Source organism: Vicia villosa, linkage group LG1, assembly GCF_029867415.1.
Source record: "Vicia villosa cultivar HV-30 ecotype Madison, WI linkage group LG1, Vvil1.0, whole genome shotgun sequence".
Classification (NCBI taxonomy): domain Eukaryota; kingdom Viridiplantae; phylum Streptophyta; class Magnoliopsida; order Fabales; family Fabaceae; genus Vicia; species Vicia villosa.
Window position 1 is genome coordinate 93,301,975 of NC_081180.1, and position 72,089 is coordinate 93,374,063.

At 35.6% G+C, this 72,089-nt stretch overlaps 2 protein-coding genes, 1 long non-coding RNA gene and 1 pseudogene across 4 annotated transcripts in view; 1 reads left to right on the top strand and 3 right to left on the bottom strand.

The window, feature by feature from the left end:
• LOC131643552 (receptor-like protein EIX2) overlaps window positions 1-856 on the bottom strand; it is a 3,759-nt gene extending 2,903 nt beyond the window's left edge. Inside the window, exon 1 of the mRNA XM_058913802.1 lies at window positions 1-856. This exon is cut by the window's left edge and continues 2,903 nt beyond it. Coding sequence (XP_058769785.1) covers window positions 1-815 — 815 coding nt within the window. The 5' untranslated portion in view covers window positions 816-856.
• A 29,782-nt stretch (window positions 857-30,638) lies between these two features.
• Window positions 30,639-32,581, top strand: LOC131643557 (uncharacterized). The gene is made up of 3 exons (XR_009296239.1): window positions 30,639-31,111; window positions 31,274-31,478; window positions 31,580-32,581. It is a non-coding gene; the product is annotated as an uncharacterized LOC131643557 (long non-coding RNA).
• Window position 32,582: 1 nt separating this feature from the next.
• On the bottom strand, window positions 32,583-34,107 carry LOC131643556 (heavy metal-associated isoprenylated plant protein 39-like). Of its 2 annotated transcripts, none has more exons than XM_058913809.1 (3): window positions 33,813-34,107; window positions 33,559-33,637; window positions 32,583-33,420 (listed from the first exon to the last, which is right to left on the bottom strand). In XM_058913809.1, the coding sequence occupies exons 1-3, from the start codon at window positions 33,819-33,821 to the stop codon at window positions 33,206-33,208; spliced, it is 303 nt and encodes a 100-aa protein (XP_058769792.1). In that variant the 5' UTR covers window positions 33,822-34,107; the 3' UTR covers window positions 32,583-33,205. The 2 variants fall into 2 exon arrangements, with proteins under 2 accessions (XP_058769792.1, XP_058769791.1); XM_058913808.1 differs by having other exon boundaries at window positions 33,559-33,640; window positions 33,813-34,105.
• Window positions 34,108-34,493: 386 nt separating this feature from the next.
• Window positions 34,494-38,065, bottom strand: LOC131643555 (receptor-like protein EIX2; annotated as a pseudogene).
• Between the last annotated feature and the right edge of the window lie 34,024 nt (window positions 38,066-72,089).

Consider the following 72,089-nt stretch of genomic DNA (forward strand, 5'->3'; position numbering starts at 1 on the left):
ATGGAAGTCATGTTTTGAAAAACCTCAGGAATTGGACCAGAAAGCATATTATTAAATGAGAGATCTAGATAGACAAGATTTGTCATGTTTTGAAAAGCATAATGAGGTATGAGTGAATTGTCAAGTTGGCAATCATACAAGGAAAGATGCGACAAGGATGGAAGTAAATTGAGTACCTGAAACAAGTAGTGTGGGTCATTGATGGGAACAGAACTCAAGTCAAGGTGTTTGAGTGAATGAAGTTTAGATATCCAACTGGTGTCTTGTCTTATTTGAAATGAGTAACTGAAATTGTCATTAGAGCTGATATCAAGAAATTGTAGGCTTTTAAGATTTCCGAAACTGTTGGGAATGTTTCCGCTAAGTTCAGCGTCTGAGAGAGAGAGGTGCTCAAGGCGTCCCATGGAACCGATGAACATAGGAATTAAACTCTCACCAAAATCATTTCCTGTCAAGTCCAAATAAGTCAAGTGTTCCAATTGTAGCAAAGACGAGCTGACATTTGGAGCAATTACTTGCAAACAGGGAATATATTGAAGGTAGTGTTGCCGCCAATTTGGTGGGTAACAAGGATTTCTGAGATCAAGTTTGACAACATGTCCAGTGACATTGTCACAGCCAATGCCTTCCCATTGGCAACAGTGAGAGCCTTTCCACGATGAAAGTTTGTTTGATGAGTGTTGTGCAATGGACGCTTTGAAATCAAGAAGAGCTTGTATCTCTTGTTGTATGCAAGGGACATTTGAATTAGCACACAAGCATGATTGTGGAATTATAACCAAAAACAGTACAACACATTTGTAATATCTTTCCATCTTTTCTCTCTCTGTTTCTATTGGAATTTCATTTCACTCACACAACTTATATATAATATAATCCAACAATCATTTTCACTTGTAGCAATTAAATACAACTTCCAGGAAACATCAAACTAAACCAAACATCACGGCAAGCATTTTATAAAAGAATATTTTATATTTAAAAAATATATATAATACACGCATAGTCACCACTATGATTTTGCAATCTAAGAAATTTGCTTTTATATATATATATATATATATATATATATATATATATATATATATATATATATATATATATATATATATATATATATATATATATATATATATATATATATATATATATATATATATATATATATATATATATATATATATATATATATATATATATATCCAAAAAATAATGCATTTTGTTTTTACGTTTTTTATAAAACAAAATTGAAACAGAATTAGATGTGGTGATTTTGCACATAGCTTTATCAATTTTTAGCAAAAAGTATATTATTTTTTACAATAATGCTATTTGTACATCAAAGTTTACACCTACACTGTATGTACGGACGGCACTGTTCATGTACGGACGGTACTATTCACCGTCCGTACATGAACAGTGCAATATTATATTAATTTTTTTTACATTTTTTTTTTAAATTTTAAAAAAAAATATTTGACAATACCTGCGGATTTATCTACGGATTTGATAATACCTGCGAATTTTACTTGCGGATTTACCTACGGATTTGACATTACCTGCGGATTTACCTACGAATTTGACAATATCCGCGGATTTACTTGCGAATTTACCTACGAATTTAGGTAAATCCGCAGGTAATTTCAAATGTAAGTAAATCCGAAAATAAATCTGCAGGTATTGTCAAATATTTTTTTAAAAAATATAAAAAAGTATTTTTTAAAAAAATAACATTTAAAAAAATAAATAAAAAACATAAAAAAATATATTAATATAATATTGCACAGTTCATGTACGGACGGTGAATAGTACCGTCCGTACATGAACAGTGTCGTCCGTACATACACCAATACGGTGTAGGTGTAGGTGTACACTTTAGTGTACACATAGCATTGCTGTATTTTTTATCAAATAAGATAAATATCAAAAAATTTGAGTACACATAAATTTAATTTCTCATCAAATACGGTAAATATCAAAAAAATTTAATCTTAAATATCAGAAATGTCCCGTCATGTTCATAATTATTTTTTTTATAAATAAATTGGAAAATACAACATTATTTAATTGCTTCCATCTCATTAAAAATGATCAAAAATATATATTTTTCTCAATTTCAAAATAATTCCTATTTTAAAATATTTGTGAATTCTAATTTTTTTATTTAATATGTGGATTTAAGGATTATACATTGATAGTGTAAAATAATTTTATATTGTCAACAAATAGCAATAGATTATTCAGCCATGTCATAACTGTAATTTAAAATTTAAAGTATGTATAGCGAGAATCATGGTGGTGATTGGTTGACAATGTAAAATAATTTTATATTGTCAGTACATATAACATTTTCTCTTAATATTTTTATTCACTTATATATTTTAATTATTATAATTAATAAAAAAGTTAAAAACTAATATTAATTTTACTAACTTAATTAAGCATTTTTTTTTAAAAAAAGCACATACAATGCAAATACAACATTTAATATAAAACTAAACGATTATAAAATAAAGGGATAATCATACGTCGCCCCTACCATATAGGCGGGATTCAGGTTATCTCTCTATAATTTTTTTTTGGATTATCTCCTGTAATTTTAGGGTATCTCCTAAACGTATAAAAAACAACAAAAAATCGGGGAGTAAATCAAAAAAGCAATTTTACAGAGGGTCATAGGGGGCAAAAACATAAAACTATTCATATTTTAAGGGGTAATTAAAAAAATAAATAATTATAAGAGATAAATCGAATCTTACCTATATATGACCGGGATAAATCACTGTTTACCCTAAAATAAATGAATGTAAACAATCATCAACATCGTATCTATACTAGAAGTAAACGACAAGTCTGCACTAAACATTTCATTTTCAACAGTTTGTCAAATTGGTTTTATAAGAAAATTAATTGTATTTTAAGTTACATATATAATGAGGTGATCATAGTTAAGAATTTTAAAATTAATCATTACTTTTAAATTATTATCATTTTAGCTTAATTATATTTTTTATTATTTAATTTCTCATGTTAACTTTTTGTTAAAGTGAACTTTTTTTAGCATATATATATATATATATATATATATATATATATATATATATATATATATATATATATATATATATATATATATATATATATATATATATATATATATATTCCAAAAAATAGTTTTGGATACAAGCTTATCAATAAGATCCAAGCTTCAAAGTGACAAAACAACCAGCGGAGCGATATTTTCAACACTATAGATTATCAATGTTGTTTAAGTGTTCGTTTTAGAAAGTTTTAAAGTTTAATTTTGGATTTAGTAACGAAATGTAAAGCAAAACCGGTAAAAAACAAGCAAAGTTATGAAATGATAAGTTTGCAGGAATTGGAGTCCTCTACCGTTTACTTATACAATATACCGATTACTTTTGATATAACCATGTATTCATTCATACTTCCACATACTTTTCAAAAACAACATGTATGTCTACATGAAAGTTCCAAAATTCCGATCATCTTGTTGAATCGATGATGTCTCAACCGATTAAACAATATAAAGATCAAGTATTTTTAATGGATATTAAACCCAACTCTATGTCTAGCAATTAGTGTTTAATCGATTCTTTCTTTTTGATTCTTGTTTTCCAAAGTAATTCTCATTAACATTTCGAATTCATATGATTTGACAACAATAGCAAGATATAATCAGTAATCATGAAACATGTTTATATTAAGCATATAATCGGTAAATATACATACAATTACGGTAGATTATTCCAATCCCAGCAAGAGAATGAGATTAGGTAGCCATTTTCATGGTAGCTTGTACAAAAAGGAAGAGTTGGAGATGAATGAGCATCAATGATGATTCCTCGATCTTTGATGCGTATCCCACTCGATTCTTCGATTCCCTCCCTAAAATACTATTACAAATCTATTTGGACAGAATATATGTGACTGTTACAAACTGGTACAAATAAAAATATGATGATCATTCTACGCTGCACTCAGCTTTCTTTTATACTGGTTCTAGCCGCCTAAGTTCACTAAGCGAGCAAAGGTTCGCTAAGCGAACTAACCTCGCCTCTCCATTTAGTTTGAATTGTTATACCGCCTTCTAGGAACCGCCAGATTTCGCTTAGCGAGGTCCTATTTCGCTAAACAAACTACCTTCCTTACTCCTTGCTGCAAGCGAACTGAGATGATTTTGCTTCTGACTTGCTTCGCTAAGCGAATCGGGACCTTGCTTAGCGAATTAGACCTACGTGTTAGAACAAGATTTGTTCTGATCAATATTCTTAGTTTTGATGATAACAAGGATATGAATTTTGGATGAGATAATGTGGTACTCTAATACACTGCAATTTCCCTTTCAGGAAATATATAAAGAGTATGCACAAATCAGCGCTCAGAAGCTTTGACTCAGAAGGTTCAGCATGCAACATCAGATTATGGTCTGGCAAGACATCAGAAGATGGTCAAAGCAGAATCAGAACATGGATCTATGGAAGCATCATAAGAACTTGAGTTCAGAAGCAGAAGCACTGAAGTTCTCATGGTATCACGCCCAGAAGCTCTTCAAAGTCAGAAGACAAGAAGATGCTCTGCACCAAGCTGTTTGACTCTGATGATATTCAAACGTTGTATACACAAACATCAGATCAGAAGCAAGTACAAGATGGCAGGCTACGCTGACGGACAAAAGGAACGTTAGAAGCTATTAAAGGCAACGTCAGTAGACACAGCGTAAACAAGGCTCGAGGTAGTTGACAAAAGAGTGAAACATTAAATGCAATGCTGTACGGAATACGCAAAGCATTAAATGCTCCCAACGATCATCTTCTCAAGTGCCTATAAATATGAAGTTCTGATGAGAAGCAAGGTTACCGATTCTGACGAATTCTGTGAATACTAACTTGCTGAAACGCTGTTGAAATCAAAGCTCACAAACTTCATCTTCATCAAAGCTCACTACATTGCTGTTGTAATATATTAGTGAGATTAAGCTTAAACTTTAAGAGAAATATCACTGTTGTGATTATAGCTTTTCAGAAGCATTGTAATACTCTTAGAATTGATTACATTAATTTGTAAGTTACTAGAGTGATCAAGTGTGATCAGGATACTCTAGGAAGTCTTAGCTTGTGTCTAAGTAGTTGTAATTAGAGTGATCACGTGGTGGTCAGGATACTCTAGAAAGTCTTAGCTTGTGTCTAAGCAATTGTTCCTGGAGTGATCAGGTTGTGATCAGGATACTCTAGAAGACTTAGTCGCGGGCTAAGTGGAAAACCATTGTAATCTGTTGAGATTAGTGGATTAAATCCTCAGGTGAGGTAAATCACTCCAAGGGGGTGGACAGGAGTAGTTTAGTTAACAACGAACCAGGATAAAAATAACTGTGCAATTTGTTTTTATCGTTCAAGTTTTTAGACTACACTTATTCAAACCCTCCCTTTCTAAGAGTTTTTCTATCCTTCACTTCGTAGCTGTTTTGCTTTTGCTCGCTATAAGCGAACTGTGATGTTTTGATTCTCTCTTGTTTCTGGATAAATCGCGTAGTGAACCATAGTTCGCTTAGCGAACATGCCTTTGCTGCAAGCTTGCTGGAGCGAAACACGACATCCTTTTTGCCAACTTTTCCTCCTTTTGATGCATTCATGCAATATTCAATACATATCATTAGTAGAATCAATTTCTTACCATAATGTGTATATTTTCATGGATAAATGCTTTTCTAATTTAATAAATGCTAATTATTCATAAGTGAAAATGTGTGATTTTAAGCATTTATCAAATTCTCTCCAACTTAAATTCTTGCTTGTCCTCAATCAAGATCATTAAGGATTTATATTTTCAAAACTAATTTTTGAGATGTTTGTTGTGTGCAAGTGTGAGTTGTTAGTCCCACATTGCTTGGAAAAGTAGAGATTGAGCACCTTATAAGTGAGACGACTCTTACACCTATTACCTTAAGGTTTTAGATGAATATGTGGTGTCTCTTTCACTTGTGTGTTGCTCTTGACCCAATATGGATGCTCCCTGAGATGACCCAACAGTGGTATCAGAGTCGATGGTACTATTAAGGGATCGACTCTTGTATCGAAAGTCTTCCTAACAATGTGGTGGTTAGGCGGCGTGTTCCGCTGTAGTGCCTGCAACGGTGGTACAAGTGTATGTGGATGAAAGAGCTTCTGCTTGAGGGCGAGCATAATGAATGTCCCACATTGCTTGGAAAAGTATAGGTTGAGCACTTTATAAGTGATATGACTCATACACCTACTACCTTAAGGTTTTTGATGAATATGTGGTTTCTCTTTCACTTGTGTATTGCTCTTGACCTAATGTGGATGCCCCCTGAGATGACCCAACATTGGTATCAGAGTCGATGGTACAATTAAGGGATCGACTCTTGTATCGAAAGTCTTCCTAACAATGTGGTGGTTAGGCGGCATGTCCCGTTGTAGTGCCTGAAACGGTGGTAGAAGTGTTTGTGGATGAAAGAGCTTCTGCTTGAGGGGGAGCATAGTGTATGGACTCACACTTGAGGGGGAGATTGTTGTGTGCAAGTGTGAGTTCTTAGTCCCACATTGCTTGAAAAAATAGAGGTTGAACACTTTAGAAGTGAGATGACCCATACACCTACCACCTTAAGATTTTGAATGAAAATGTGGTGTCTCTTTCACTTGTATATTTCTCTTTACCCAATGCGGATACTCCCCAAGATGACCCAATAATGATATGGTTTAAATGGAGCATGCTTGGAGCGGAGCCTAATTTTAGACATGCATTTTTTAATAAGACCTAACACTCCGACCTACCTTTTTTTTAAAAAAATTTTATAAAATAAATCTACTTCTAGTCCTATTTTATCTCACTGAAAACTCACACTTACCCACCAAATTTTATCTCTCTCCGTGTCGTCATCTCTCCTTTTGCCGTGGAACACTTTACTAAAGGACAAGTCAATTTTTATGATTAAGTAAACATAGAGAAACATTCAAATTATTATAGACAACAAGTAAAGGACAAGTCAATTTTTAAACGGTTGAAGTCTATTTTAAGTATGTGGAATAACAAAGAAAGTCTTCATTTCGTTTACGGGAGCATTAAACAAATTAAGACAACATTAAAATATGATGGGATCAACGACTTTTTGAATCATTCCAGAACAAAGACTTGATGTGATAATATTTGTCATCTTTAACATTAAAATATGATGGGATCAACGACTTTTTGAATAATTCCAAAACAAAGACTTGATGTGATAAAGATGACAAATACTACAAATTTTCATATTTTGAAACTTTCATTTCACATATATTTTAAGCATTGTCCACATTCTATCACGTACTAGTATATGTGAAGGTTAAAGTTCTTTTCATATTTTGAAACTTTCATTTCACACCTATTTATATTTATATTAAATATATAAAACAATATAAATCAAAACCAGTTTTTTTTTATTTATAAAATTTATATATCTTTTTATTGCGTTAACATAATTTATAAAAATGTTTTGTATAACTTGGATTATAATAATTAATATTTTTCAAATATTTTAGTAAATAAATAAAAATTATTCAACTAATCAATAAAATATACTAAAGTCTAAATAGGTTGAGGTTACAAAACTAGAGATTAGCTTCAACATGTGTTTTTTTTTTACCATTTTTGAATTATTCATTTTTTAATATCAGAAGAGTAGAAAGAAATATTGTCACAAATTCTCTTGAGAAAACTTTGCAGTTTATTGTGGTTCTTCTCGACTCAAAAGATTAGTCTTTGAAATTGGGATTTTTAAAATAAGAAAAACTTTAATAAATATAAAACGTTGTCATTAATTTTCACTCAATCTCTAGATAGTTTTCTCTATCCTTTTTTTTCTTTGAGCTTAGGGGCATAATAAATTTTCTCTTTTATTATTAGTTTAGAGGTGACTTACAATTGAAAGTAGCTTGTATTTCGGATTCAAAGTAGATCAAAAGAGGCGGAAACTTTATTATCATCTAGGAGATTATTTCAACAATTCGTAGTTGATGGGTACACGATGTTAGAGTCTAAAAGATTGACAAAACTACGTAATAACCAAGCAAAGCTAATTAGAGTGTTAAAATACAAAAGTCTAAATGAAGAGGGTGATCAAAGCAGGGCCGGCCTAGATAGGCCACCAAAACTACCGCCTAGGGCCTCATTTTTTTATATTTATATAGTTTTAATTAATTGACATTTTAAATTATTTTATAAACTAATTAAATAATATAATCTATTGAAAAAAATATAATAATAACAACAATTTAAGTACATAATTTAAGATATGTACTGTATAATTAGTTAATTTAAAAATTAATATCATTTTAAGTTTTCAGATTTTAAAAATGAATATAATAATAATAACAATAATATAATCTACAAATGGATAAACCAATAAGCTATATTGTTTTAGAGTTAAAAGGTAGTGCACTCACAGTGTAAAATAGTTTTATACTGTCATTCAATAGAGAGTCATGAATGTGCCATGTCATTAAAGTTTTTTTTTTAAATAAAAGAATGTTTTAATTAGATGCATGGTGGTGATTGGTTGACAGTGTAAAAATATTTTACACTGTCAGTGCATGACCCATTTTCTCATTGTTTTAACTGAACACATTTATAATAATAATAATAATAATAATAATAATAATAATAATAGTAACAATAATAATAATAATAGTAATAATAATTTTAATAATGATAATACTAATAATAATAATAATAATAATAATAATAATAATAATCATGATCCATAATAATAATAATAATAATAATAATAATAATAATAATAATAATCATGATCCATAATAATAATAATAATAATAATCATGATCCATAATAGTAATAATAATAATAATCATGATCCATAATAATAATAATAATAATAATAATAATAATAATAATAATAATAATAATAATAATAATAATAATAATAATAATAATAATAATAATAATAATAATAATAATTGGACTTTGAATTCAATTTTGGTCAAGTGTATACACAGTCTAACTTGAGGGAGGATATTTACTTATACATAGCTTAGTTTCGATTATTTAATCTCTTATTTTAAGCTTAAGCTAGTTTTAGATAAATGATGATAAGATCCAAGGGCTATCAATGACTCATGTCTTGTGAACATATATGCAGTTCTCTGCACTTTATCATTCAATCAATGCAACAGTATTTTTCATCTCTTAGCTTGCTCAATCCAGTTACTTTTTGTTACTTTTCTGTTCCAAGTTTGTTATAATCTTCTTTCTCACATGGCCATAGCCACCGTTTTGTTCACAAAGTCAAACTTAGATCTTTGAGATGCATGTTCATGGGGTATTCTGATGGAGTAAAAGCCTATAGGTTGCGGTGCTTAGAACCAGGTCACAAAAGGTATATCACAAGTCACGACGTAGTTTTCAAGAGATGCTTTCCAAGGAGCAAGTTTCAAGATAACTGGATATGTAGTGGCTGGTGAGTTTGAGAAAGCACAGAGCATGTGCAAAACGGAAGAGGACGATAGTTTTCAAGTTCATCCCAAAGCATCTTTAACTGAGTAAAGTATTCAGAAACGTCGAGTGTACCTTGGCGGAAGCGATAAAGTTCTTCTTGGATATCTGAAATGCGAAACACGTCGCTCTGCGAAAACCTAATCTTGAGATTCTTCCATACTCCTGAAGCTGAATCAATCCAGAGCACGGACTTCGCGATTGAATCAGAGATTGATCGTTGAATCCAAGAAAGCACCATAGTGTTGCATCGGATCCATTGAGCATACAGAGGATCGGTGACGAACGGTTTTGGAAACGATCCATCAATGAACTTTTCTTTGTTCTTTGAAATCAGGGCGATGTGCATCGATCGCGACCATGTGTGATAGTTCTTGTTGTCTAAAGGTGGAGCAACGAGAATCAAAGCAGGGCTTTCGTTGGGATGGAGATAGAAAGGATTCGCAGAGTTCGTGGCAAAATCGGAATAGCTCTGGTGATCCATGGAGAAAAGAAAAAGAAGAATTGCAGGTCTTGAACGAAGAACTATCTAGAAGGAAGAACTTCAAGAAAGCAAAGAAAGGAAGAGAAACTGCAAATCTTGAACAAGATAGAGGAAGATGAAACGGATCGAAGGTCACCAGAGCTTTTTACAGCTCTGATACCATGTTGGTATCACAAGAAGAAGATAAGAGTAAAGTGAAAATATTTCCCATTATGGTAAAACTGTGTTACATTTACAGTTACATTGGTAACTATATACTCCCTCCGTCCCATATTATAAGCAAATTTTACCTTTTTAGATTCATTCAATAGTTAATGTATCTAGTCTGTATATAGGCTAGATACATTAATTATTGAATGAATATAAAAAAGTGAAATTTGCTTATAATATGGGACGGAGGGAGTATAGTAAATATGTGTATCAACTAAAACTACTATATACACCCAACTCATATTATGTACACTTTTATTTATTATGTTATTATATATCACAAGTCACGACGTAGTTTTCAAGAGATGCTTTCCAAGGAGCAAGTTTCAAGATAACTGGATATGTAGTGGTTGGTGAGTTTGAGAAAGCACAGAAATGTTTCAATAGATGCTTTCCGAGGAGCAAGTTCCAAATGTTTTTACATACAATTCCATGATTCGGGGGGTTATGTATGGCAGGAAAATTTGATGAAGCACTCTCAAAGTTCAAGGAAATGGAAAGGAAAGGTTGTAATCCAAACTCTCTTGTCTATAATACATTAGTGTATTTTTTGCTCGTGAGGTGATAAGAGAAATGATGGAGACAGGGAAGAATGCCCACTTACTTTCAAGATTCAAAGGGTTTAAGATGTAGTCGCAAATTAGACTTTCAAATCGGGCATTTTAACTCATCGGGCATCGACTCTTGGTTTGATTAACTTAGACCAACTACCTGCCGCGTCTTCAGCTGGTTAGATGCTGGAGAAAAAAAAGTGGCTGTCTCTCATCCCCTGATATATATAATTCTTTCATAACTGAGTAGCCAAAATGTAAACCTGTATGCTCAATTTTGTATAACATATGATCAACATTTATTGTTCATTATTTTAGTTGGGATTCTTTTAATTCATATGTGCCTGCATATTGCAGAGCGCTTATTATTGGGGTGGCGAGAAATCATCTTTACTTTACTTTTATAAAGTAAACTTTTTTGTTCGGAAACAAATTTTTTGTTTATGGGCCATGTAATTTACATTAACCCTAGTAATGTAACTTCATTTTTTGGCTTTTTTCCGTAACCATTTATAACTTCATCTTCTTCTTTATCTTTGCCATTTTTATTACAACTGCCACATATATATCATCACCAACATCTTCCACCCATCTGAAGTAAGCATGCCTCCATTTCTTCTTAAACCACAAAGTGCCAATAACTCCCCATAATCCAGTCCCAAAGCCAAATGCTATCACAAAGTAGAACCATACTTTTTCTATCCCATCTTCATCTTCATTACCTTTTCTTTCAGAAGCTCCATGCAAAACATCACCAGGGCACATGTTTGGAAGTGGAGATCCACAAAGGTATGGATTGTAAGCATAAATAGACGGGTCATTAAAAGTTGAAAACTGATTATCTTTAGGAATTGGTCCTGAGAAGTTATTGTGAGATAAGTTTAAATGACTCAATTAAAAGTTGAAAACTGATCATTCCATTTCAATATAACTATTCTTCAGTTTCATATTTTACTATGAGATCCATGAGGCATCCTGTCTATAAAGATTTGAAAAAGCCGAGGCCAATCACATACAGAAGAGAATTTCGTTCAAACACTGAAATAATCAATTTAATCGGATGTCTAAGTACGCCTTTGTTGAAAAGGGAGCTGAAGCCATTGTACATTGCTTTTGCTTTCAGGGTAGTCTCAACACTTTTCCCTGGAATTGTCATGCATGCTAAGTTAGTTGTTGATTAAATTTTAGCATCATGAAGACATTTAGGTGATTCACGATGGTTATATTTTTGAAAACGCAATTACCAATGATGGTTTAGGATAGTTATTTATTATTAATGGTTATTGCCTATTACTTTTTTGATAACGTACAACTATTGTCTAATGAGTAGTGCTATTTAGTACGAAGCAATTTGAAGAAGAAATGCAAGAATGAGTATGTGTCACTATTTTAGTGGTAAATTTTAAATTAATTTTAAATTTAACTTCCTTTTTAATATGAATCATGGGGTTGTGGTGATAATAGATGGTTGAGATCTATTCTTGCCTTTCTTATTTTTCTATTTTCTTACTAATAAGCATTTTCTTTGTCTAATATGCCTAATAGGAAGTCCCAACTAATGATGAATAATGATGAATTTAATTAAATAATATATTAAAATTAATATAAAAAATTATTGGAATAAAAATATTAGGATAAAAAAAGACTATTAAAAAACTAAAAAAAGAAATGAAGAGTCATTAAAAAAATAAAATTTGCAAAAAATTTGAAGATCACGTATCGGGGACGTATCGGAAGCGTATCGCAGCCGTATCGGATTTTTTATTTATTATTTTTTTTAAAAAATTCGGATACTCCTTCGATACGTATCGGCAATGTATCAGAGCGTATCAGATACGATACGACAGAGATTTTGAAGTATCGATGCTTCATAGCGGCCACCATAGATATCTACAATAGCTTCTATTGATTTCTTTTGTTTTGTCATCCGTCATAGTTAAAAATGTGGGTGTACAATTAGAAAAATTTACGGGCTTCCATGTGCTTATCTACTTTTCAAAAAATGGCGTTGAACTCCCCGGTACGCATGGATGAAGTAATCAATCATTGGAAAAAACTCTGTTTTGATGATTTCGAACCGGCGAAAGAGGGTGAATCCAAAATTACCATCTCCGACGAGTTAGAAGAGATAATGGATAAGTTTTATAAAGTGGATGACGCCGTGAAATTGCACATAAAAGAACAATTGCGAAAGATTGCGTTTTTGGAGACTACCGATTTGAAACCTCCATCTCAACTAATTAAAACCAAGGGTGCGCCTAAAAAGCCGAAAAGTTTCCAAGATGACACATCAACTAAAAGGAATCCTTCTTATAGTGAACATGTTGATGCATTGACCCCGGATTCACCTGCACCAAAATCCAAGTGTAGTGCTAACAAAGGAGCACGTATTTCAAAGCCGCCTCGCACTCAGATTAAAAAACCTCTGATGATCTACATTGATGAGATGCCACTTTTTATGCACAAATATATTGATAATATAGTTGATGTGGGTACTGATGGTAATTGTGAGTATCGGGCCGTTGTCGTTTTGCTCGGAAAAGGAGAAGAAAATCACACTCTTATTCGACGTGCACTTATTTCGGAGTTGACTTTGCATAAGGACATCTACGACCGACTTTATGAGAAACAAGAAAACTTTAATAAAATTCATGATTCCTTTGTTTCATCAATTACCGTTCATGCACCAGTTTCAAAGTGGATGTCATTCCCCGAGATGGATCATCTTATAGCAATTGTGTACGACCGGGTGTGTGTCCATTTGACGAGATTTGAATTTTCGGAGACACTTTTTCCACTTCATAGTCGCCCACCTTTAGACGCGTCCGGCCGCATCATTTGTATCGGGTATCTAAGATCGCGCCACTTTGTACAAGTATTTTTAAAAGAATGGTGGAGTTCGAAGAAATGATGAAGCAAGAGAGGGAAGAAAATAGAGAGAAGTCGAAGAATTTACCAGTTTAAGCGGCAACGGATCGTTCAGCGCATTTTAGATTATACCGGATTGAAGGATAGAAAAACACTTAGAAAGGGGGGGATTGAATAAGTGTGACTTTAAATCTTGGACAATAAAAATAAAATGCACAATTATTTTTATCCTGGTTCGCTGTTAACGAAGCTACTCCAGTCCACCCCCGCAGAGATGATTTACCTCAACTGAGGATTTAATCCACTAATCGCACGGATTACAATGGTTCTCCACTTAGTCCGCAACTAAGTCTTCCAGAGTCTTCTGATCACACACTGATCACTCCAGGAACAACTGCTTAGATACCCTCTAAGACTTTTCTAGAGTCTACTGATCAACACGATCACTCTAGGCTTAGTTCACTCCTAAGACTTCCTCTAGAGTATTCTGATCAACCTGATCACTCTAGTTACAAACTGCTCAGCCAACTGCCAAGACTTCCTAGAGTATACTGATCAACATGATCACTCTAGTTCCTTACAACTTAATGTAATCTATTCAAGAGTTTACAAATGCTTCTTAAAAGCGATAATCACAACTGTGATATTTCTCTTACAGTTTAAGCTTAATCTCACTAAGATATTACAACAGCAATGTAGTGAGTTGATATGAAGATGAAGATTCTGAGTTTAGATTTGAACAGAGTTTCAGCAAGTGAATTTGAATTGTCTTTATTCAAGATCGTTAACCTTGCTTCTCATCAGAACTTCATATTTATAGGCGTTGAGAAGATGACCGTTGAGTGCATTTAATGCTTTGCGTGTTCCGTACAGCATTGCATTTAATGTTATACGCTTTTGTCAACTACCTCGAGCCTTGTTCACGCCGTGTCTACTGACGTTGCCTTTAGTAGCTTTAACGTTCCTTTTGTCAGTCAGCGTAGTCTGCCACGTGTACTTCCTTCTGATCTGATGTTTGTGAATACGACGTTTGAATATCATCAGAGTCAAACAGCTTGGTGCATAGCATCTTCTGATCTTCTGATCTTGAAGTGCTTCTGTTGCGTGATACCATCTTCTGATCTTCAGTGCTTCTGATCTCATGTTCTTCTGATGCTTCCATAGACCCATGTTCTGATTCTGCTTCGACCATCTTCTGATGTCTTGCCAGACCATGTTCTGATGTTGCATGCTGAACCATTTGAGACACATCTTCTGAGCGCTGAATTATGCGTACTCTTTATATATTTCCTGAAAGGGAAATTGCATTGGATTAGAGTACCATATTATCTTAAGCAAAATTCATATTATTGTTATCATCAAAACTAAGATAATTGATAAGAACAAATCTTGTTCTAACAATCTCCCCCTTTTTGATGATGACAAAAACATATATAAATGATATGAATTTGCGATCAGAAAGAGTAGACGGCGAAAGACAAATTACACAGTTATAGCATAAGCATATGAATATGTCTCCCCCTGAGATTAACAATCTCCCCCTGAGATAAATAATCTCCCCCTGAAATAAATACTCGAAGAACTTTAATAAAAGACTTCCCTGATTATTTCGGTAGAGACGATCATATAAGCTTCTGCCTTCAGAGAATTCATAGCTTCTGACTTCTGCTTCCATTGGACAGCTTCAGAACTTGAATTTCTTTAGATCCTTAGAACACTCACAGCTTCTGATTCCTGCTTCCATTGTGGACAGCTTCAGAACTTGAATTTCTTTGATCTTCAGAACATTCACAGCTTCTGACTTCTGCTTCCATTCAGGACAGCTTCAGAACTTGAGTTTTCTGGATCTTCTAGAACATTCACATCTTCTGATTTCTGCTTCCCTCGGATAGCTTCAGAACTTTGAATGTCTACCAACATCACTTCATGCTAGATTTGTATCAGAACATTGTTGAATGTACCAGAGCATCATCAGAGCATCTCTACATCCTGAAATGTTACAGAACAACAACTAAACGACAAAAGTCAGCATGAACGAGTTAGAACATAAAATGTATGTTTGATCACATTATATGTATCAGAGCCATATAGGCTGAAATAATGTATCAGAGCAAATAATGTATCAGAGCCATAACATTATATGTATCAGAGCAAATAGAATTTTGTCAGAACAGGATAGACAAAGATATTCAAATTCTATTATCAGTGCTTCTGATCTATGAAGCTTGACAGCACTCAGCTTGCTTCAGTTTCCAAGAGCTTATTCCTTTTACAGAATAACGCTGCTTATGGTTTTGCTTCTAGTGTTTGCTTCTGAAGATTCACTTCACTTCTCTGTACCTGCAAAACACTTAAACCATATAGAACTTGCAGTTCTTGTTAGTGAATGTGTGGGAGCCTTTACCCAGCAACTGATAGATTTAATCAAATCATTTATCATTTATCTTTCTCCCCCTTTTTGTCATATCATCAAAAAATAGAAAAGATTCAGATGAATAAAACATAACACATGGAGGAAGAAGATGATGTCATTAAGGTTCAACCAAAAGGTACAAAAGTACAGGATGAAAAAATAATCAGATGCACAGAAACAAAACAGATGCAAAGAAAAGAAAGAAACAACATAGACTCAATCTAAGATGGCCCTAGTCTTGACAAGATCTTGGCCAGCATCTGTTTAACATCGTTGTTGTGTCCTTCTTGCCTCTCAATGAAAGCATCATACTTCTCATTGATTGAGCTTTGCTCATCCTGTCTCCTCTGAATCGCTTCTAGAGTCCTTGCAAGACGAGAAGGTTCATCAGAAGAAGCTTCACAGCTTTGATCCACAGGAATGACAACTTGATCTGCAGCTTCTATAGAAGTATCATTTGCTGGGATATCCTCAACAGGGTCTGATTCAGCAACATGATCTTCAGCTTCTGCTTCTTGCATAGAAGCATCTCCATACTCTGCAGCAGGAATTTCAGAGTCTCCATTCTCTAAAGCCTGAAGAATGGCAGCTAAATTCCTGGGAGCAGAAGGACCTTCAACTACTGGTGGATCAACAACTTCTGGAATGACCAAGCCAGGGTCTTTCTTAGAAGGGTTTTCCCTCAGAAAGTCAAATAAGGTCTTGAAGTCTCCAAGCAGAACAGGATACTCAGGAATCCAGATAACCATGTCCCTGCATGGGTTTGCTTCCATTGCAGCAGCCAGTCTCAATACTTCCAATTCATCCACAAAGGGCTTCTCTTCCAAAAGATATCTTCCTTTGAGGCGAGCAAACCAGAAGTCTTCATAATTCCTCAGAATTCCACGAGGCCTTGGGGCAGCAGCTACACAGGCTTCCTGAAGTTCTAAAAACAGAGCATCTGATTTTCTGCGAAAGATCCTCCAGAAGTTCCGCATAGCAACATCATTCAATCCAGAACTTTCAGCAATTCTGAGAGTATCAAAGGTACTTCTGAGATTCTTCTTTATGTTTTCAAAAACTACACCAATAGGATATACAGGGCGGGATTTTATTTGGGTTTTTGAAACGGCAGGGTTGGAGGTGAAGTATGGAAGAGGTTCTCTATCCAACCTATAAGAAGATTCTGCTTCAGTATCAGAATCTAACACTACCACTTCAGCTTCAGGACGAGGCTTGGGAGTGTAGTTGCAATCACGGAGCAGCTGCTCATGTGATGCAGAGGTTGGAAAAGGAGAATCACAAGGATTGTTTTGAGAGGTGGAGGGAGTATGTTCAAGAGTGGTATTGGGAGAAGGTTTAGATGGAAAGAGAGTTTGAAGGGGTTGTATGTTCAGAACAAGATTGTCAACAGCTTGGTCAGAGACAAGATTAGTGGAGGGTGAAGGAGACGGAATGGATTGAGGAGATGGTGGAGTTTTTGTGAAGGGAAATGGTGAGGGAGGAAGAGAATTGGATTTGTTTGCATGTGAAGAAGGAATGGTTATAGGGGAAGATGGTGGTGTAAGAATATGGACAACAACGGGTGATTCTGATGAGGCTTTTTCTGGTTCAGGGGTAGGTACAACCTCTATTGGTGTGACTTCTGAACGAACAACAGGAACAGAATTAGGTTCAGAAATGCATATGCCTTTGGAACCTTTCAGAAGCGCTTTGGTCACATCCTCCGTTTTCTTCAGCTTTTTACTCTTCGGCTCTTCAATAATCTTTGCTTTGCCTCTAGAGATTTCTTTCCTTCTGACATAAGCCTGAACTTCTTGTTGGTTTTCAGCTTCTTGAGGGATATTGTCTTCATCAGAGCTTTGAATAATCATCTTCCTCTTCTTGGTTATCTTCTTTTCAACAGCTTCAACCATCTCATCATTTTTGTTTGACTTCTTCTTCTTCTTCTTCTCTTTCTCAAAGTCATCAGATACGGCCTTAACAACATTAGCAATCACCTTTTTAGAAACCTCTTGTTTCTTAGAGACAGCAGAAGGATAATCATGCTTTCTTTTAGTCCTTTCTTCCCTCTTGCGATTTACTTTGAAAGGGGCACCTTTGTCTTGATCTTTAAAACTCTTATTCTCTTCAAGAGATTTCAGATAGACAGTTTTGACTTCAGGTACCTCACTATTGAAGAAGGTTTTAAAGTCAGCCAGAACTGGTTCTCTTATGGTTCTTGTTCCAGCTAGAGGTTCAGGAACTTTGAGAAAAGTGTCAATGATTTTCATCTTCTTTAAAGAGAAGGCATTCAGACAAGCTCCAGTGGTGACAGCAAGATCTTTGATGATACCTTCAGACTCCAGACTTTCAACAATCTTGGAATGTACCAGAAGGTTTGTAATAATCCTACCAAAAGGAATGGTTGTTCCAGCATTTTCCTTTCTGAAAGCATTCCTGGAATCCTTTACTGCTTTCCACATATGGTTGAAGATAATGTAAATCGCATCAACCTTCTTCTGAGTGGCAATGCAATAAAGAATATACCTTTGATCATTACTGATGAAATCCGAGGCATGAGTTGATTTCCTATGGTAGAAACACCCGAGAAGGATCTTTGTCCAGATTCTGTAGATATCTCTCAAATTCTTAACATGCGTAGTTTTCTTGACATTTGTGTAGAGAGTGGATAGAATATCTTCCACATCTTCTCTTTGATCAGACTCAAAAACCCCTTCAGGATTTTTCAGATCAAACATCACTCTTAGGATGTTTTCAGTAACAACAACAAACTTTCCATGGACGAAGGAGAGTATAGCTTTTGGTGCAACCACAGCATGTACCCAGAACTCTTTGACAAGATCCGGATAAACAGGTCCAACGAACTCAGCAAACAGCGAGGTCCATCCTTGAAAGATGATGTCTTCTTTAAGATGAAATTGATGTTCTTCAAGGTTATCAAAGTCGACCATGAGTTCACACAAAACTTCCAATTTATCTTTGGGGATGGAGCATGCAACAACAGGGGTGAGTTCCTGGTGTGTTTCATCGTGCATATGAAGAAGAGTAGATGAACCAGCAAAATGAGATGAAGAAGCAGCCATTGATGCAGAATGAACGAAAACGAGCAAGAGAAGCGAACTGGGTTTTCGATTAGGGTTTTTAGAAAACGGCTAAAAACTTTTCAAACGAGAGAATGCAAGGAAAGAAGGAGAGACAAAGGAGCGAAAAAGATGTATGATATGATTTGAAAAGCATATATAGAGACGGATTTGAAAAGAAAAATAAGAAATATAAATTGAACAGTTCCAAAATCAAAGGAAATCAATTTTATTAAATGATGAGTGACGTGAGGAGAGAGAACGTGGTAAATGAAATAATTTAAAACAGTTACCTAGGTCGGTGTCCTTTCAACTGCACGCTTTGTACAAACCGTACAGACACGTGTTCATCATCAGATAATAGATGACAGCTGTAAATATCAGAGAGATTTTACGCCTTCAAATTTTGATTACTGCTTCTGAATTGATCTAATTTCTCTTCTGGAAATACTCCTTCTGAAGTGTGCTGATATAAGTCTGAATGATCTTCTGATCCATTACTTCTGATGTACACAGCTTCTGGAGGTTTACTTCTTTGTTCTGCAGCTTCTGATAAGACAAAACTGTATCTGCAGAAATTCTTAAGCACTTTGTTTCATCAGAAACAAGTTCATCATCAAAACAGATGTTTATGATTTGACCACAATCAATGTTTCAATGATGTATATTCTGTAGCATTTAGAGCATTCAGAATAATCAAGAAAGAAACATCAAAGCCTTAGAGGCAAACATCATAGATGGTTCCAAGACTAATAAGCTTCTTTTCTGAAATCCTACAAACATAGTTTCTTCAACAGATTTAAGAACCAGAACTTGGAAGACAATCTTTCTTCCCTTCAAGTGTTGAGAGCAACTTGAGTCCAGGTGTCATGTCATGTTGAATGTTGTCTTCTTTGTTATCAAGAGAATCTGCAAAAGAAATAATCTTTTTCTTTGGTACCCACATCTTCTTGGGTCCTTTCTTGTTAGATTTTCTCAAGTTCTGATTGAACTTGGGTTTGACATTATAAGCAATAAGAGGAACAACATGATAATTCTTAGTATGAGTTTCATGATATTTCCTAGATTGTGTCACATGCTTCTTGGTGTGTGTTATGTGAAAACTTTGTGCATGTGAAGTGTGCCTAATATCATGAGAGTGGCCATACTTGAACTGATCATACAATGGCTTGTATGTGAGTTTCATTTCCTCAACGGGTTCAAGTTTGTATGGGTTTTCACCCTCATAACCAATGCCAACTCTTTTGTTTCCAGATACGGCATATATCATAGAAGCTAGCTGACTTCTGCCAATACTTCTAGATAAGAACTTCCTGAAACTTAAATCATATTCCTTCAGAATATGGTTTAGACTGGGAGTGGATTTTTCTGAATCAGAAGGAGATCCAACATTATTGGATAATTTTAAAAGTTTTTCTTTTAATTCAGAATTCTCCAACTCAATCTTCTTTGTTTCAAATTCAAATTGCTTTTTCAGCTTTTTGTATTTGAGACTAATCTGAGACTTGAGTTCCAGAAGTTCAGTTAGACCGGAAACTAACTCATCTCTAGTAAGTTCAGAAAATACCTCTTCAGAATCTGATTCTGATGTAGATTCTGATCCGTCATCTTCTGTCGCCATCAGCGCACAGTTGGCCTGCTCATCTTCTGAATCATCTTCTGACTCATCCCAGGTTGCCATAAGACCTTTCTTCTTATGAAACTTCTTCTTGGGATTCTCCTTCTGAAGATTTGGACATTCATTCCTGAAGTGTCCTGGTTCATTGAATTCATAGCACATGACCTTCTTCTTGTCAGATCTTCTTTCATCAGAAGATTCTCCATGTTCAAATCTCTTTGAACTTCTGAAGCCTCTGAACTTCCTTTGCTTGGTCTTCCAGAGTTGATTTAGCCTTCTGGAAATCATGGACAGTTCATCTTCTTCTTCAGATTCTGATTCTTCAGGATCTTCTTCTCTAGCCTGAAAAGCGTTAGTGCATTTCTTGATATTAGATTTTAATGCAATAGACTTACCTTTCTTTTGAGGCTCATTTGCATCCAGCTCAATCTCATGGCTTCTCAAGGCACTGATAAGCTCTTCCAGAGAAACTTCATTTAGATTCTTTGCAATCTTGAATGCAGTCACCATAGGACCCCATCTTCTGGGTAAGCTTCTGATGATCTTCTTTACGTGATCAGCCTTGGTGTATCCTTTGTCAAGAACTCTCAATCCAGCAGTCAGAGTTTGAAATCTTGAAAACATCTTTTCAATGTCTTCATCATCCTCCATCTTGAAGGCTTCATACTTCTGGATTAAGGCAAGAGCTTTTGTCTCCTTGACTTGAGCATTTCCTTCATGAGTCATTTTCAAGGACTCATATATATCATAGGCTGTTTCCCTGTTAGATATCTTCTCATACTCAGCATGAGAAATAGCATTCAGCAAAACAGTTCTGCATTTATGATGATTCCTGAAAAGCTTCTTTTGATCATCATTCATTTCTTGCCTTGACAGCTTTGCGCCACTGGCATTTACTGGATGTTTGTAACCATCCATCAGAAGATCCCATAGATCACCATCTAGACCCAGAAAGTAACTTTCCAGTTTATCTTTCCAGTATTCAAAGTTTTCACCATCAAATACCGGCGGTCTAGTATAACCATTGTTACCGTTGTATTGCTCAGCAGAGCCAGATGTAGATGTAGTCTTTTCACTTTCATCAACCATCTTTTAAATGAAGCGTTTTTCTCTTCCTGAATCTTTTCTAAACACGGTTAAGTGCTTGCACCTTAGAACCGGCGCTCTGATGCCAATTGAAGGATAGAAAAACACTTAGAAAGGGGGGGATTGAATAAGTGTGACTTTAAATCTTGGACAATAAAAATAAAATGCACAATTATTTTTATCCTGGTTCGCTGTTAACGAAGCTACTCCAGTCCACCCCCGCAGAGATGATTTACCTCAACTGAGGATTTAATCCACTAATCGCACGGATTACAATGGTTCTCCACTTAGTCCGCAACTAAGTCTTCCAGAGTCTTCTGATCACACACTGATCACTCCAGGAACAACTACTTAGATACCCTCTAAGACTTTTCTAGAGTCTACTGATCAACACGATCACTCTAGGCTTAGTTCACTCCTAAGACTTCCTCTAGAGTATTCTGATCAACCTGATCACTCTAGTTACAAACTGCTCAGCCAACTGCCAAGACTTCCTAGAGTATACTGATCAACATGATCACTCTAGTTCCTTACAACTTAATGTAATCTATTCAAGAGTTTACAAATGCTTCTTAAAAGCGATAATCACAACTGTGATATTTCTCTTACAGTTTAAGCTTAATCTCACTAAGATATTACAACAGCAATGTAGTGAGTTGATATGAAGATGAAGATTCTGAGTTTAGATTTGAACAGAGTTTCAGCAAGTGAATTTGAATTGTCTTTATTCAAGATCGTTAACCTTGCTTCTCATCAGAACTTCATATTTATAGGCGTTGAGAAGATGACCGTTGAGTGCATTTAATGCTTTGCGTGTTCCGTACAGCATTGCATTTAATGTTATACGCTTTTGTCAACTACCTCGAGCCTTGTTCACGCTGTGTCTACTGACGTTGCCTTTAGTAGCTTTAACGTTCCTTTTGTCAGTCAGCGTAGTCTGCCACGTGTACTTCCTTCTGATCTGATGTTTGTGAATACGACGTTTGAATATCATCAGAGTCAAACAGCTTGGTGCATAGCATCTTCTGATCTTCTGATCTTGAAGTGCTTCTGTTGCGTGATACCATCTTCTGATCTTCAGTGCTTCTGATCTCATGTTCTTCTGATGCTTCCATAGACCCATGTTCTGATTCTGCTTCGATCATCTTCTGATGTCTTGCCAGACCATGTTCTGATGTTGCATGCTGAACCATTTGAGACACATCTTCTGAGCGCTGAATTATGCGTACTCTTTATATATTTCCTGAAAGGGAAATTGCATTGGATTAGAGTACCATATTATCTTAAGCAAAATTCATATTATTGTTATCATCAAAACTAAGATAATTGATAAGAACAAATCTTGTTCTAACACGGATCTTTTTGGTAATGATCGGATGTGTGTCATTTTTTGTATGTATTATCGTCTAGAATGTAAAACCAAACCGATTAAATACATATATAATATATCTATATTTACTGTTTCAATGTTTATATCATTCCCATTTAATTGTTGTCATTTGGGGCACTTGTGAAATTGGATCAAAACAGACTGCACAAAACAGACTGCTTTTGGCCTATTTCTGTTTCTGCATAATTCGGAAGTGCACTTCCGAAATTTAATGCTTCAGGGCTTATTTCGGAAATTCATTTCCGAAACATCCACTAATATCAATATAAGGTTTGTTGGGTCATTATTACTACAATAACATATAAATAACGCACCTATACATTTTCATCAACATCAAGCAACAAACAGCAATGACACAAACCTACCCCCACCTTACTTTTGTCTACTTCAGCAGTGGTTACCCGATGTCATTCCAATTAAGGTTCTCGCGTGACACGTCGTTCGCGGAGTTGATAGTGACGCTTAACTCTCTTTTGCAATACCCAAAAAATCGGAAGGTTGTCGAGCTTGAATACTGTTCTCCTTCACTTGACGGCGAGGGAGACGTCCATTTCACTCCATTTGAGGTCAAGAATGACGAAGATTTAGTGGTTATATAGTCAACTTTTGATCGATATTCTTCAAAGGGTCCGATCGAGTTGGATGCGAAACTTCAAAGATCCCGAGCCGATGTTATCAAAATATTGTGTCATCCTTAACTACTCTTGTTTAACAATATGTAACTTTAATTTCATGTTGATCTATCTTTGTAAATTCGATTATTTATGATAAATCGAAGATTTATTGGTTTGTTTTTTGTTTTCTGCATCAGACAATATTTTGGATGTGCATATTCGAAATGTCCTTTTAAAAAAAATTGGTTATTTCGGATGTGCACATCCGAACTCACCTTATTTAAAAAATAAGAGATATCTTCAGATGTGCATCTCCGAATACACTTTTTCTATAAAAAAGGTTTCTTCGGATATGCACATCCGAAATAACCTTTTCTTTTCTTCAGAAAAAGATGCATTCAGATATGCACATCCGAAGTAACTAATGAAATAAAAGACATTTTTGATTGATTTCTTGATATTTATTGTCTCAATGAGACTACATTATATAACATCAATAATGAATCATAAATTTAAAAGACCAAATAATAATTAGACTTCAACTAAATAAAAATACAAATAAAAGTACTACTAATAAATTTTTTAAATAACCTTAAATATTTAAATATAAGTCTATACTCTTATTTTACATTTAATTTTGCTATACAATAATTTAATAATATTATTAGAAGATTTCTTAACCCACCTCATAGATATGAGGCGCACCACCGAATTGACAAAACTGTCATCGTATTTCCGTAGATGCATCTCCGAAAGCACTTTTTTGTTTACGTTGTTTTGTTCCGTAGATGCATCTACAGAAGCCTTAAAACATAATAATTTTTTGGATTTTCCCAATTAATTGAGAAAATCCCTAATTAATTTGTAAAATCCAAAATTAATTAAGTTCATGGCATATACGGAAACGTGGGATTTTCTCAAATAATTAGGAAAATTCTATATTAATTGGGAAAATCTCAAATTAATTAAGTTAATGAAATCTTCCGTAGATGTATCTACGGAAGGGTTTGAAGAGAGAGAGTGTTCCGTAGCTGTATCTACGAAACATTCTGATTTTCCCAATTAATTGAATAAATCCTATGTTTTAACGCTTCCGAGATGAAAAATACGGTTGCATTGATTGAATGATAAAGTGCAGAGAAATATATATATATATATATATATATATATATATATATATATATATATATATATATATATATATATATATATATATATATATATATATATATATATATATATATATAGGAGGGATCAAATTACACCCGAAGAGTTACACCACGAGTTACACTCGTTCAATAACTACATTTCGAATTAATATTTTTTAAATTCAACCGTTGGATTGAAACATAATATCATATAGATCATATCTATAAAGTTTGTGCTTAATCTATAATGATTTACTATGTCATTGAATTACATCAAAATTAACGTTATATGAAAGTTAATTTTAACGTTAATCTTTGGATAATTCTTTCTAACACTGAGTAGCCAAAATGTAAACCTGTATGCCCAATTTTGTATAACATATGATCAACATTTGTTGTTCATTATTTTAGTTGTGATTCTTTTAATTCATATGTGCCTGCATATTGCAAAGAGCTTATACTTGGGGTGCCAATCTTTACTTTACTTTTATAAAGTAAACTTTATGTACCTTTGGCAACCAAATTTTTGTTTATGGGCCAAGTAATTTACAGTAAGTCTTATAATGTAAGCATTTATAACTTGGAAGTAGATTAAGAATTGATAATCCATATGCTTGACAGTCCATCCATTATTTGGTGCACTAGGTACTCTTGGATTCTGGAAATGATACACGAGCCTTCCTTTCTCCCTAATTGTAGTATATTAGATTTGAAAGCTGTCTTGTATGTTTGAAAAATCATTTTTGGCACATGTAAAGTCAACAGTGTTCTGTTGAAGGAAAATCGTTGTTCGTATAGTATTTAGTGTAAAAAACTGACTGCTACTTCTATTCTGTAGTTGTAACAATTTTGGACACTTTTAACACTATACTTCCACTGGTGGAAGACTTTCTTTAAAACTGCACAGAACACTTTTTACACTATACTTCCACCGGTGGATATCTTACTTTAAAACTGCACTTTTTACTTCCTTGTTGAAAATGAAAATACAAACAAGTCTTATATAGACCTAAAAGACTTCTGCTATACTAGGAAATTAAAACAAATAAATACTCTTAATATGCCATTATCTCTTGGCTTTTCCAGTACAAAACTCTTGGCCTTTCAACTACAAGAGACTCTTTATTTTTCACAAACTTATCAATAAAAACACACTTACTAACATTAAAGTTTATTCAACAAAACTCCCCTGTAAACTTAAATGTTTCTTCTATCCATCATACCTATCAACTTCTTGCCTCTGTCGAAAATTTCTTTCGATAACGGTTTTGTGAAAATATCTGCTGCTTGATCCTTGCTTGCTACATGCCTCAATTCGACACTTCCTTCCTTCACATGTTCTCGAATGAAGTGGAAGCGAACGTCGATGTGTTTGCTCCTTTCATGATTCACTGGATTCTTTGCTAACTCAATTGCTGATTTGTTGTCCACTTGTATTACTGTTGCACCTTCCTGTTTTAGCTCCATTTTACTCAACAATCTTCTAAGCCATATTGCATGACAAACGCACCAAGATGCTGCTATGTATTCAGCTTCACATGTCGAGAGTGTTACAATCGACTGTTTCTTTGAAATCCATGTAAAAGCGGTATTTCCCATAAAGAACACATATCCTGAGGTGCTTTTCCGATCGTCTACATCTCCGCACCAATCGCTGTCAGAATAACCAATCAACTTGTAATCTTCTGCTCTTGAATAAAACATTCAAAGTGACACAGTGCCTTGGATGTATCGAAGGATTCTTTTCAATGCCTTCCAATGTGTATATACTGGTTCCTCCATGAAAAGACTTACAATTCCGACACTAAGCGAAAGATCTGGCCTTGTACATGTGAGATATCGAAGACTTCCTACCAAACTTCGATATTTGCTTGCTTCGATGCGTTCTCCTCCATCAAATTTTGACAACTTTGCACCTGGTTCCATTGGCGTCGAAATTGGATTACAGTTTTCCATCTTATATTTTTTCAAGATTTCTTTTGCATATTTCTCCTGTGAAATGAAAATTCCTGTTTCTTCTTGTCGAACCTCCAGACCAAGAAAGAATTTCATCAGACCTAAGTCTGTCATCTCGAATTCACGTGTCATTGTACCCTTGAATTCTTCTATCATCTGACTGTTGTTACTCAAGAAAATTAGATTATCGACATAGAAAGCAACGAATAACAAGTTACCTCCATTCTTCTTTACATACAGAGCATGCTCGTAACGACATTGCTTGAAATTGTTCTCTTTGAAGTATGTGTCGATGCGTGTATTCCATGCTCGCGGTGCTTGCTTCAACCCATAAAGCGCCTTTTTCAACTTTAACACTTTTTCTTCTTTTCCAACTTTCATGTATCCGGGTGGTTGTTCGATGTAAACTTCTTCTTCGAGCACACCATTTAGAAATGCTGTCTTGACATCCATTTGAAATATCGGCCATTTGAATTGAGCAGCTTGTGAGATAAGTAATCGAATTGTCTCCATTCTTGCAACAGGAGCAAATACTTCGTCATAATCAATTCCAGCTTTCTGTTTGTATCCCTTCGCAACAAGCCGCGCTTTATACCGTTCTATTTCGCCTTGAGCATTCATCTTTTTCTTGAACACCCACTTCACACCGATGGGTTGACTTCCTTTTGGTAATTCTGCTAGTTCCCATGTGTTGTTGCGTTCAATGGCCTTGATCTCTTCGTTCATGGCAGTTTTCCATTTTTCGTCTCGCATCGCCTCTTCGAGGCTAATGTTTTCAGTATCTGCCAAAAGACATACAAGATGCACCTCTTCTGTTGTATCATACAAATCCTGCAGACTTCGCATTCTGGGTTGTACAGGTTCATCTTCATTGTCAGAATCTTCAAGTTCTGTTGAATTGCTTATTGGTACAGCGACTGATGTTTCTCCAACTTCGACGATAACTTCTGTCGAATTATTCCAGTCCCACTTGCTCATTTCATTTACTCGAACATCTCTACTCACTATCACCTTCTTGCTTATGGGATCAAATAACCTGTACCCTTTTGTCTTCTCATCATATCCAATGAATACGTATTTCTGACTTTTGTCTTCAAGTTTTGTTCTTCGTTGATCCGGTACGTGTGCATAAGCCACACTACCAAATACTTTAAAATGAGAAACTGTTGGCTTTTGTCCGCTCCATGCTTCTTGTGGTGTTTGATCTTCTAACTTTGAATGTGGACATCGATTCTGAACATAAATGGCACATTGTACAGCTTCTGCCCAAAATTGCTTTGACATGTTCTTGCTTTTAAGCATTGATCGAACCATGTCGAGAACTGTTCGATTCTTCCTTTCAGCCACACCGTTTTGTTGAGGTGAATATGGTGCAGTTAGAAATCTCCTTATGCCCTGCTTTTCACAATACTTCATAAAGGATGTCGAAGTATACTCACCACCTCTGTCAGATCGAACCGCTTTGATGTGTCTGTCAGTTGCCTTATCCACCATCACTTTGAACTTTTTGAACACCTCGAATGCTTCAGATTTTTCTTTCAAGAAATAAACCCAGGTCTTTCGTGAGAAATCGTCGATAAATGAAATGAAATACCTTTTTCCACTGAAAGATTCTGGAGTGATTGGCCCACATATGTCGGTGTGAATCAGTTCGAGAATGTGTTTAGATTGATATTCTGCCTTCTTTTGAAATGAGGTTCTGGTTTGTTTGCTAAGCACACACTCTTCACAAAACTTTTCTTCATAGTCCATGTCTGGTAGCCCGTGCACCATGTTCCTCTTTGCTAACCTTCTCAAACCAGCATGTTGTAGATGACCAAAACGTAGATGCCCCAGCGACGCTTTGTCTTCAACATTGACTTGCAAACATTTTCCTCGAACGCTTCTCAAGTTTAGTTTGTACATTCGATTTTTCCCCTTTTCGACTTGAGCAACCAGATGCCCCAGCTTGTCCTTCAAGTGTAATATCCGATCTTTCATGAATATCAAATAACCTTTTTCTGTGAGTTGCCCCAAACTCAAAATATTTGTCTTGAGATCTGGTACGTAGTACACATCTTGGATTAACCCAGTCAAGTCATCCTTCTGCAAGTAACAAATCGTACCTTTGCCTTCGACCTTCACTTTCGATGCATCTCCGAAAGACACATGACCATCTTCAATCTTTTGCATTTCTTCAAATAGGTGTTTGTGACCACACATATGGTTACTTGCCCCTGAGTCAATATACCACATATTATCATTATTCGCGTCTACTTCTTTTTGAGTCATCAGCAGAAAGCCTTCATTCGCTTCGGCTTCCAAAGCTAGATTGGTTGTTTCTTCTACCTTCTTTTTGACTCGACAATCTTTTGCAAGATGTCCCACTTTATCACAGTTATAGCATCTGTAGGAGTTACAATCCTTTGCATAATGACCATGTTTGTTACACTTGTAACATTCTATGTTGGAGTAGTTCGACCGACCACCTCTTTGACCACGTCCTCTGCCATGCCAATTCTGCTGGCTTGACTGTCCTCTCTCGAAGTTGCTGCCTCGACCACTTCGACCACTCTCACGACCTCCACGGCCACGTCCTCTTCCTCGAAAGTTTTGAGAAAAGAGCACCGTTTCGTCTTTGGTGGACTCCTTGGTCTGAACTGCTTCGTCGTTTGTCTCCTCCTTCTTTTTGATCTTACGTTGTTCGTGTGCCTCGAGAGAACCAGCTAGCTCTTCGACTGTGAGCGTTGCAAGGTCCTTCGACTCTTCTATCGCGCACACAACATTCTCAAAGTTATCGGTTAAAGATCTGAGAATCTTTTCGACAATACGAGCATCGGTGATCGTTTCTCCATTACGATTGAGTTTATTCACCACTATTTGCAAACGCGTGATGTATTCTGATACAGTTTCCGACTTCTTCATCTTCATTCTCTCCAATTCTCCTCGAAGAGTTAGAAGACGAACTTGCTTGACTCGGTCAGCTCCTTTGTATACTTTTTCTAACGTGTCCCATGCTTGTTTCGAAGTCGTTGCACCTGCAATCTTTTCAAAGCCTGATTCATCAACAACTCGGAACAAGATGTACAGTGCCGTCTTATCCTTCGAACGCGTCTCTTTCAACGCCTTGGTTTGAGCCGCTGTATACCCTCCGGTATTATCTGGTTCTACGAAACCAGTTTCGACTGTCTCCCACGAATCTAGAGATCCGAGAAGAGCTTTCATTTGGATACTCCAATTTTCGTAATTCGCCTTCGTTAATCGTGGTAGCGGCATTTGACTCATCGTATTCGCCATTAGCTCTGATGCCAATTTGTAAAAAACTGACTGCTACTTCTATTCTGCAGTTGTAACAATTTTGGACACTTTTAACACTATACTTCCACTGGTGGAAGACTTTCTTTAAAACTGCACAGAACACTTTTTACACTATACTTCCACTGGTGGATGTCTTACTTTAAAACTGCACTTTTTACTTCCTTGTTGAAAATGAAAATACAAACAAGTCTTATATAGACCTAAAAGACTTCTGCTATACTAGGAAATTAAAACAAATAAATACTCTTAATATGCCATTATCTCTTGGCTTTTCCAGTACAAAACTCTTGGCCTTTCAACTACAAGAGACTCTTTATTTTTCACAAACTTATCAATAAAAACACACTTACTAACATTAAAGTTTATTCAACATTTAGTATGTCTGTTTGGTTATAATATTTTTCAAACGGTATCTGATATTTCCAATATTGCATTATCCATTACTTATTTCAGTTATTGTGCTCATCCCTCTTGTCTGTTGATATTTGAAGTGGTGTCATTTTCATTTGTATGTTATTCTTTACTGTTTTGTATCAGCTGAAATTTATGTCAATCATTCATGATTTTGAGATGAGATCTATAATTAAAAATGTTCGCTTATTTTTTAGTTGTACGACTAAGTCACCTGGTTTGTTGGTGCATTTCAAAGAGTCCGGAGCAAACAGCCAAAAATATTGCAAATACAATTGTGTGCTTAATTATGCTGCCTTCCAAAATCAGGCCCAAATTGGTTGCTTTTCTTTGTGGCTTCAAGACCGCCATAGCCCGCTTCTATATTCCATGAAAAACATATCCTTTGTATTAAAAGGTTATTGTCATGGTTTATTTATTGGCTCTATATTTGCTGTGCTCAAACAAGACACGCTTCTTCTGTTCCCGACTTTGATTGGTGAGATTTAGTTCCTAATTTTATTAGATAGGATTTTTCCACTATAGGACAGGTTTGCCTACTTACATATTTCAATAATTAGCTGTTTGCACGGGTTTATTCTATGCCCCCTATTTTTGGTATTTGATTTTCGATTTTTGACATATACTTGGTATGCTGCAGATGATTGTTAGAGCAGAGCCCAGAGTGCCAGACTAGTTGGGATTCCTTCCCCAGATTGATGCATATCAAAAGACAGACTTCTGTCAATATGCATAGTAGGATCACAAAGTCCAAACAGTTAGGATGCAATGCTAAGTCCAAACTAAACAGTCATGGTTATTTATTATGTTGGTAAACAATAATAAATAAAGCTGCCGAATCTTCGGTAATGTTTTTCAATTAACACCACAAGACTATTTTTTTAACAACTATTAGATTTACTTTTGAATCTGCACTAAAATTGTCTTCATTTTTTGCAATTATCAGTTCACCGTGCCCAGTTATGTTATTTACAAGAAAGTACAGACTTATACTGGTGGAGATACTTCAGTTTTCTGCTTATGGTTCTCACAATTCAGAGTCCTTAAGGTAAATGTGTTCATCATCCAAGTTTTGGGGACTGAGTATCTGTGGCTATCTGCTTGTAATTTGTTTTGGTTTGTCCGCAAATCTTGTCAAGCTTTATGCTCTTCCAATTTATCGTGTTTATTTGGTTCTATCATCCAAGAAAACATAAGTGGTGGAATTATATTTTATGTACTTCGAATTAATAAAATGTTCGTATACTAAGATTTTTCCCCATACATATGAGTGCAGGGAAACAAGAATAATGAAAAACACAACCTTTGAGTATCTACTTTAAATATAAAGTGTTGTGAAAAACGATACCAATAACAAAGTATAATAGGGAATTATAGGGGAGAAGAAGAACACAATAATTGGTTATAACCGTTATTCTTTTACTTTCTCTTAAAACAAGATTACAAGTTTACAAGAATAACAAATAACCTCTCTCACCCTAAATTAGGATTTGCAGCTTAGCAATGATGAGAGACTAGTATGCTATTTATAATAAAACCTAACATACTAACTAATGGGCTTTTTCCACAAGACCCATTACACAAGTCAACTTAATAAACAAGCTAACTTAACAAATTAGGGTTTAAACACTAAAACCTAATTTAACATGCTAACAACCCTAGCATCTTCGACACAAGCATGTGAACAACCTTCGACTTCATGCTTAACCCTGTCGAACCAAGAAGCTACCCTTCGGCCATACTAGAGTTCGATCCAAAATCTCACATAAAGCCTAGTTAGCTGGAATTGCATCGTGGGATAGAATCTGGGTCTAGAACAATTCTTGTGTGAGTTGTGATTTTCTTCACACAATTATTCGCAAGTTCAAGATGAATTTTAATAATATTAATAAAATAGTATCAACACTTGGATTTTTTTTATTGATTGTATTTAATTGGTATTGTTTTCATGACAGGATCATTCTATTTCAGTATCACCATTCTTCAGATTCATATTCATCATATCAGTTCAAGTTACTATGTTCCTATTAAGAATTCCATAAGATCCATGAGGCATCTTGTGTATAAAGATATGAAAGAAAGAACCGAGGCCAATCACACACAGAAGAGAATTTCGTTCAAACACTGAAATAATCAACTCAATCGGATGTCTAAGTACACTTTTGTTGAAAAGGGAGCTGAAGCCATTGTACATTGCTTTGCTTTCCGGGTAATCCCAACACTTTTCCCTGGAATTGTCTTGCATGCTAAGTTAGTTGTTAATTAAATTTTAACATCATGAAGACATTTAGGTGATTCACAATGGTTATATCTTTAAAATTTAGTCATAGAGAAAGGTCCCTTTATTATTTCATATAAAAACCTCCTAATCTTCTTTTGTCCGCTTTTATTTTTTGGTTTGGTCTTATGTTTCTCTTTCATTCCACAAATTTATCATTCTTTGCATGTAGTTATATCATTCTTTACAAGCATGAATCAAATGCATAGATAGATATATTATCACATTCATAAGTCATTAGCTCCTTGGGCAATGTAAAGAGAGAATTTGAAAATCCAATGATGTGTATTGTCTTTATTTTTTCTCTTCCTTTTTCTCTTCCTTTTTCTCTTCCTTTTTCTCTTCCTTTTCTTCTTTCTTCTCTTCTTTCTTCTCTTCTATGGCAGGTCCAACTGATACTATATCTACCTTTCCCACTTTCTTTAGCTTCTTCACTACTGCCACTGTATCCATTTCGCCAATCACTGTTAACTTCTGTTCATTAACATCAGTCTCGATTGAATCAACTCCTGTTATCAAAGTACCAACAGTCACACAGATGCATGTTTTATTGTATTCCATTAATGTGTATACGTTGCAGAGAAAACTGACTTTCTGCTAAACATATATATTTGAGTAAATGAAAATTAAATTAAGTTAACACCCACCATAGATATCTGCAACTGCTTCTATTGATTTCTTCTTTGTTTTGTCATCCGTCATAGTAAGGACCTTTAACACCACCTTCTGCTACGGATCCATTGAGTGATAGCACATGTAAAAAACAGACAGAAAAAGGAGTAAACAAACACAATTCTAAATCAGATTATTCATATAACTATAACCAGTTTATGGTGTCACTTTATTAATTATTAATAATGAAAAAATTATTGTGCAGAAACCCAAATGGGAAGATAAGTACCTGAGCCATTGTGAAAAGGGAAGAAGGGTGTGAAAAACAAGCAAGAGGAGAATGAAGGCTTGAGAATACAATGTAAGACGTGTGGTTGTGGATGTCTTGTTTTATTTCTGGCCATCCAGCATGGAGAAACTCAATAAGACAAATGTTTGATGTGTTGATAACATGTTACGTGCCATTTGAAACATCTTTTATTTTGTCTCTCATTTTCACTTTGTTTTTATACTATCTTTCCTACCCTATCAATACAAATCACACATGTTTGAATGGCTCCACTCATGTCAGAACACAATTATTTCCAGAAACATTTACTTAGATCCAAATGCTTTATTGACGATACAAACTTAATGTTATGATAAGGATGACACAAGAGTTGAATATGAGATGGAGACATCAAAAGACAAACTTAATGACACATACTTTTTTCAATCATAAAGATAAAATTCACTCGTGCATGTTTGGTTTGGCTTTTAGATGGGCCAAAAGCACTTCTACAAATGTAGAATTGATTTTGAGTTATTTTAAGATGTTTGTTTAGATAAAAGTAGAATTGATTCTGTCTCAAGAATTGATTCTACTTGAAGCTAGAATTTGTAGCTTCTGCCTCCAGAATTGATTCTGGATGTTTTTTACACTGAAATTTATTATTCATCTCACTTTTACATAAATGTATTCAAACATAAATCAATTCTGCTAAACTCAATTCTGATAGAATCAATTCTACCAAACTCATTTCTATTAGAATCAATTCTGTCCACCGCCAATCCAAACACACCCAGAAGAAAAGCAAATACAAAGTGTGGCATTAACCTTATTCTAATATGAAATGAAACATTCAGTAAAAAGAAATAAGTGAACAAGAAACATAAACATAGAGTTACTCATGTTCATGCATGGTTTCTCTTCATCTTCTTCTTTATCTTTGCCATTTTTATTACAACTGCCACATATATATCATCACCAACATCTTCCACCCATCTGAAGTAAGCATGCCTCCATTTCTTCTTAAACCACAAAGTGCCAATAACTCCCCATAATCCAGTCCCAAAGCCAAATGCTATCACAAAGTAGAACCATACTTTTTCTATCCCATCTTCATCTTCATTACCTTTTCTTTCAGAAGCTCCATGCAAAACATCACTAGGGCACATGTTTGGAAGTGGAGATCCACAAAGGTATGGGTTGTATGCATAAGATGGTTCATTAAAAGTTGAAAACTGATTATCTTTGGGAATTGGTCCGGAAAAATTATTGTGAGACAAGTTTAAAAAACTCAATGAAGTTATAGCAGACATGGTATTGGGAATTTTGCCAGAAAGTTGGTTATGAGACATGTCCAATGATTCTAATGATTTCATGTCCCCTATCAATTGAGGGATCTCTCCTTTCAATTGATTATTTGACAAATTCAAACTATGCAGTCCCGTGAGCCATGTGATTTCACTTGGAATGAATCCAACCAAATTGTTTTCTGACAAGTCCATATCGACAACAAGCCTCAAGATTTTAGCATACTCCAGTTCCTCTCCTTTAACCACTTCTGTCACAACTTCAGTAGACCATTCGTATTCACTTGCAGTAGGAGGTTCTGCATCAACTTCTGTAAGAAACTCATTTGACCATATTTGAGGAGCCTCTGCTATTAATTTGTATGATTGCATGTGAGATGGCGATGGTATTACTTTTTCCAATTTCATTCCTTCAAAGTTTCCTATGCATCGTGGTATTGAACCTTGTAATTTGTTTTTGGAAATGTCCAAAATTTTAAGCGATTTGAGTTGGCATAGTTGTGAAGGAATGCTACCACTTAACATGTTATGTCGCAGTTTAAGAACTTGTAGTAAAGGAAAGGTGTTTGCTGTCCATGATGATGGTATACCCCCAGAAAGTTCATTATCACCAATATCCAAAATCAACAATTGCTTCAAGTTTACAAAAGACGCCGGAAACTCTCCTTGAAGGCTATTGTTGTTCAAATGCAACCAAAACAATGAGGAAAGATTCCCGAATGAGCTTGGGAATGTTCCTGTCAATTTATTGGATGCCAAATTTATCTCGGACCATTGTTGAGTATTCTTCCAACAATTTGGAATTTCACCTGACAGTTTGTTGTTTGAAAGGTCAAGGTTGAGCAGTGGACTTTGACATAAAGAGAAAGGTATTGAACCATTTAAGTTGTTATTTCCTAGAAACAAGTATTCTAAAGACAGCATTTTATGGCCAATATCTATTGGAAGTGAACCACTGATTTGATTATGGGAGAGATTCAAATAGCTCAAACTTAAACTGCATCCTTTTTCCATAGACATTACTCCATCCAACATGTTTGAAGAAATATCTAAATAATACATATGGGCAAGTTGACAAAGACTTTCCGGAATGAGTCCATTGAAAGAATTATTTGAAAGATAAAGAAAATATAGGTTTGCAAGTTTTCCAAGGTTTTGAGGAAGTGAACCATCAAACTTATTAGAAGAAAGATCTAATTGAAATAAATTGACAAGTTGACCAATACTCTCATGAATGACCCCATTAAAAGAATTTTTTGAAAGATCGAGTACCTCTAGATTTGCCAATTTCCATAGATTTTGAGGAATTGAACCATCAAACTTATTAGAAGAAAGATCTAAGTGTGTTAACTTGACAAGTTGGCCTATACTCTCATGAATGAGTCCATTGAAAGAATTTTCTGAAAGATCAAGATTTTTTAGATTTGCAAGTTTCCATAGACTTTGAGGAATTAAACCATGAAAATTATTAGAAGAAAGATCCAAGTTAGTTAAATTGACAAGTTGACCTATACTTTCAGGAATGAGCCCTTCAAATGTATTATTGGATAGATATAGCTCACGCAGTTTTGACAACTTTCCTATTGACAAAGGGATAGGTCCATGGAGAAAATTTGAAGTAAAATCAAGGTATTTTAGATTTTCAAGTTTCTCCAACCAAGTTGGAAGGTTACCACTGATATAATTATACCCTAATTCCAAGTACTCCAAATCATATCTAATACATTTAGATGTTTCAAAGTGTTCCGTTAATTCTGTGTAAAACTTGTTTTCTGATAACTTCAATATTTTTAGGCGGCACATGGAATTTATGATTGATGATAAAAAGTAATCTTTAAGTGTGAGTTGATTCCAACTAAGATCAAGGTACACAAGTCTCTTCAACTCAACAAACCTTGATGGAATTGAAGTTAAACTATTATCAGAAAGGTCAAGGAATTCAATGGAAGTCATGTTTTGAAAAACCTCAGGAATTGGACCATAGAGCTCATTGTCAGAAAGATAAAGAACGATAAGTTTGTCTAATTCACTAAACCATAATGGAATAGAGTTGATATTGTTTCCAGAAAGATAGAGTGATTCAATGGAATTCAAGTTTTGAAAAACCTTGGGAATTGGACCATGGAGATTATTTAGTGAGAGACCAAGATAGACAAGAGACGTCATGTTTTGAAAAGCATAATGAGGTATGCGTGAATTGTCAAGTTCACAATGAGACAAGGAAAGATGCAACAAGGATGGAAGTAAATTGAGTACCTGAAACAAGTTGTGTGAGTCCTTGATGGAAACAGAATTCAAGCGAAGGTGTTTGAGTGAATCAAGTTTAGATATCCAACTGGCATCTTCTGTTAATTGTAATGAGTAATTGAAATTGTAATAAGAGCTGATTTCAAGAAATTGTAGGTTTTTCAAATCTCCAAGATTGATGGGAATCCTCCCACTAAAATGAGAATGATTAAGAGATATATATTCAAGGTGTTCCATGGATCCCAAGAACATAGGAATTGGACTTCCACTGAAATCATTTCCAGTCAAGTCCAAATAAGTCAAGTGTTCCAATTGTAGCAAAGACGAGCTGACATTTGGAGCAATTACTTGCAAACAGGGAATATCATCATCATCATCCAGAATATAGCGAAGGTAGTGATCAACTTTTTTTTGTCGCCACCAATATGGTGCTGGGTAACAAGCATTTCTGAGATCAAATTTGACAACATGTCCAGTAACATTGTCACAGCCAATGCCTTCCCATTGACAACAGTGAGTGCCTTTCCATGAAGAAAGTGTGTTTGATGAGTTTTGTGAAATGGATGCTTTGAAAGCAAGAAGGGCTTGTCTCTCTTGTTCAATGCAAGGGACATTTGAATTAGCACACAAGCATGATTGTGAAATTACAATCAACACCAAAAGTAGTAAAGCACATTTGTAATATCTTTCCATCTTTTCTCTCTATGTTTTCTATTGGAATTGATTGATGGTTTTCATTTCACTCACACAACTTATATATATAAGTATAACACACACATCATTTTCACTTATCAATTAAATACAACTTCCTCGAAGCATCAAACTAAACCAAAATCAAGGCAAGCTTTTTATATACAAAAATGTTTAGTATTTAAAAAATAATATATGTTTAGTGACACATTTTTTCCCAAGATATTTAGAGATACAGTAATGGCGAATTACTTACCATACAATTTTGCATCTTTCAATTCAACCAACGTAATTTCATTTTTTTTTAAATATTTTTCTGGTTTTTATACTTGTACCCAAGGAATTCACGAATATAAGCAAAATAATGTATTTTTGTTTTAAATTTTTTTTTTAAAAGTAACTACATTAAATTATTGGTGTTTTGTTTTTCAAATAGTTTAATAACAAAAATCTTACACATTAATAAAAAAATTATTTTAGATGTAAATACAAAGAAATTATTTAAAAAATGTGAAGGCGTCACAATTTAAGAAAAAGATGTCACAACAAAACAATTATAAAATATTAATGAAAATTATTATAATTTAAAAAAATATTAATATGAGTCATTTTTATATTAGTTACATCTTTAATTTTTAATATAGTTCAGTTTTTTTGGTGTTTTATAATATTATCTAATTATTTAAAATACATTTTTTATAAAATTAATAAATAAATAAATTAGACCAATTATATTATATATATATATATATATATATATATATATATATATATATATATATATATATATATATATATATATATATATATATATATATATATATATATATATATATATATATATATATATATATATATATATATATATATATATATATATATATATATATATATCATCAAATTAATAATTGAAATAAAAAATAAAAAAATTATAAATTAAGATAGAAAAATACAAATTTTATAAATGGTAGAAGATAAAAAAAATTATGTCGAGTTCAATAACATAAACTTCATCATGTGTCCATTTATAACAATTTATGTGCGCATTTGCATTTAGCACTAGGCGTAGAGCTAAATTTTATGAGTGTCGTATGATTCTTTACATGTTGCAACTAAAATAAGATAACCAATAGTTAGCAATCTCTTAAATCACTTTTTTAACCCATTTTACACTTTTTTTATGATACTTCAAAGTACTCCTATGTTTACGACTCCACTTCTTAGTATTATTTTAAAAAATACATATCTAAGAATTAGAAAACAGTAATATAGTTAGGAAGAAAATATATATAATAAAATATAGTGTGAAGACCCATTTTGGTCCCTCACAAAAATCACACAACCCAAATTAGTCTCTCACAAAAAAAAAAGGACTCGATTTAATCCCTTACAAAATTTAACCGGACCACATTAATCCTTCTGTTAATATTTTTATCAAATTGGTTTTCTATATTTTTAAACCGTGACTGGACTGCCACGTTGGCTTTTATTTTTTATTTTCATTTTTTATTTTCATTTTTTAAATACTAAATTAATTTTTAATTGTAATTTCATTTTTAAACAATACTGATTTAATAATATCAAGGCAAAATTGTTTTTATAAGGAATTGAACCCAATACTATTAAACAATATCTTAAGTCTTTACCACTAGGCCAATATGTATTCATGAAAAATAATTTCCAAGATTTTTAATAATATTAAATAATTATGAATTTAAAACAAAAGTTATAAAATTTATATCAATGGGGTTTCGATCCTCTTTGATTTACTAATTTCAAATAATACACCAATTTAAATTAAAATTTATTAAATATAAAACCTCAATATATTTGATCAATTAGAAATAATTAAATTATATGTAATTAAAATTAAATAACACACAAATACATATTTACTTACTTAAAATTAATTCAAATTAAATAATAATTAATTTAATAGTAATTCAATTAATTATTAAAATATTTAATAAATTTAAATTAAATAATCAATTAATTTTTAAAATTATTTAGTTAATACAAACTAAATAGTAATCAATTAATTTAATAGTAATTCAATTAAATATTTATTTATTTATTTTTATTTGATTAATTTTATTTAGGATTTATATTTTATTAATTTTATTTTTAAATTTTGTATTACTTAAAATTAGTAAATACTTATTTTTTTGTTATTTGAAATAAGTAAATATTTGTTTGAATTATTAACTTAAGTATTCATTATTAATAATACTAACAATATATATTGACTTGTCTAGTTGTAAAGTAACTATCATTTAATTTGAACGGATTTAAATTTGAGACCCAGTTGGTACAAATTTTAACTTTTTTTGTTTTAAATTCTATATTATTTAATATTTCTAAAAATTATAAGAATTATTTGTCATGAATATACATTGGACTAGTGGTAGGGACATAAAATATTGGTTAAAGGTCATAGGTTCAATTCCATATAAAAAATAATTTTGACTTGTTTGATATATTTAATTCAGAATTGTTTAAAAATGAAATTATAATTAAAAATTAATTTAGTATTAAAAAAATGAAAAATAAAAAATAAAAGTCAACGTGGCAGTCCAGTCATGGTTTAAAAGTATGAAAAAAACCGATTTGGTAAAAATATTAACATAAGGACTAATATGGTCCGGTTAAATTTTATAAAGGATTAAATCGAGTCCTTATTTTTGTGAGGGACTAATTTGGGTTGTGTATTTTTGTGAGGGACCAAAATGGGTCTTCACTCTAAAATATATTTTAAATTTTAGAGTGGAGGGACATTAAATATTGGTTAAAGGTCATAGGTTCAATTCCATATAAAAAATAATTTTGACTTGTTTGATATATTTAATTCAGAATTGTTTAAAAATGAAATTATAATTAAAAATTAATTTAGTATTAAAAAAATGAAAAATAAAAAATAAAAGTCAACGTGGCAGTCCAGTCATGGTTTAAAAGTATGAAAAAAACCGATTTGGTAAAAATAGTAACATAAGGACTAATATGGTCCGGTTAAATTTTGTAAAGGATTAAATCGAGTCCTTATTTTTGTGAGGGACTAATTTGAGTTGTGTATTTTTGTGAGGGACCAAAATGGATCTTCACTCTAAAATATATTTTAAATTTTAGAATGAATACTTCTTTTAACTCGCTGTTTGATATTAATTTTATGATGCTTCAAATTATTTACCTACAAAAGAAATCATAAATAAGTTTGAACAAGAGAAAATAAAAACAATAAATTTAGAATCATATTATTTTAAAAATATTTGTATGAGAAATTAAAACTATAAAATAAAGGAGAAAAATCAACCTACAAAATAGATAGAAAGAGTAAGAAATTAAGCCACAACTTATTCTACAGTTATGAATCTCTCTGAAGAAGACACTACACATGCAATTTGCATCAAGCTTCTGCTTTAAAACTCTTAGCAGAATTGCTTTAAAAAAATCGGAGACACTAAAATCAATGAGAAAATTAATCCAGATTTAGTCATTCTAGCTAGAAAAAAAGTCAATAAAAAGTAGTAAAATTAAGAGTAAATGTATTAAATTATACTGCCTTATTCCTTCTATCACGTGGCCTTTCACATGGAGTTATGTTGCAATCGGTAAGCATAAGACGTTATGGTTATATATACCACCAACCTTTCGTTTAACCGGATTTATCAGTAACTTTCCACTAAACTCACTCTTTTTTACTATTTCAATTAATTATAATTAATAATTATATTAACAAACCCGAGAGGGTTGGTCTAGCGGTGGAGCTTGGGCCTTAAGGGCGTGCTTCCCTTGAGGCTTGAGGTCCTGAGTTCGAAGGAGCCTGGGGCCAACTTTCGGAGGCTACGTGGGGGTGCCTTGCAGGTACAACCCTTTTTTCCCCCTCTCAGCCGTCTGTGGGAATATCTAGCTCCCCCGTTCCTTTTCCTTACACCTTCTTGATCCATTCTTGCTTCCTGCAAGAACCCAGGAACCAAAGCTCAAATCAACTTTCACCCATGGCTGGCAATAACGAAGACTCCTCTTCACTGGACACTGCGATACTCACAAGAAACGACATTTCCATCGTCGTGCCTCCATCCAGAAACACTGTCCCTCGCGACGGTGCAACAACATCTCCCTCCCCAAGAAATCTCCAAGACGATGCACTCCAGCATCTCGAGAATACAGGCAGGAAGGACAACCACGAAGAAATCATGGGCAACCCTTTCCTCTCCAAAGGTCAGGCTCCCCAAGACCAGACCATGAACGCTGTTCTGGCCGCTCTGGCTCAGATCAACGCGCTCATTAAGCAGCAAAACGATAGGATCGGGGCCCTTGAGCAGAAGCGCTGTTCAAAAACTCCCCCCGGTCACAAACCTCGTTCTCGACGCGACGTAGTAACCAAGAAACACCCTCGTTCTCCCTCCCCCAGGGAGAATGCGGGTCCTTCCTCTAAGAAAGGGTCAGGCGACCGTCACTCTCGACGCCGATCAATATCCCCTCGGCCAAAAAAGAAGTCTAGATCGCCCCCGGTAAGGCACGACGACAACCGGAGGTGACAGAGGCGTAGCCACAACCAATCTTCCTCTCTGTCCACTAGCGGCGAGGAAGAGGAGCGCCATGGTCCTCTATCCCATGCAATCTTAGAGGATCCCCTGCCGACCGGTCTCGAGAAGCCCCCTCCTTTGGGCACATACGACGGGACCATAGATCCAGACGAACATATAGAGAACATCGACGCCCTTCTTGATTATAGAGGGGTGCCCGGGGCCATCAAATGCCGTTTGTTCCCTACCACCCTGTGCAAAGGAGCCATGACTTGGTATAAAATTTTTCCCGATGAGTCGATCACCTCATGGAAGGTGCTCGAAAAACTTTTTTCCAGACACTTCACGGCCTCCCGGAGACACCCCAAATCAGAAGCCTCCTTGGAAGCCATCATCCAAGGAAAAGACGAGTCCCTACGGGCTTACATCGAAAGATTCAACAAGGAAGCCGTGCAAGTATCCACAACTGCCCATATGAAGAAATTCTTACTCGAGCGAGGCCTCCGACCATGCTCAGACTTCGCCAAAGTCGTCGGGATCGTAATACCGGCCACTCTGGACGAGTTCTTCCTCAAAGCCCAGGCATACATACAATATGAGAAAAGGAGGCCGCTCATGCGGTACGCAATTCCAGACAGGAAGAAAGCAATAAAAACGGTCGCCAAGACGATTCCCGACGGGGAACGGACAAAAAGAAAGACGACAAGGGACGAGATCCCAAGGACTACAAGGCCCCAGCCGGGAAGTTCCGAGAAAACACCCCGCTCAACGCTTCAAGGGAACACATCCTAAACGAATGTGCGAACACCGAATTCCAGACGGGCAAGGTCCGCTTCCCTAAAACCATGCCCGCGCGACCGAACATGGACAAATCGAAGTTCCGCCGATTCTACAAAGGCCACCGACACAACACCGAGGACTGCATCCACCTAAAGGACGCCATAGAGATATTAATCAGGGAGAGACACCTGAAGTAATACGCGAAGAAGCAAGAGGCCGCCAAAGAAGCCAAACCAATCACTAAGAAAAAGCAGGCGGAGGATACGCCCGCCATGCAAGTGGCCATGAGCATCACCAGGCTGGAAGACTTCTACCTCCCTGATTGGGCCAAATCAACGACCTCCCCCTCTCCGTACAGTCCATGTGAAATGTTCCCCTCCGCCATGGTCATATCTGGCGGGGGATTCAGCAAACTCGTCGTCGGATCCGTAAAACGAAAAATTCGACGAACTGCTCTCAGCCAGTTCGAGCAAAGCCGCTGCCCTCGACCAAGCCAAAGGCAGCCCATCCTTTATATCTTTCTACAAAGAAGAACTTCCCGGTGGAGCGCCCAACGCGACCATCCCCCTCCTCATTCGGGCTCGGATGGCCAATTTTGACGTGCGACGAATTCTAGTCGATCAGGGGAGTTCGGTGGACATCATGTACTCCCAACTTTTCAAAACACTGCAACTCAATGACAACCACCTTACCCCCTATGTGGTATCAGACCTACAAGGTTTTAACGGCACCGTGACGAAACCATGGGGGTTCGTCGAGCTCATCGTTTCCATCGGATCGGAGGAAACCGCCAGGGCCATCAAAGTTCAATTTCTGGTCATCAACTGCCCTTCGATCTACCAGTGCATCCTAGGACGCCCGACCCTGGGCGAACTAATCGCGGTCCCCTCAACCGTGCATCTCAAACTCAAGTACTACACAACAAAAGGACATGTCGCGACACTTAACGGCGACATCGAAGCAGCCAGAAGGTGCTTCCAAGCCTCCGTCAAAGGCCTAAGCTCGATAAAAACGGCCCCTCGAGACAATGCAGCGACCATCTCCATATCCGAGCCCAACCTACCAATCTCGTGCATCGACACTGTCGACCTAGATAGCCGCTTCCTTAAAGATCCCGAGCAGGGCACCCGCTCGGGGACATCTAAGGAGGGCCTCCGGCCGATTCCAGACGGGAATTTCGAGCTCGTAGCCCTCGGGAATTTCGAGTTCAGCCTTCACCCTCGTCACATCTTCAACATTGTTGCTTGCTATGAGAATATCATCCACATAAAGCAACAAAATAACAAATGAATTACCAGGTCAAAATCTGAAGTAAACGCAGTGGTCAAATTGACTTCTAATGAAACTTATGCGTGTCATGAACTTGTCGAATCTCCTATTCCACTGTCGAGGAGATTGTTTCATCCCATACAAAGATCTCTTTAACTTGCACACACAATCTTCCTTCCCCTTTTCGACATACCCTTCAGGTTGCCTCATTAAGATCGTTTCACCTAGATCACCATACAAGAACGCAGTCTTCACATCCATCTGTTCCAGTTCAAGATCGAACTGTGCCACCACGGCAAGTAACATTCGAATGGACCTATGCTTCACAACAGGAGAAAACACATCATTGAAGTCGACACCTTTCTGAGTGAAACCCCTTGCAACTAACCTTGCCTTGTATCTTTTCGACGTCACTCCTTCAATTCCTTCCTTAACTTTGAAAATCCATTTACAGCTGACTAACCTTGCCCCAGCAGGTTTCTTAATCAGTTCCCGAGTGTGATTATCATGAAGAGATTTCATCTCATCATCCATGGCCTTAAGTCATTCAGTCTTATTTCGATTCCTCATAACTTCCTTGTAGTCTCTAGGTTCGTCATCTAGAACTTCACTTGCAGAGATTAAGGCATAAGCTATAAGATCTGCATACCCAAGTCTCTGAGGTGCCTTGATGACTCTTCTCGATCTATCTCTCGACAATAGGTAGTCATCGTCAGTTTCCTCAACTTCCTCAGCATCTTTTTCTTCTTCGACTTCATCAGGGATATGCAATTCAGCATCAACATGCTCCACCTCAACAGGAATCTCTACCTGTTCCAGCTCTTCGTCAAATGTTTCTGTACTTCGACTAACATCATCAATTTTCTTAAAAGCCATTTCACCTTCATTGAAAACTACATCTCGACTGGTGATACACCTCCTGTGACTTGGCTCTAGGCACCATAGCCTATAAGCTTTGACTCCTTCAGGGTATCCCATGAACATGCATTTCAGAGCTCTAGGTTCGACCTTGTCTTGCCTAATGTGAGCATAGGCTACGCAGCCAAATACTCTCAGTTTGTCGAGATCTGGTGATGTCCCGACCAAACTTCTTCAGATGTCTTCATATCTAACGCTGTCGAAGGACATCTGTTTATCAGATATGTTGCTGTCGAAACAGCCTCAGCCCAGAACACCTTCTTTAATCCAACACTAGTCAACATGCATCTGACTCTCTCCAAAATAGTTCGATTAAACCTTTCAGCCAAACCATTTTGCTATGGAGTACCTGCAGTAGTTCTGTGCCTTGCAATACCAGAGGCAACACAAAAACTGTCGAATGCCTCATTGCAAAATTCAAGGCCATTGTCGGTTCTCAACCTCTTGACCTTTCTGCCAGTCTGATTTTCAACCAGAGTCTTCCAACTTTTGAAATTCTCAAAAGTTTCATCCTTAGTCTTCTGGATGAATACCCATAATTGTTTGGAATAATCATCTACTGTGGATAGAAAATACCTTGCTCCTGAATGTGATGGACACCTTGCAGACCCCCAAAGATCAGCATGGATGTAATCAAGGGATCCATGTGTTCTTTGTTTGCCTTTGTTGAACTTCACTCTGCAAGATTTTCCAAGTACACAGGGTTCACAAAACTTTAGCTTTTCGAATTTGTCTCCACCAAGCAGATTTTGTTTCCCTAATTCGACCAGACCCCTTTCACTGACATGGCCCAATCTCATGTGCCAGATTTCTGTCTTCGACAAAGGTTTCGTGGATGCAACATTTGTCGAACCACTTACAACTTCAGCCTTAAGGGTATACAAGCCTTGTTTCTTCACGCCTCTCAAGACTTCCTTCGAACCCTTCATGACTCTTAGGATACTTTTCTCTCCTCGGAAAACATATCCTTTCTTGTCGAATTCACCAAGAGAAAGTAGATTTCTCTTCAAATCTGGAACATACATGACTTCAGTCAACAACCTTATTGACTCATCATGGAGTTTGAACCTCACAGATCCAACACCTGCAATCTTGCAAGCCTTGTTGTTTCCCAGCAATACTGATCCACCATCTTGATCACATAATTCCTCGAACAAGTCTTTGTTTAGAGTCATGTGCCAAGTGCAACCTGAATCAATAATCTACTCTCTTCTCGAGTCACTGCTTGAAACCACAAGAACATCAGATGATTCGAAAGCATCTTGAACAATGGCTGCATTGCCATTATCCTTACCTCCATGATCTTTCAGGCGTTCAGGGCACACCTTTCTTGTGTGACCCTCCTTCTTACAATGATAGCATCGAATGCCAGATGCTTCGCTACTGTAAGACTTCAACTGGCTTTTGCCTTTCTTCTTGTCAAACTTACCATCCTTTCGTAAGAGTTTTCCTTTAATGGCCAAACCTTCGCCAACAGTCGAAGGTTTATGCTCCTTTTGTTCGTTCAAGTCCTTAGAATACAGGGCTGATTGAACTTCTTCAAAGGTAAGGGACTCCCTTCCATACAGGAGAGTTTCTTTGAAGTGAGCATGTGATCGAGGCAAAGAACACAATAGTAACAGCGCTTGATCTTCATCATAGATCTTCACATCAATATTTTCAAGATCAAGAATCAGCTTGTTGAACATATCCAACTGCTCAGCCAACACTTAGTCTTCAATCATCTTGAACGAATACAAAGCTTGCTTCAGGTAGAGTCGATTTACCAGCGATTTGGTCATATACAAACTTTCAAGTTTCACCCATAACCCTGATGCCGTCGTCTCCTTTGATACCTGCCGGAGAACCTTATCACCAAGGCTCAACAAAATTGCGTTGTGTGCTTTCTCGATCATATTCGTCTTCTCCGCTTCCGTCAATTCTGCATTTATGGCTGCCTCTCCCTTCAACGCTTCCAAGCAACCCTGCTGAACTAGTAAGGCTTTCATCTTCAAGCGCCACAGACCGAAATCATTCACTCCGGTGAACTTTTCAATCTCATACTTTGTTGAAGGCATCTTCTCCACGCTCACCGCACAAATTTGTTGTGAAAAACGATGTCAAGAACAAAGTATAATAGGAATTAGGGAAGATAAGAAGAACACGAGAATTGGTTATAACTGCTATTCTTTTACTTTCTCTTAAAACAAGATTACAAGTTTACAAGAATAACAAATAACCTCTCTCACCCCAAATTAGAATTTGCAGCTTAGCAATGATGAGAGACTAGTATATTATTTATAATAAAACCTAACATACTAACTAATGGGCTTTTTCAGCAAGGCCCATTACACAAGCCAACTTAATAAACAAACTAACTTAACAAATTAGAGTTTAAACACTAAAACCTAATTTAACATGTTAACAACCCTAGCATCTTCGACATCTGCATGCTAGACCCACCTTCGACTACAACATGCACACTTTGACACCAGCATGTGAACAACCTTCGACTTCATGCTTAACTCTGTCGAACTGTCGAACCAAGAAGCTACCCTTCGACCATACTAGAGTTCGATCCAATATCTCACACCTTTTAACCTGTAAAATATTATAACAATCATGCTAAATAAAATTAAAACAAAGTGATATTCAAAAAATAAAATCTCCATTCATAAAAACATAGATAATCTAGCGCAAAAAAAACTTAATATATCAAATACACTAAAATATATTAAAGCGCAAATAAAATATTGATAAATTTCATACAATCCTTATATGATCTATGATCATATGAACCATTTTCTCATTTTAATTATCTGTTTTATCCTATAAAATATTTATAAAGTTAAATTCTAGATATATAGCTCATATACTATAATTATATATAGATATATAATACCACACAATAACTTATAAATTAAATAAATTTTTACAAACAAAATAATAAATGAAAATAAACAAATAATACACATAAAAAATAAAGAAATATTAGTCATATTAATAAAAATAATAGAGTTTTAAAAAAAATAAAATAATTTTAATAAGAGGATAAAAATTAATATATAATATTTATTAAGGATAATTTATGATTTTAATAAAAAAAAGTAAGGATAATTTTGTTAATATAACAAAAATCAATTTTATCACCACTGCTCTAAAAAGTAATTTAAAAAAAATTTGATTATCTCTAATTCTCTCGTAAAAAATTGAATTAAATATATTTAATTTAAAATATTTTCTTTCTTCCCGTTTGGTTGGGAGTAGATGGAGGAGAGGGGAGGGGATATTTATAAAAATATGTGTTTGGTTCATTTTTTATAAGGGGAGGGGAGGGGAGGGAAGGGGAGCAAAATCCCTCCTAAACTCACTTTTTGCTCCCGTTCAAATTGGAGGGATTCGGAGGGGAGGGAAGATTTAGTAATCATAATTATATTATTTTTCCTATTTTAACCTCAATTATTTTTTAATTTCAAGATTGTCCTTATTGAATTATTAAAGACTAGATTTTATTCTCCGTATTATTTCATGTTTATTTTTTTCTATTGTGTGGTTGCTATTGGTGCGTTGTTCCTCTCAGGTGAGTTTTTTTCTTTTTATTTTGTTGAAGTTCCCTTTTTACTATTATATTATAATAATAACATACTTATACTTATATCGGTTCATTATACTATTAATAATAATAATAACATTATACAATATATGTAAATATAATATATTTATGTTATAAATAAAATTTTTAACTCTAATATTATTTATTTAATTTTTTTTAATATTTTAACCTTATTTTATTTATTTTTAATTATATAAATTGTTTTATTGAGTTAGATGAATCATAAGATCAGATAATAGTTTGATTTGCGTTGAAGATATATAGTTCAACTAATGTGTGTTGTTGTTTACGGTTATATTATGGTTTATGAATGAACAAGTTTTTATTAAGAATTATTTTTACTAAGCACAAATAATAATATTTATAAGGATAAAAAGGTAAATTGATTTTAAAATCCCTCCTCTCCCCTTGTGAACCAAACATACTTGTTAAAAATTCCTCCTCTCCCCTCCCCTCCCCTTCTTTGAACCAAACATATATTTAGTTAAATTCCCTCCCTTCCCTTCCCATCTATTCCCCTCCCCTCGATTAAATTCCCTCCCCTCCCTTCCCCTCTATTCCCCTCTAACAAGCAGGAAGATCCCCCATTTCTGATATTGTTCAAAGTAAAACAAATAATATTAAAATACCTCTATTATTAATTGATTGTGAAATAACCCTAGCCGTCGCTTTTCTTCTTCTTCTGTATTCCCTAAAGAGGGGTGATTTAGATCGATTTTGATCCAAAATCATCCCTTCAAATCGTTCTTGTTTCTCTTTTAGTAAATAAGTGGTTTTCCCATATATTTAGTTTTTTTTGTGATTTCGTCATTTTAGTGCGTCGTTGTTTGTTTTGATTTCCCGTCTTTGTGCGGTGTATTTTGTTTTTCTGTCGTTGTGCGCAGTGTTCATTTGTTTCAGGTTGAAAGATGAGTTTCGATCTAGTGCAGATCCTATCTATGACTTTGGTGTCATTAACGCTACAAATCTGGAAGCATGAATATTTCAGACATTTCAATATAGTCATAGTTATATTTGTAGGCATATGCAATTTGCCGTTTTATACTATTAACATAGATGCTGTGAGTTTGTTTGCAGATTCATCCTTTTTGTTTTTGGCGATTTTTAATTTGTATTACAACAATGTACTCTATCGATTGGAATGAATGAATATTTTATTTAGGAAAAAAAATAAAATAAAATAACATAGACAAACATTCACGTCATACTAGACTAAGTAAGCGACAAGTCAATTTTTAAAGTTAAAGCCTTTGAAATTTCAACAATTTATTAAATTGTGGGCACAAATTAAGTTGTGTTGTACTTATCATAAAATTAATTGTGTTTTTTTAGTGCCCCACAGCTCAATAATGTTCGTGATAGTCACGAGATATGAGATGACCATATTTTAAAAAATTTATTCTTTATAAATTATCTATTTAGTTGTTAAAATATTAATAAACTATAATAAATTTTATTCAAAAATAGAAGGTAAAGAGATTTTTATTTCAATGTGTATTCAGTGAATTTTTTAATTTTGAAATTATTGAATAAGATATAAAATTCAAACTTCAAAGAAATTTCCGCCACAAATGTTCTTGATCCAATTAAATACAAGTAGAGTTGCGTGATTTTTGGATTCCACCTTCAAGTTGTGATTGTGAGTTGTAACAACATGAAAAGAACCATAAATCAATAGAGAAATTAAGACAAGAAAATTATAAGATAGTGGTGTCCACATTTTTTGGAATCATTCAAAACAATGACTAAATTGGACAGAGATAGCAAATGTCACAAATTTCCCTACTATGTAATTTATATTTCACACTTTGGCTTAAGATACATATTATCAGTATTATGTCCGCTTTTTTAATGAGTTACTATTATCGAGTTAATTGAGTCTTCACACTTTCACAGTATATAAAATTATATAAAATATATTAAACAATAAATATCAAAATTAAAAGAACTTAAATTTTTCAAACTTTTTTTATTCCGTTAACATGTGATATTTATAAAAATAGGAAATTTCTTTTGCCACCTCCCAACCTTCTAGTTCACTTCTGGTGAAAAACCCAAAGTACCCCTGACTTCGGAAATGCATTTCCGAAATACAAGAAAAAGGTGTTTTCGGAGATGCATCTCCGAAAGCGCCTTTTTTTTTGAAAAAATTGTCTTTTTTCGGAAGTTCATTTCCGAAAACAGCATTTCGGAAGTTCATTTCCGAAATACTGCGCGTTTTGCAGATTTAGCAAAACACTCCCCCTCCCCATTCATTTACCCTAATTCAACATCAAACACAATCAAAGGAGAAATTTTGTACAAACACTTCCAAGGCTACATCAAAGGCTCCAATAAGCTTCCTATACTACATTAAAAAGCACTCCAATCTCTTCAATCGGTAAACATTTTGAGTTTTAGATCTATGATTAAAATTCATATTAGGGTGTTTACAAATAGCAAAAAATGTATTAGGTTAGGTTGGTACTGATATTTAGGATGTTTAGAATGTGTAGACATAGGTTTGAAGTTTGATTTTGGGGTCTGCCATTGGAGGTTGCAGAGAAGTTATGCGCAGGGGTGTTTCGGAAGTTCATTTCCGAAAACACCTCCATCCCAGTTTCGGAAATGAACTTCCGAATTGTATCAGAAGTGCAATTTTTTTAGTTTTTCCTTTTGTCTTGCATATTAATCGATTTCAATTGTTTACAGGAACATGTCAGGCAACCAACCAGCACGCATCAGACAGGGTAGAGAGACCCAGACTGCGTCGGCTAGACGCGAGCGGGCGGCGGCGCAGCTGGCGTCGACATAGGGACGGGGGCAGGGCCGGGGACGACGTGTGCGAGTTCCCGTGAACGTGGGAGAGGGTACCTCTTCATCTGGATCTAGGAGTCGGCTGGCTCGGGTATCTTCTTCCCGCCAGCGAGAGGAGGAGGAGCAGGAGGAGGAGGTGGCAGTGCCATACCACGAGCCGGAGGGGGTACCGGATGTTGACCCTCCACCCGGGGAGGAGGATGAGCAGGAGGACAGCTACCCGGGAGGGCCCTTTGACACTTCCGTGATGATTAGCTACCGCGATCACGTCGCTCGGCGTATCTGGGAGGGAGAGGTATTTTATTTAATTTAACCGTTTATAATTTAGACGTTTATTCGATATTTTCTTAACGGTCTATTTAACATATGCTTTTATTTGTTTTTTTTGTAACAAGAGAGAGATCCTTTGAAAATGGTGAACCACGCCCGAAAGATTTTCAGTCTGTTTAAACCAGCAGCTGAGTGGTTTAACGACGCGGTGCGAGGTTCAGGGCTTAGCGGGCTCTGCATGACGGGGTACACCACCATCAGCCACGGCATGCAGGGGGCATTTGTGGAGCGTTGGCACAAGGAGACGTCTTCTTTCCACTTGCCGGTTGGGGAGATGACGATCACCTTGCATGATGTGCAGTGTCTTCTCCACCTGCCCATCAGGGGGCCGCTGTTGACCCACTCCCGGATCCAGAGGGTCGAGGCCAGTCAGTGGATGGCGCTCTATTTGGGCATGGAGCCCGAAGTTGCTGACTTCGAGTGCATCACGACAAATGGGCCTCATATCCGGTTCACCACACTGAGCCGCTATTTCGAGCACCACCTGGACGCGGAGGCCGATGCCGAGGAGGCGGGTGACGATCTATTCACACAGTATCACTGCAGCTGCGCTTTCCGGTGCTAGTACATGCATGTGGTAGGCGCTGCATGCTTTGTGGACAAGAGTGCAAGGTACGTCGACGTGACCTACCTCCGCTACTTCATGGACCTGGATACCGTTCACCAGTGGAACTGGGGGGCAGCTACTCTGGCATACCTCTACCAGAAGCTGAATGAGGCCTCCAACTGGAGGACGAGGCAGTTGGTCGGATCCTGCACACTACTTACGGTACATTTCATTTTAATTATTTCGTATTTATTTATGTTTCGTATTTATTTATAATACATTATCGTGTTTCTGTTTCAGAGCTGGATCATCTCCTACTTCTCCCGCATCCACGGGTTCCACATCGATCCTGTGTACGTTGACGCCATGCCCAGGGCCGCCAGATACGTTCCCCAGAGGGGGAACAATTCGGTGGGACCATACCGTGGATACCTGGACCGCACGATGCACGACGATGTCACCTAGAGGCCGTTCAGCGACTACGCTCAGGTTGTCCCCTTTGACGACATTGCTTTATATTCAGGCTGGTTGGCATGCGGGACCGGCATCATGGTCCGGTATCTCCCTGAGCGGTGCATGCGTCAGTTCGGATTCGTGCAGCAAATACCCAGGTCACCCTTTGAGGCTGCTCCCGACACAGTGACCCGAGTGCAGCTCACTGCCATATGGGAGGACTGACAGCATCATGTGGTACCGCAGGAGTACCGTTGCAAAAGGTGTATCATATAGATAATAAGTGTGGAAATTGAAATTCGAATTCTATAAAGGTTGGTTTGGGTATTAAAGTCCATTTTTTTTTAATTGTGATTGAAATTGTTTTATATTTGTTATTGGTGATAGGTATGGTGCATTCTAATTCTAATGTTGTCAACAAAAATACTACATTTAAAGATTGTATATCGGGTGTTGTGCAGGTTAATGTTAGAATTTTTTTGGGTCATACATGTAATAAATTAATGTGTTAGGACTATTATTTAATTAGCCAAATTAAAGTGATCTATTTAATGTAAGGTTTATGGCTAAGGATGTAATTGTCATGAAAAATATTGTGTAGATACCAAAAGTCTTATTTCTATTTTTGTGATGGGTAAAATTGGAATAAGAAAACTTGAATAATCATGACCCTTCATGGAAGGGCATGAGATTCTAAACTTGAATAAGCATGACTCTTCATGAAAGGGCATGTAACTCATATAAATAAGGGGTTATGGTCCCCAATTATAGACACAACACTAGAAAAATATCATAGAATATTTATTCTCTTTATCCCATTGAAAGAGAAACTAAGAAATTAAGAAATCTACAATTGGAAGGTCATTTTCCTATCAAGATCATCTTCTTCTCATTAAAAAATTCATAGATTTTAAAGGTACGCTTCCGCTTTCTATTTTATCTTAAATTAAGTATGAGTTCATTATAAAGTAAATTTGTCCTACACTTAATACTAAAAAATTATTTACAAATAACTTCGAGTTTACTATACGTGAATGTGGACCTCCGTTTTTCGGGCCATACCTCTGAGCGGGAGAGATACGTGAACTGACTCTTTTTTATCGCTTATGCTTTCGCATTTTTGAAAATTCACAGAGTCGCCACCGACCTTTTATTTTATCCAATTAAGGAAAGGTTTATAAAAGAAACAGAAAAAAGACCTTTAAGAAATTCTGGGTAAGGGGGTAGGTTATACAAAGGGAAGGTGTTAGCACCCTTTGTATCCATGGTTATCCATGGGCTCTTAAGTTTGCTTAGCTCACTTGTTTTTCGATCACTTTTCAATTGCTTTAGAATGCTCATATGTGGTTTCAAATACCTTTGTAAATTGAATTTGTAATGATCCTTGTGCGGATGTATACAAAATGTTTGTTTATCTTTCGAAAGATGTTTTGAAAAGAACGTTAACTTTGTAATGATCCGTGTTTGGATGTATACAAAATATTGTCTTTTTGGAAAGTTTTGTTTTGAAAAACAACAGTGTATGAGAATTTTGTTTGTTTTGATTTGAGCAAGCAAACTAGGAGGTCTACCCTGAGTTGTAAGGTCTTTATCCTATTTCCTTTAAAAATCTATCCTTTCACCGGATACAAACAAAAGGTTTGATTTTGTACTCGAAACAGTAGAATTTTGACTTTGATTTTGAAAAGAATGAGAAGGGATTACCTTAAGAGGTGCAAGTGTGATTGTGATTAGATTCAGATATTTTATCTTTGAAGTTAGTGATCTAACGGTTCAATTTTATCTTTGACATACACGCAGTTTATATTTGCTGGAAATTAAAATGCGGAAATGTAAAGTGCAGAAAGTAAATCTACGCTATTACATCGATTGTGCAGGAAATGTAAATTAAGCCTATTTACATGATTTTGACATCCTATACATTTATCTAGGAATTTAAATTGCAAGAAAAATAAAAGACATATTTTTGGATTTTTTTATGATTGATTTTAATTATAATTAATGCATGATTAATTAAATTAAAATGAAGAAAAAAGATGAAAATAGATTTAAACCTAGAAATTAAGTTTAAAATATGTACAAAATATTTGTCAATTAATTTTAAAACAAAACTAATTTTTTTGGAATTTTTGAAATTGATTCGAAATTGATTTGAAATTGATTAAGCTAATTAATACATAATTATACAAATAATTATACAAATAATTAAAACTTAAAGAGAAAATTATTCAAAATATGTACAAAATTAGTCTATAATATATAAACAATATTTTATATAAAGAACAATTTTTTTTATGATTTTTTGATTGGTTAGAATAATTAAAAAGCAAATATATAAATATATACTAATTAATTATGCAAAATATTGAAATTATGAAGAAAAATAAAATATTTTTATTTCAGAAAATAAAATATTATTTTAGAAACTTAAAAATATTTTTTGTGTATTTTTTGGATTTTTGAAACTATTTTTAATTAATTTTGCAAAGAAATTAAAATAAAAATAGAAATATATAATTAATGATCCAGTGTGGTATTTAAATAAAGTCCATGGTATAGGGCTTCATTCTGATGCGTTGGATGAATTAATAAATGAGATCTGATGGCTCAGATTGTGAGGGTCCACCACTTGTGACACGCCTTCAAACACTGAAACCAAAGGTTAATTTAAAAAAACGCGCGCGTGCTGTCCAATGAGGTGAGGACACCTCATCGTCTTCAACCTCTCGCCAGGACCTTTAATAGCGCTTTTATGAAAAAAGCGCTGTAATTGATGAGCTTCAGACCTGCAAAATAGCGAATAGGGGTAAACCTGAAAAGAAATTTGGCGCGATATGTCCATTCGATTCGTCTTGTTCCACTGAATTCAACCATGCTCTTAATTTGTTCTGATTTTGGCTCTAACTAAAAAACCTAAATTTGAGCTGGAAAACCCTAAAATGGTAGATTCGTATACAAGCATCCAAAGCTCAATTAAACTTCCAGAAACGATCTACACACCACACTAAGTTCAAATATATATCTACATCTTGCTAGATATGCGTGTGTTATGAGATATAAGTTGGTTTTAGTTTGAACAAACCGTGAGTTATAATGGATGATTCTGAGTGCTTCAAGGCTTGAAACTGATTGGGATATGTTCAATGATGATTGAGGATTGTATTTAAGTGTTTAGTTTGAACTGAAACAACTAGAAATTAAAATTCGAATTTTAAATTTCTTTGAAAAATTCAAGTTGTTACAAATATGTTACAAGCATTCTACTGGCTATGAACTCGTGTCTCTTTATTGCTGAAGTGTGATAGCTCTTTTATAGGCCAAGAGCTGCTTGGAAGTGAAGCTAAGAAGCATTCATTAGCTTTGTGGAATCTTGACTTTTTCAACATGAGTAGCTTTGCATTTAAGCCACCATGGCTTGATTTTCCACCCTCCTTCTGTTTGTACTTGGCTTGGGGCAGAGTTGAATGATTCTCTTGATGAGTCATGCTTGGTTTGTAAGCTATTCTTTATCCATCCATTTTTCTTTTTTAATTTAATCTTATATGTGATAAAATTAAACCAAAAATGAATAAAAAATGGAGTGGGCCTTGTCTTGGTCGTGGGAGGCCCATAATAACATGGCAAACATGTTTGAACCATGAAAACTTGGCCCCATTTGGAAAAAATGCATTTTTGAGCAATGTTGGTTTTATGCATTTTCCAAAATTTAGCCAACTTCAACAAGGTGTAAATCCCTCAATTTTTGTCATATGAAGGAGTTCTTGCACTTTTTGGAAACCTCAAAGAGTCCTCTAACCAATGTCTTTGGTCTCATGTCAAAATGATTTTTGATGCTCCTTTTGTGTCCTTTTGAAAAAAGTGTCTTTTTGTTGACTTTGAAAATGACTTGTAATGTCTTTGGTCATATTTTTCAAATGGTGAATGCAATGACCATGGGATCAATTGCATTTGAAAGATAATTGAATTTCCTTCAAAATGAGCTTTGGTTTGAATTTTTTGGATGAAGGATGAGAGAGTTATGATCAGTCAAAGTTGAGTTGACTTTTCAGGCAAAAACCCTAATTTTGAATCTTAGGGTTTTGTTGATTTTTGATCTTTCCTTGATGAATTATGATCATCCAATGATCAAATGATGAATCCTTTGACAAAATATGGACTTTGACAAAAAATTTCATTTTTGACTGTCTGTTGACTTTTTGGTCAAACGGGTCGTCTGTTGCTTGTTTGAGCTGCTGACGGTGCGTCTGAGTGAATTGAAGTTTGAAAATTTGTACGATGGTACTTTGAGATATATGGATGTGCATGAAATCCATTTGAGGTCTCAAAAACTTGTTTCTCCTGTAAAAACAAGAAAACCCTAGTCAGGGACTGTTTGTGTAGGAGACAGTTAAGCGTACCTGATTTTTGTGCAGTGTTGAGTCTCTGCTAATCGCGTGATATTCAGAAGACTTCTAGAACAAAAATCTTGAAATTTTGAATTGTAAAAGATTGATTTGATTGATGGTACAAAACACTGAGAATTGTACTGCCAGCAGTTTGGCTGTCAACTGACTATTACCAGTACAGTCTGAATTTCCTGATTCTGCGCCTGCAAAAAGATTTAACTCTGTACCAATTGTGTCAGTACTATTTATCTGTAAATAAATAAATAGCGTGTGTGAAGTAATAAACAGTATTTGGCGTTTGCGTAAGAATAAATTCAACTGCAAGCCAAATTACTGTATAAGAAAAATTCTAAAAACTAAGTATTTCATATGTCAGGATATTTGTTGAAATAAAAATCCATGATTATATGAGACTCTTAATTTTCAGATTGGAGTTTTCTTGAAAAAAGATGCGGGCAAATTTTGGGGTATAACAGTTGCCCCTATTCAATCTTCTTAAACCTGAAGAGATTGTCTGAAATCTGAAGGTAGAAGATGATTGAATATTTAGATGCCCTGAAAATTTGCACTTACCTTGATCAGAAGAGATGTTGGAAGTTGCATTTGAATGTCGTCTGCGAAATGTTGTTGGCAGATTGGAACATTACCTGAGATGGGCTTTCAGATGCCACCTGGTAAATGGGTTGATGGTTTGTTCATCAGAATGAATCCATTGATTATATCTTGATGAAGGATTTAACAGTCTTTGTGTTGACTGTTTCGGAACCGTCCAAGGTTACCACTTTAAGTCTTGGAGGATGATTGCTACGGAACTTGTCCAAAGTTTTTCCTGCTTTAGATTTTGAAAGTTGATCATTGTGGAACCGTTTGAGGTATCAGCTTTAGATCTTTGATGTTAGATCATTCTTGAACCGTCTGAGGTATCGACTTTAGATCTTCAATGTTAGATCGTTCTGGAACCGTCTGAGGTATCAACTTTAGATCTGCAATGTTAGATCGTTCTGGAACCGTCTGAGGTATCAACTTTAGATCTGCGATGTTAGATCGTTCTGGGACCGTCTGAGGTATCGACTTAGATCTGTGATGTTAGATCGTTCTGGAACCGTCTGAGTGTAATACGGTGAACTGACTTTTTTAATCGGAATGTACGGTAAGCAAGAGTCGCCACCGACTTTTATTTTATCCAAACAAATTCGGAAAGGCAAAAAGAAACAGAAAAAAAAACCTTTTTAAAGAAATCTAAGTTCGGGGGGTAATTTATGCAAAGGGAAGGTGTAAGGCACCCTTTGCATCCATGGTTTTCCATGGGCTCTTAATTGCTTTGCTTGCTCGTTTTCAGAAAATGTAGATGAAAGAGGAAAAAATGGACTTTAGCTCGTAAAATGAGCGTAGCCAGTTTTTTTGAAGAATTTTGAGAAAGAATATAGAAAATAGAGCATGGCAAGGCAATTAGGGGCAATTACCTTAAACTCAGATGATAGGTCTCTTTTTAGCCTTTCAGAATGAAAGGGTCAATCCTTGCCATAATAGGGCAGGAAGCCTTTCGTTTGGAAGTAGAAGGATCATCGAATTATCATTCGCTCAAAGACTGACCCATGCCATAAAGAGGCAGGTAGTCTAAGAGGAAGGATCAGAATAGCCTTTTTCGTAGGAAACCAGAGGATACCTTAGCCTTTTTCCGTAGGCAACTTTCGAGGGTCGAGGTCATATAATGTATCGAAGGCAGCATCATTAGGGTTGTATGACCTTTATTTATCGAGGCAGCATGGCTGAGGTATCCTCGTATTCGAGGGACGTGGCTTATTCTGCAAAAAACACAAAGGCAACAGGCAGCAGGCAACAGGCAACAAGGCAACAGGCAACAAGGCAACAGAGAGGTTACCCCAAAAGGGTGCGTGTGTGCAACAATCACGTGGTTCAATTTAGTTATTTATCTTATAATTAATGACTCTAATCCAGTTTAAATTTGCACTCCCTAAATTACTAACCACGCAGTATATAAAGCAATAAAGGGGAAGGGAAATTGAAACCAGCGGATCCCCAAAAGGGTTTGGCACAAGTAATAATAAAAGAAAACAGAAAAGATTTAGGGTTACCAATGAAGTAGCTTTGGCATTCGACAAACCCTGAAAAGGTGGAAAAAAAAACAAACAAAAATAGGGTGAGTGCATTATCAAGTTCGGAGGCAAACGGGATTAACCTTAAAATAAAGAATAAATAAATTTTAAAATAATAAAAATAGACAAAGATACTTAGCTCGTTTTGATCTGATAGGGTCGGCAGTGGAGGTTTCCCGAAGCATTGACTCTGACCCTCGGAGGATTGACAAAAAAGTAATGGGAAGAAGTGAGTGTAAGAGGAATTCATTGATGGGAATGATCAAACCCTAATTAAATGAAAGGCAAGAAAGTATTTAAATAATTAAAGACTAAGACTTAGCTTTTGAATTTGACCTGGCGCGTTGTCGGAGTGAACCCTGTTGATAACCCTGAAAAGGCAAGGCACAAAAGACAATATTCAGTGTATTGGAATGTTCATTGGCATTTAAAAATAAACCCTAAATTTACAAGAAAAACAAAATTAAATAGAATGATTATTTAAAATAAATACAAAATAGGACTTAGCTTTTAATTCGCTATGGCGCATAATCGGAGGCTACTGAAAACAAACCTGAAAAGCTGCATAAAGAAAAAAGGAAAAATATTTAGTGCATAACTGATCAGGTGACAAACCTTGTAAACCCTGATTAAAAAGAAACAAAATAGGTTTTTAAAATTAAATCGAATACTTAGCTTCGTAAAAGACGTGGCGCGTAATCGGAAAGCATTAAAAAAGTCAACCCTGAAAAAGACACAGAAAAATAACATTTTTTAGCGTAGGGCTAATTCTCGTAAACCCTGATTCGGGTGTTTAAATAGAATAAAGTGACAATCGATTTAATTAGTTAGTGGTCTCGCGACCTAATTAATTAAATCGAAGAAGAGAAAATAATTTCATCGGACAAGAAAACTATTTTCATAATTTTTGTTAATTAAAACAAAATAATTATAATTTTATAAAGAATTTTAAATGAATAGAAACTAATTGTAATAATTCAAATAAATAAAATAGATATGGTAAATAAGATAAATATAATAATTTGACTATTAAAAAAAAAGATTTACTAAAATGTTTTGTTTTGTTTTTTTAGAAAATATTTGTAGAAAAGAAACAATATATATATATATATATATATACATACACAAATAAACAAATAAACATATTGTGTGATAAATAATAAAAAAAATTAACAAAATCTTAGCTTTCGATCTGGTGTGAGGCGCATCCGAGAGTCCATGGTACGCATGCAGCTTCGCAGACGTTAGATATGAAGCCATCAAGATCTAATGGTGGAGATCTGAGGCTCTACCGTGTGCATTGATGGGTAATGAGCACAGGATTTGCTGAAGCAGAATTCTGCAAAAAAGTAATAATATGTGTTTGTGGGGATCGAACCCACGTTCATGTGCATCAAGACCTTTAAACCACACGCGCTGCCAACTGTGCTAGAAACGTTAATTGTTAATAGAATTAAACAAAGATACAATGTATGAAAAAGAAATCAGGTTTTTAAACAATGAAAACGCGCGCCCAGTTTGTTGTCTTCTTCATTGATTTTCCAGAAACAGAGCAGTTTTTGGCCACGTTTTTTACTCCATGGCCATAGCCCTTCACCTTTAAAACCTGCAACTCAGCACATATAAATGCCAAACAATAATCCATATCGATTGAGTAGCGTCCTCTGATCACGAAAACGTGATCAATTTGGCTTGATAAAGTCCCTAGTCGTATGGCCCTAAATCAAACATTTGAAACCCTAACTATGGTAAGTCGTTCAATCCGTCACCAAAATCAAATTAATCATCCAGAAAGTTCATAAACATCAATGTAAGCATAAATATGTAATCGAAACTTGTTTATGATGCTTAAATGGATGTAATCGAAACCAAGAATATGCAAGCAAACCGTGGGGTTTTAGAAGCAGTTCTAAGAGCGGCGACCTTGGTGAATGAACGGAAACGTTTCACTGAAGCTCTGGGAACGTGTTTGACTCTCTGATCTTCTTTGAATCCGGCTGCAATCCTTAAATCGATCTACAACTTTCTTGTGCTTGATCAATTCGGTTACGGCCCTTTGTCTGCAGAAAAACCAATCCCTATTTTCTGATTAGGATTAGTTATTTATAGAGATGGTTTTAGGTTACCAAGATGAACCAAATTTGCTTGAATCCGTGTGATTGAAATCAATCAAAGATCTGATTTTGAAGAGATTTGAAACTTGTTGATTCTTTTGACCGAGATTCACTTAGAGGCAAAGCTTCTCACGACTTGCTGCTTGCTTTGGACCTCCTATGCAACTTGAATCAAGCCCAATATATTATAATTAGTTTATTTCATATATTATCTAATTTATCTTAGATCTTTATGAATAAAAATCAAAATAAATTAATAAATAAGGAAATAAAACCATGATAAATTATGAATCCACTTAGAGGGCCCATGTGAGGTCATATATTAAACTTTAGGTCCAATTGTTCAAATTTCTAAGTTTACTCAATTTGGTCTTCATGAATTTTCAAAATCAATCAACTTAGGCCACTCATAACTTGCCCGATTTTTGTTGTATGGAGGCGTTTTTGAACTTTATACTTTGTTTTGAATTCGAATAGGAGAAATAGTATGGGCAAATTTTGGGGTATGACAACTGCCCCTGTTCAATTATCTTAAACCTGAAGATGTAGAGTGGTTTGTATGCCAGTCGGTATCTGAAGGTGGAAGATGATTGAACACTAGAATACCAAGAAATTTGCCCTAGCTGAAGTAGGGACTTTTGTCGGGGATGGGCTTAAAGATGCCATCCAGGCCTCAAGAAAAGTTTTATTGGAGATGGGCTTAAAGATGCCATCCAGGTGTTTGGAGGAGATGTATGATTGAGATGGGCTTGAAGATGCCATCTGACTTGATATACTTGAGAGTCAGAATGTGTCGTACGTTAGACTGTTTCTAGTTTACATCCGCAGATGTCTGGAAAAACCGTGCGTTAGGCTGAAGATAAATCGTGCGTTAGATTAATCTTGATTGCATCCTCAGATGTCTGGAAAACCGTGCGTTAGGTCGGAGAATAAATCGTGCGTCAGACTATTCTCAATTGCATCCTCAGATGTCTGGAAAACCGTGCGTTAGGTCGGAGAATAAATCGTGCGTCAGACTATTCTCAATTGCATCCTCAGATGTCTGGAAAACCGTGCGTTAGGTCGGAGAATAAATCGTGCGTCAGACTATTCTCAATTGCATCCTCGGATGTCTGGAAAACCGTGCGTTAGGTTGATGGATAAGTCGTGCGTTAGACTACCCAATTTGCATCCGTAGATGTCTAGAAGACCGTGCGTTAGGTCGGAGAATAAATCGTGCGTCAGACTATTCTCAATTGCATCCTCGGATGTCTAGAAAACCGTGCGTTAGGTTGATGGATAAGTCATGCGTTAGACTACCCAATTTGCATCCGTAGATGTCTGGAAGACCGTGCGTTAGGTCGAAGAATAAATCGTGCGTTAGACTATTCTCAATTGCATCCTCAGATGTCTGGAAAACCGTGCGTTAGGTTGATGGATAAGTCGTGCGTTAGACTACCCAATTTGCATTCGTAGATGTCTGGAGTGCCGTGCGTTAGGCTTTGAATAAGATTCGAATCTTTGTAATGTACCTGTCTGATAATATTCACTTGGTAACAATGTCAGTTTTATGCAATGTTCATGATGTATATAATGTGTTCCTCAAAATAAATGAGGAATGTGCGTATGAAGTAATGTATGCGATGTATGAATATGTTTATGATTTATGATGTATGACTATGATTTATGCTTCTTGGAACATCTAGATCGAGGAGATAGATTTTTCTCTTGTTGTGATTTTGATGTTTTGATCTTGTCTTGAAGATGCTTGATTGGGGATTTACGATTTCTGCTTGGGGATGACCAGTAACTTGATGTACCCTGATTGGGAATAAAAGATATTAGTAGACCATGTTGGAGAAGGGCCAAGTGTTGGAGAACCGGTAGTGTTGAAAATGTAAACTCTGTTGGGGAGCCATGTCTTTATCGGGACGAGAGCATTTGGAAATGATTACTCTGTGGGGATATGATCTTGTGAACCTGGCTTTGTGAGGAGACATGGGTGTCTCGAAAGATGCCCCCAGCATTATAGTAACTACCATTCCTGGATTTGATTAGGACACACCACTGAGTATTGATCAAGATGTCAAACTGGACTTGCATAGATTTGCCCCTGCTAGTAGGGACTTTGGAAAGATTCGCCTCGCGAGGATTTTATGAGATGTATATTGTAGGCGACATGCCCCAAGTAATCGTAAACTTAGGATGATGCCCCTGACTGTTTGGCTTTTGAGAGATTCTTGGAATTTTGACTTGATTGCCCCAGATTGATTGGGCAAAACATGCCATGCCCCTTGTATACATAAGAGACATTGCTTCTGAAGTGATTTTGTCTGTCGGGATAACTTTTAGTCATTAGTTGTATCCTGTGCAAATTCTTTCTGTTACTAACATTTGAAATTATGTAGCAGAATATGTTTAATAATGAATTCATGAGATGCAATGCATACGTTTGTCTTGAGTTTTGAAAAAACATTAAAACAAGAGATGTAAAAACGTGATATTTGTAAAAACGTGGTATTCGTAATAATGTGATGTTTGTAAAAACATGATATCAACTTAGCATTTTTGGTAACCTTAAGGAGTCAGGATACCTTTTTGGTGACAGTATGCTTTCGAACTAACCATGCTTCAATTAGGACTTTCGAGGGTTGTAACGTGGCTTGGTTCACGGTTTAAGAAACAAAGGATAATGGCTCAAAAATTTATTCATACCCATCCCTTCTTCGTGATGATCTTCCGTCCTAAGCTCAGTTAATTCAACTTATGCATTCAGGTTTCAAGAGACTTTTGGATTTGCACCTTTGATAATGACGATGGTTCATCAGCAAAGAGAACTTTTGAGATGGTAGTCACTTCTTCATTTTGGTAGTCACAACATTGTGTTGTTCAGGAATTTATTGACTTCTCTTTTTTCATCCTTTTGATATCCCTACTTTTGCCTGAACTGTCTATTTTGAGCTTACAGTCAGCGGGATGCCTTGATTTTTTGCCTAAGTCATCTTTTTGATTTTGACTTAGCAGGCTTTTCTTTGCATATATGTTTTTTCATTCATTTTTGTTTTTTGAAAGATGTTGACTGCTTTGCTTAATGATTGATGAACCATCATTGGCTTTTGATTGACATCTCCAACACTTCTTTGATGTGTGCGGATGAACGCTTGTGATTGAAACCTCTCTTGAAAGGTGTACTGAATGATTCTCTTAAAATAGAATGCGCAGCCAAATTAACTAAGAACTACCCTGCCCCAGGTTATAAACAAGGGTTTTAATTTGTATGAGAAAGAAAACTTCTACTCCTTAGGCTCAAAGGGGTTGACGAGGGATTAACATCCTTATATCTCCACTATTTAGGAATTGAAACAATGTCTGTACATCGTCAGCATAGTCCGCTCAAAAGCATACTGTATGAGGTCGCGGTATCATTTTCGTCATCCTCCCTTAAAAGGCTTACAGCTTAGCAGGAGTTGAATATCACAAAACACATGCAAAAAAAAAAGACATAATTTAAAATGAGTGATAGCGAAATAATTTATTCAAGACAAACATATGCAATGCACTGATGATGATTATTAAAACAGATAATGTCTATTATAATTCCAATGTTTAAACAAACAGGAAAAGAAATCGCAAATGAAAGTAAGTCTAATGATCTAAAAAGTTCATCCTTCTAAACATTAATCAATCTTGTCGTGACTAGGAATGGGAGCAGTGATCACTACAGGAGTCTTGGGATGATTGAATTCAATTTCACCAGCATCGATCATGTCTTGAATCTTGTTCTTCAATGGCCAGCAATCATTTGTATCATGTCCAGGGCTATTGGAATGATATGCGCACCTCGCATTGGGCTTATAGCTAGGAGCGGAAGTGTTGGGCTTCACAGGAGGATCCCTCACAGTAATCAAGGTTGCTTTCAACAACTGTTGCAATGCCTGAGCCAGTGACATGTTGATCTTCGTGAACTGACGCTTAGGTGCATATGGCTTGCGTCTTTGTTGTTGTGGAAATGCCCCAGCGGATAGGTTGTGTTCATCACGACCTTTCGGGTTGTGCACAATATTAGCCATAGGAAGTTTCTCAATTGAATTGAAGCCAATGGTCTTGTCATCAATGAGGTCTTGAATCTTGTGCTTTAATTGCCAGCAATCCTCTGTATCATGACCAGGACTATTCGAATGATAAGCACATCTCGCATGGTACTTATACCCAGGAGCGGGATTAGTAGGAAATGAATACGGAGGCAATAGAGTTATCAAGTTCTGATTGAGCAATTGTTGCAGAGTATGAGACAGCGGCATGGGTAACGGAGCGAATGACCGCTTAGGTTTGGATTTCCATTTATCTTGCACATCTTGCTCCCTTTGTTGGTCTTTCTCCTTCTCGGCCAGAAGTGCCTTTAATTCTTCTTGCCCCTTGGCCAAATGAAAGATTATTTTCTGAAACTAGTTATTCTGAGCTTGAAGATTTTTGACAGATTGTTCGAGATCCATTTTCTTACTGAAATAAACAGCGATGTTGGATGAGAGATCTATTGTAAGAAACCTGTTATGCTATGTGATGAATGCAAATGCAATATTTTCAAGGATCTTTAGGAATTTAGTTAGCAACATTAGGAAATGATTTAGTCGCGTCTTTGTCTGAAGAATTCTGAATTTCGTCTTTGAACATCCTTCTTTGAGAGTCAAGCTCACCATATCGAGTGGGTCATCGCCTCTGATACTTCTGAATTTGAAGATACATGGCTAGAGGAAAATAAATCCTCTTGCCCCTTGATAGGTACTGAGTCTCTGGATTGGAAGGCATGTGGCTAAGGAAAATAAATCCTTTTGCCCCTAGATAGGAATTCAGACCTTGATAAGAGCACCTGAAATTGTGCGCCCTAAATCCCTAAGATCCTTGAAAGGGTTAGTCAACATGCAATGTTATGAGGTCATGATGTCATGAATGTTATGCAGTGCATTAGGCATAGTGTGAGATAGTAAGGACAAATAAGTCCTTTTAACAAAATCTGCAGGGAAACGAAGGTTAGTAGCAAATAGAAACAAGTCACGCAAGTCACATAAGTCACACAATTTTGGCTTAAAGATTGCATGGGGTCTGATCAGGTGTCCTTCCCAAGGGTATTTCTATGGATAAGGAGATTTCAGCAACGGGTTCTACATGTTATCCAGAATTGTCAGCCCTTCTAAAGCACCCTCGGACATGATGCATTTGCACCATGCAATGATACTTTGAGAAAGAACCTATCTGAATTGTAGCATCGGGTAGCGACTAGTTCTTAACATTTGTCAAGAGTAGTCCCCCCTCTACGTTCCTAAAGGCCAGGATGGGTTAAAGGTAACTAAAGGTCCTTGAGCTCCGGCGCACCCACAGACACATACATAGACCCCCCTCATTTGAGAAAGGTGTGCATATGCTATGGAGTCCTAACTCAAGTGTGAACTTCATATTGACTCATCTCCCACATATGTGAAAGAGGTCGCCATGACTATGCCACTCCTAATCTTAAGTGTACTTGAATCCGGGTGTAGGATTCGTCCTTCAATTTTCCCAAAACGCCCCTGAAAAATAAAACAAACAAAGCAAACAAAGAAAACAATTATGTGATTCCTAAACTTTTAAGGTAACCCCTCTTTTATCAAAATTCCCCAGCAGAGTCGTCAGTTCTGTAATACGGTGAACTGACTTTTTTAATCGGAATGTACGGTAAGCAAGAGTCGCCACCGACTTTTATTTTATCCAAACAAATTCGGAAAGGCAAAAAGAAACAGAAAAAAAAACCTTTTTAAAGAAATCTAAGTTCGGGGGGTAATTTATGCAAAGGGAAGGTGTAAGGCACCCTTTGCATCCATGGTTTTCCATGGGCTCTTAATTGCTTTGCTTGCTCGTTTTCAGAAAATGTAGATGAAAGAGGAAAAAATGGACTTTAGCTCGTAAAATGAGCGTAGCCAGTTTTTTTGAAGAATTTTGAGAAAGAATATAGAAAATAGAGCATGGCAAGGCAATTAGGGGCAATTACCTTAAACTCAGATGATAGGTCTCTTTTTAGCCTTTCAGAATGAAAGGGTCAATCCTTGCCATAATAGGGCAGGAAGCCTTTCGTTTGGAAGTAGAAGGATCATCGAATTATCATTCGCTCAAAGACTGACCCATGCCATAAAGAGGCAGGTAGTCTAAGAGGAAGGATCAGAATAGCCTTTTTCGTAGGCAACCAGAGGATACCTTAGCCTTTTTCCGTAGGCAACTTTCGAGGGTCGAGGTCATATAATGTATCGAAGGCAGCATCATTAGGGTCGTATGACCTTTATTTATCGAGGCAGCATGGCTGAGGTATCCTCGTATTCGAGGGACGTGGCTTATTCTGCAAAAAACACAAAGGCAACAGGCAGCAGGCAACAGGCAACAAGGCAACAGAGAGGTTACCCCAAAAGGGTGCGTGTGTGCAACAATCACGTGGTTCAATTTAGTTATTTATCTTATAATTAATGACTCTAATCCAGTTTAAATTTGCACTCCCTAAATTACTAACCACGCAGTATATAAAGCAATAAAGGGGAAGGGAAATTGAAACCAGCGGATCCCCAAAAGGGTTTGGCACAAGTAATAATAAAAGAAAACAGAAAAGATTTAGGGTTACCAATGAAGTAGCTTTGGCATTCGACAAACACTGAAAAGGTGGAAAAAAAAAACAAACAAAAATAGGGTGAGTGCATTATCAAGTTCGGAGGCAAACGGGATTAACCTTAAAATAAAGAATAAGTAAATTTTAAAATAATAAAAATAGACAAAGATACTTAGCTCGTTTTGATCTGATAGGGTCGGCAGTGGAGGTTTCCCGAAGCATTGACTCTGACCCTCGGAGGATTGACAAAAAAGTAATGGGAAGAAGTGAGTGTAAGAGGAATTCATTGATGGGAATGATCAAACCCTAATTAAATGATAGGCAAGAAAGTATTTAAATAATTAAAGACTAAGACTTAGCTTTTGAATTTGACCTGGCGCGTTGTCGGAGTGAACCCTGTTGATAACCCTGAAAAGGCAAGGCACAAAAGACAATATTCAGTGTATTGGAATGTTCATTGGCATTTAAAAATAAACCCTAATTTTACAAGAAAAACAAAATTAAATAGAATGATTATTTAAAATAAATACAAAATAGGACTTAGCTTTTAATTCGCTATGGCGCATAATCGGAGGCTACTGAAAACAAACCTGAAAAGCTGCATAAAGAAAAAAGGAAAAATATTTAGTGCATAACTGATCAGGTGACAAACCTTGTAAACCCTGATTAAAAAGAAACAAAATAGGCTTTTAAAATTAAATCGAATACTTAGCTTCGTAAAAGACGTGGCGCGTAATCGGAAGGCATTAAAAAAGTCAACCCTGAAAAAGACACAGAAAAATAACATTTTTTAGCGTAGGGCTAATTCTCGTAAACCCTGATTCGGGTGTTTAAATAGAATAAAGTGACAATCGATTTAATTAGTTAGTGGTCTCGCGACCTAATTAATTAAATCGAAGAAGAGAAAATAATTTCATCGGACAAGAAAACTATTTTCATAATTTTTGTTAATTAAAACAAAATAATTATAATTTTATAAAGAATTTTAAATGAATAGAAACTAATTGTAATAATTCAAATAAATAAAATAGATATGGTAAATAAGATAAATATAATAATTTGACTATTAAAAAAAAAGATTTACTAAAATGTTTTGTTTTGTTTTTTTAGAAAATATTTGTAGAAAAGAAACAATATATATATATATATATATATATATATATATATATATATATATATATATATATATATATACAAATAAACAAAAAAACATATTGTGTGATAAATAATAAAAAAAATTAACAAAATCTTAGCTTTCGATCTGGTGTGAGGCGCATCCGAGAGTCCATGGTACGCATGCAGCTTCGCAGACGTTAGATATGAAGCCATCAAGATCTGATGGTGGAGATCTGAGGCTCTACCATGTGCATTGATGGGTAACGAGCACAGGATTTGCTGAAGCAGAATTCTGCAAAAAAGTAATAATATGTGTTTGTGGGGATCGAACCCACGTTCATGTGCATCAAGACCTTTAAACCACACGCGCTGCCAACTGTGCTAGAAACGTTAATTGTTAATAGAATTAAACAAAGATACAATGTATGAAAAAGAAATCAGGTTTTTAAACAATAAAAATGCGCGCCCAGTTTGTTGTCTTCTTCATTGATTTTCCAGAAACAGAGCAGTTTTTGGCCACGTTTTTTACTCCATGGCCATAGCCCTTCACCTTTAAAACCTGCAACTCAGCACATATAAATGCCAAACAATAATCCATATCGATTGAGTAGCGTCCTCTGATCACGAAAACGTGATCAATTTGGCTTGATAAAGTCCCTAATCGTATGGCCCTAAATCAAACATTTGAAACCCTAACTATGGTAAGTCGTTCAATCCGTCACCAAAATCAAATTAATCATCCAGAAAGTTCATAAACATCAATGTAAGCATAAATATGTAATCGAAACTTGTTTATGATGCTTAAATGGATGTAATCGAAACCAAGAATATGCAAGCAAATCGTGGGGTTTTAGAAGCAGTTCTAAGAGCGGCGGCCTTGGTGAATGAACGGAAACGTTTCACTGAAGCTCTGGGAACGTGTTTGACTCTCTGATCTTCTTTGAATCCGGCTGCAATCCTTAAATCGATCTACAACTTTCTTGTGCTTGATCAATTCGGTTACGGCCCTTTGTCTGCAGAAAAACCAATCCCTATTTTCTGATTAGGATTAGTTATTTATAGAGATGGTTTTAGGTTACCAAGATGAACCAAATTTGCTTGAATCCGTGTGATTGAAATCAATCAAAGATCTGATTTTGAAGAGATTTGAAACTTGTTGATTCTTTTGACCGAGATTCACTTAGAGGCAAAGCTTCTCACGACTTGCTGCTTGCTTTGGACCTCCTATGCAACTTGAATCAAGCCTAATATATTATAATTAGTTTATTTCATATATTATCTAATTTATCTTAGATCTTTATGAATAAAAATCAAAATAAATTAATAAACAAGGAAATAAAACCATGATAAATTATGAATCCACTTAGAGGGCCCATGTGAGGTCATATATTAAACTTTAGGCCCAATTGTTCAAATTTCTAAGTTTACTCAATTTGGTCTTCATGAATTTTCAAAATCAATCAACTTAGGCCACTCATAACTTGCCCGATTTTTGTTGTATGGAGGCGTTTTTGAACTTTATACTTTGTTTTGAATTCGAATAGGAGAAATAGTATGGGCAAATTTTGGGGTATGACACTGAGGTATCAACTTTAGATCTTCGATGTTAGATCGTTCTTGAACCGTCTGAGGTATCGACTTTAGATCTTCAATGTTAGATCGTTCTGGAACCGTCTGAGGTATCAACTTTTGATCTGCAATGTTAGATCGTTCTGGAACCGTCTGAGGTATCAACTTTAGATCTTCGATGTTAGATCGTTCTGGAACCGTCTGAGGTATCAACTTTAGATCTTCGATGTTAGATCGTTCTTGAACCGTCTGAGGTATCGACTTAGATCTGTGATGTTAGATCGTTCTGGAACCGTCTGAGGTATCGACTTAGATCTGCGATGCTAGTTTTTGAGTTGATAAGTGATCAGAATGAATCTTCGGCTTGATTATATCTGAGAGAACCGTTCATGGAATTCAGGTGAACACTGCATGTGATTGAGAATATCTTTGTTTAAGATATCTGTCTACCTGAAAAAATCAAGTTAGCGATATGCAATGTTTATAATGCATGTAATGTGAGCTAAAGGAGAAATAGGCATGTTATGTTGTGTATGAATATGCGCATGATGCATGATGTATGATGTATGATGTATGATGTATGATGTATGATGTATGATGTATGAATGTGAATATGAATGTGTGATGTATGAATATATGAATGTGTGATGTATGAATATGATGTCAAGCTTCTATTTGGGAAAATAAATTTCCGTCAGTCATCTGGATATGACTATATTGTGATTGTTGATGATCTTTTGTCTTGTTTGAGTACCCTCGGCTGGGGAAATTCTTTGAGAACCATGGTACTTTGTTGAAGGATCTTTGACTATCACTTGGGAATGAAAGGTAGCTGGAAGTTCTGATGCCCTTTCAAATGGGAATGAGGAAGATGCATAATCCTCCGATGCACTATCTGACCAAGTTCGGGTGCGGGGATCACACCTTCTGAAGATAGTAAT

What these genes read in the sequence shown, in the direction of transcription:
- LOC131643556 (XM_058913808.1), bottom strand. An exon ending in AGCAGTTGCAGATATCTATG is followed by an intron (nt 33,421 to 33,558) that starts GTGGGTGTTAAC and finishes CTTTGATAACAG; the next exon opens with GAGTTGATTCAATCGAGACT.